The sequence below is a fragment of the Pinus tabuliformis genome, chromosome 1_1 (assembly GCF_031772625.1).
Source record: "Pinus tabuliformis cultivar Carrire ecotype Pingquan chromosome 1_1, CPIR1, whole genome shotgun sequence".
Taxonomy (NCBI): domain Eukaryota; kingdom Viridiplantae; phylum Streptophyta; class Pinopsida; order Pinales; family Pinaceae; genus Pinus; species Pinus tabuliformis.
Genome location: NC_142297.1, coordinates 824409090 through 824481178, shown reverse-complemented (window position 1 = coordinate 824481178; position 72089 = coordinate 824409090). Strand labels below are relative to the sequence as shown.

The following is a 72089-nucleotide window of genomic DNA, read 5'->3' as shown; positions in this document are numbered from 1 at the left end:
TAGATTTTTTTATTATTATTGAAATTTAATAATATAATAATTTTTAGAATAAGTATAAGAACAATTACATATAATACAGTTTGAGTGGGCCTAATGGTTAAGAGCATGTGTTTCCTCCTAAGAGGTCATACGTTCAAAATGAGAGGGGGTAGAGTATGTATGCCTTAGTAGATTTAGTAATCAAATTGCTGCATGGAGGTGGGTCCCTTATCCCACAAACAAGGGGGTTGCATACACCAATTTTCTCTGGAAGGGCAAAATTTTAATCAGAACGTCAATCTTGAAGGGGTCCCTTATCCCACAAACAAGGGGGTTGCGTACACCAATTTTCTCTGGAAGGGCAAAATTTTAATCAGAACGTCAATCTTGAAGGAAAAAAATTTAAACAGAACATTTCTTGATGGGAAGCATAAAGACCCAAAATGTCAATTTTTTTATAACCGGTAAAAAAAAATCCAAATTCCAACCCTGTTCTGACTGTTGATAATTTTTATGGTTGATCGATTGCCTTCCCCTCGGGAATTCCATGCTATAGCCGCTGTTATTGGTTACTATGAATTATGACTATTAAATTAAATCTGTGAACATCAAATTTACTGTTTTAGATTTTTTTGACACATCACTTTCGAGGGTTAAGATAACGACACATCACTTTCGAGGGTTAAGATAACACTCCACTCTCCCTGTCAGTTTGAGTAACAAAGGTTTTTGTTTAGGGTGCGTCCAATTTGAGCAATCAAGCATTTAGATTTGCAATCAATGGGTTTGTAGGTTAACACAAGCGCTCTTGTTCCTATTCGGGTGGTCGACAAGTAAACCTATTATCACCATTCTGGCTAGTGTGGAGTGCACTGAGGCTCAAACTCGAGCTGTGACAATGTCGTTGTGATTTTTTCCTCCTGGAGGTATGTTTTCCCTCGCACTCTTAATATTAATGTGTTACTTCAACTTTGGATGTGTCTATTTGTCAGCGTTGAGGGAAGATGAGGATTATTTTAATCGAATTAGGTGAAGGTCGTTTTTCTATCGTAAGATTTATCAGAAATTGTAATTACTCCGGTACGAATAGTTAGCTAAATTTAGAGAATCAATTAATTGAGTTAAATTTAGAAGTCAAATTTAGAGTTTGTGTGCATGTTAAGTTATTATTGGTAAATTTGCTAATACAAAAAGCATAAATACCCGTCACTAAATTCATTCATTATAACTTGTAAAAATCAAACTTTTGTTTAATTAATAAAAAATTCATTCATTATAACTTGTAAAAATCAAATTTTTGTTTAATTAACAAAAAAGCAGCAGCTGGTGTATTTTGCGTGTCATCTCCCTTCATTGTGAACTTTTATTGTTTGGAATAATTTATTCATGCACCCTTTTGTTTCTTTTAACATCGCCAGTGTAAACATGGATCAATGAAGACAACGTATTGTCTTCTTGGATACAAAACGACGCATGAAGATATGGAAAATCAACTTAAGATCATTATTCCTGAGGTATGCATAATTAAGATCATTATTCCTGAGGTATGCATAATTTGCCTGGAAATTTTCCATTGTTAAATACTAATTCCTGGATTGTTTTGCTTTCACTGAATTTAAGTACCTAAAAGGAATTTGAACGCTCTGTTTGTTTTCCTTCCTTGATTGATCACTGCAATTGTTGATTTATGTTTTTTCCTAGCTTCATTTTGAATAGTTGATTTATTACTGTGATTCGTTAGTTTGTATTTTGTCTATTATTTTTGCATTCAACTTCTTTTTTTCAGAAAGAAAAGCATATAATAATATTGAGGCAATATATACAAACATATTCTTGATAGGAATACATGTAAGAAACCTGACTGTACTGAAGACAGTAAGGCATCTGAGAAAAGCATGAACTGATGCATCACATTATGAGGAGAAAAAAAAACTGATAAAAGGTATCATCATCATAGTCTCATAGATCCCATGAAGGGAAAGAGGAAAAAGAAACAAGAACCCCAGGTCAAAGCTATCACAACCTTCAGTAGTTGATTTATTATTGTGATTGATTAGTTTGCTTTTTGTCTTCCATTTTGCATTCTTTTCCATAATATAATTTACTTTATGGTAAGCTTATTCCACAGAAAGATCCCATCAGGTAGCAAAGGCTCTTGCAAGCCAATCCCAAGTTCACGAATCTGTTGAGTGCCAATAACATTAGGGTGCATTAGGGGAGGTCGAATTGGTATTCTAAGGGTAAGAAATGCCAATCCAAAACAAACGAGCTTATTTCATAAAAAGGTGCACCTGCAATAGATTCGAGAAAACAAAGGTACAGTCACAAAGGTCTATGTTATGTGTGAAAATAGAAAGAACCCATAAGATTTGAAACCCAAACCAATAGATTCAAATTTAATCATCAAATCACCTTCACATGAAATTCACTTCCCTGTTTGGAAGTGTGGCACATCGCTATTGTAAAACAAGGTACACTGCTTTGTGAGTATATTGTTGTGTGTAGGCTAACCCAAGCGTCCTCATGGAAATCGCTAGAAATCAAACGTTTTTTTAAGAAATTTGATCCATTCCGAATATTGGTAATTTGTTCAAAATTTCATATATATAAAATTTGTGGTCAAAATTTTATACTTATGATACATTTAAACTAAAACTTTAACATTCATTTATTGATGATAATTTTCAATTTAAACGTTTTTATTATAAATTTAATTAAACATTTTTAATTCAAAATTTAAAAAACTCAAACTTTAACATTCATTTATTGATGATAATTTTCAATTTAAACATTCTTATTATAAATTTAATTAAACATTTTTTAATTCAAAATTTTAAAAATTCCGTTTGTTCCATTTGTTGATAAAACATAGATGTATATGATAATTTTAAATTACTATTAAAAGCCTCTTAAATCCTATAGTAATTCATTTATTAATTAATTACAATTACTTCTTGGAATTACTTTTTAATAACAAATTGTGAATTCCCAGTTTGCCCACATACCAAATGTCAAATCTATTACTTTAAAAAAAATATTATTAATTACTTTAGTATTACTGTTAATATTAATACTCCATACTCCTATAACTTGCACTTGCACACATACAATAGAAAACCACTATATCCATATCCCTGCAAACCACATTAGCATTAGCATCATAAATAACCTAGAAACATACCTTAACAATAATATAGAAAAACACATGATATTGGTGATGAAAACGTGATCTTTTTATTATACCAACCTAATTTACAATGTTTCCCCCTTAGTGGTCCTTGCCCTTGGCTCCTCCCATCACCACAACTCGTGATCAAGCTCACTCTGTTCTACATCTTATCACAAAGAGAAGTAAATTCTCGATTCAAGAGCATTTTGTTATCTCTTTCTTTTCTCCATTTAATATATGGAGAGTATTGCTTATATAGATTGCTTTGAGGAGTGATCACAGGTATTTAAACACACTTTGTTCACGATGTTTGATATGGTCATTTCATTTTTATCTTTAAAATCTAATAATTTTTTTACCTTTTTCCAATCTTATCTATTCTCTCTGCCAGCCCTGACTACTCCAACCTTTTTTTTTTTTTTTTTTTCTGAATAAATAGAGTGGTGCAACTCTCCCTAGTAGACCAACTAAAGAATTGTAACTCTCCTTGCTAGCGTATTAGGGGCATTGGAGAGAAATATTTGATTTTTAGAAAGGGTTTCCATATGTTTTTTCCTTGCATTCTAGCCCTCATTTTGAAGTGATTTCATAGTAAACCCAAGGGGGTGTCATTTTGAACTATGATAAATCCATAGGGTGACATTTTGAGCTATAACAATACTAAACAAACCAAACATGAAAGATAAGTGTGATTGGAATATAGGTTAAAAACAAGTAGTTACAAGAGGCACAATCCCAAAGGTTTGTCCTCAAATATTTTGAACAAGTATCACTCAATTGGCCATACTCTCATGAATGATGGAAATAAGGAATTTTCACAAAAAGTGCATAATATTGGGGGGGTTATGACATTAAAAAAAATTATTTTCTTCATTATTCATCTAATTAGTTATCTTCTAATTGAATTGTTCTACAACTTTTCCCCTTATTTCAAATAATTTACGTGTGTTATATGAAGCTATAATGAGCTTTCCTCATATTTGGATCTATTGTTAGAAAAGTTAGTTCTTTCTTTTGCATGCTAATAGGATGGAAAAAAAGAAAACAACCATACTATGTAATAAAAAATATTAATCACTTAATTCCATTGATGAAGTAATTGAACTTTCATTTTCGAGGGATCGTTCTACATCAAACAAGAAAGAGTTTAAATGGTCCTCTTCTTTGGGTTTAATTCCCAATGTGGAGTTGGGAACCCAATCCCCTCAACACAACCGTGATCTTAGTATGACAATAAACAATAGAGAAGTTTGTGTGGACAATGCTAGCGCTGACAGGCTTGCAGATTTTTTTTAATTATCTTAATTATTTCACTTGGGTAGATATTGAGCCAATCAAATTGAGGCCTACTTAGGTCAATAATATATCTAGTCATGATTCATTTGTAAAAGAATTGGAAGATTCCCTAGTTCAAGATATTGTCTTACAAAATTGGGAAAATTATAGATACTGGGTGAGAACTGCTAGAGCCTATGGTCACTTCCACATTTGTTTATAATTTGTTTAAGGGGATTTTAAGTTAGGATCTCCTTTAAATATAACAATAGTTGGTTTGTGGAGGAGGAATTTTGTTAGGATATTCCGACACATAGGAAATAGTTAAGTATAACCTGCTCTAGTGTAGAGTTAGGTAAAGTGTGTTTCTTTACTATGTACTTTTGTAACTTACAATCCGATGGTCACGATATGTTCTAGACATGAAGTGGTCTGACAGTTCATTCTCTCCTCGGTATTACCGACACTTGATCCGTGGCTTAACACACAATTAGTCCATGATCTCTATTTAAAGAGCATGGAGGGTCATTTGTAGGGTAATCATTCATGAGAGAAGCTTATGTAAATTTTCATTCTTTTATTAATAAATTGCCTAAAGTGGCCGCGTTGGCTCAAGTCGTGGACTGTTTCCCTCTTTGAGGGTTTTAACCACGTCAAGAATACTGATGTATTGATCTATGATCTGTTTGTGAGCGGTGTCCTTTGGTGTTCTGTCTAAGGAACTTACCCTGTAAATTCCTACATGGTATCAGAACTATTTGAGGGTCGCATCCATTGGTGATCCAAATCTGAAGCCGATACAACTGCATTTGACTGTTGTTTCCTAGATCTATTGTTTCTGACTGCTGTCGGGCCGAGAGGATTGCTCTATTGTGTTAAGAGCATATGTTCCAGTGAGGAATCCCTTTCGTTTCATACGAAAAGGTTTCTGGTAGCCCTAGCTATGTCATTTTAAAGATCTGGAGGTATACAGTGTTTATTTGCAGTTCTAGCTATTCATCTCTCTATTTATTTCGGTTTATTTAGCTCTTTGTCTTTTATTACCGGATTTATACCTTTCATTTCTGCATATGCTCTTTACCCCGCGACTCTGTGCGATCTGGGCAAATCAAAAATAGAAAGTAAGGATTTTTCTCATGTGTATGCTCTTTTCCGCCGCGCCTTAATGTGATCTCGGAAAATCAGAAACATTGAGGAAAATATTTAGTTTCCGACTAAAGCTAACTTCAAGCCATAAGGTTTGTTCTTTTTTGTATGTCCTTGTTGGGTTTTGTGGTTTTTGTTTTGTAGGCAAAAAAAGAGTTTTTTCAAGTAAGCACACACCCCAAAGCTTCAGTGACTAAAAAAAAAACCCTTCCTCTTTTCCAAAAGTTAGTAACATTTTAAACTAGCTCACTTGGTCCAAAGTTACTTTATGAGAATAGAGGTCTTGAGTTCAAGTCTTTCTTTTTGTTGAGTTACTTTTTCAAAAAGCACATGTAACTTATGCTTTAAAATTACTTTATGTAAAAGTGTTCTCACTCATTATAAAAAGTGAGTCACTTATAATTCTAAATTCTCTTTATCTTTTATTTAAGTTACAATTTAGTGGGTTGCTCATAAAGTACCATTGTAAAAGTGACTTTAACTTATTTATAAAAGTGAGTCACATAAAAAAATAAAATTAAGTGAGCTAATTAGATTAAGTTTGGAAATGGAGGGGGGGGGGGGGGGGGGCGGTGTGATTTTAAATATAACATTATCATTCATTTCCACACATTCACCCACTTCGTCGGCATCTTCAACAACGTTTCTTCAAAAAACCATAATTTCTTCATTTGGAAGCCGTTTTCAGAGCCTTTTTTTGAATCAACCTAATTTTTCGAGATCTTTCCATTGGAACACTTAGTTTCAGCATCTACGGCTTCAGTTTCTGTTAAAATGGAAAGTACATGCCAAGTTATTCTTGACAATACCAACTACTTCCAATGGTGGTCCTACATTGTGGATTTACTTAGAAGTAAAGGTCTTTACAGAATGTCCTCAAGCCAAGAAACTAAACCTCAAGATGAAGATAAGGCAGTCAAATGGGAAAATAGGCAAGATCAAGCATGTGGGTTGATAGAGATGTCTATTTTTCCAGACCTTAGATTCCATATCGTAGAACTTGATGTTCCTAATCAAGCAATGAAACAGCTCACTATAGTTTTTGGAATTAAAATGAAATTAGAGCCCATCAACTCGAAAATGAGTTGCTTACATTGGACCCCAATAATTTTTCTTCCAATGAAGATTTTTTGTCCAAGTTCAAGACCCTTAGACTTCTCTTGAAATGTGTTAAGGTTAAGAAAGAAGATGGTAGCCTTATCTATTCCATTCTTACTAAGTTGGGACCAACCTACTCTGTGTTTGTTTCCACCTTCCATTCTACTAGAGAAGCCTTTATTTCTCAAGGACAAGACTACAAGTCCCACTCTTTTGATGCCTTTTGTGATTCTTTAATAAGAGAACAAGAAAATCTCTTATATCTTGGTCTTCTTAATCTTGGAAACTCTTCTAAGAAAGCCTTAGCCACCCAGCAGCAACCAAATTCAAAGAATCCTAAGAAGCAGTATCCTAAAAAGAATGGTCCTAAACCAAACAAACACTAGTAAAAAATAATGAAATTAGTGACTAGGTGACTAAAAAAGTTAGTCACTGTAGCTTTTCCAAGTGAAATACTAACAAAATTAAGCAATCTCAACTGACCAAACTAAAAATGACTAACGTAAACGACTAATTTAGTCACGGATTAAAATATACGACTAGCTAATAAGTATTACAACTAAAAATGGCTAACACGAATGACTAATTTAGTTTATGAACAAACATATGACTACCTAGCAAGTACTACAATAATAGAAATTAGTCATTTAAGTTAGTCATTTTAATTGTGTGACTTCTTCAATCTAAACTTATAAGTGATAGGGGATTCAAAGGTTTTTATAGTTTGGTTGAAAGGTTATACTTTCTTAAACACTTCTTTATTGAATCAGTGGATGGTTATAATTAGGGAGTTGATTAGAATCTTCAAGGTTATATCCTTTGATAACATTCACAAGGAATTAAATTCAAATCGTTTTTCAAGAATGAATGCACATAACATCCTTGTGAACCCTCAACTTTAACAACAACCTCACACAACTTCCACACATTGTCTAAAATATAGATGGACAAATACAACAATGCCAATATCCAACAAAAACCCACGTAATGAAGAGGAAACACTAATAAACATACATAGAATCCTCAATCCTTAGTTCTAAATATTACACAGCCCATGATGCTCAAATCAACTAAGAAAAATCTAGGGTATGGGTTATTAATGTGGTAATATGAATGAGAAGGGAAAAAAATATTAGCAAATCATCTTCTCCAACTTCACTCCCACCCTCCACATAGCATCAAGCACAACAATTTTTCTAAAGCATCTACAATACTAACAAGTAGGAGTAAATAACTATATTCTCATATGCCTATCATAATTATATTTAGCCTCTCTAACATGCTCTTGGTTTTTTAATATATTTTATATGTGAGTTCACTCTATACCTAGCTTAACATTATAACAAAAACTAAATAATGATTTTAATTTGCAAAAACTAATAGGATATAATTTACACTCAATGAAAGAAAGCATTGGATTTTAACTTACAAGTAAGAACATATTTTATATCAATATAGTAATCAGTATTTTGAAATTGTTTTCCATGATGAATCAATTTAATTTAATAATTTGTGTTATCAATGCACCAAATCATTACGATTTTAATTTGCAAAAACTAATAGGATACAATTCACACTCAATTAAAGAAAGCATTGGATTATAACTTACAAGAAAGAACATCTTTTATATCATAGTAATCAACATTTTGAATTTTTTTTCCATGATGAATCCATTTAAAGCTCCTACATTCTCTCGAGGCCTCAATTTTGAATGGAAACGTTGGTCATTCACTCTTGGCTTTGACAATAATGATGGAGAATATGAAAACCCAGCCATTTGTAACCAAGATCATGAAATCAAAATTCCGACCAGAGATCATTGACATATCGGAATCGTTCCCTGGACCCCGAGGCTTCCAACGGCAGGGATCGAGCCCAGGAACTCAAGTTTTCCCAGATTAAGACATGAAGATCTACAGTGCTGCAATGAAGAGTCGATTCCAAGACTCAAGATACTAAGGCGATGACCCTTGCTAATGATAATCTGATCCTCACTGCTAAATCCCACTGTCAAAATTTAGGTCAAGGGATCGTACTCAGAAAACCCCAGATCGATTTCAATATTTTGCAGCAGATGACAAATTTCTCAGAGGTTAGTTGAAATTAACCCTCAAGCAAGAGAAATTTTTTGTTTTAACTTCTACCTTGAACTCCTAACTGTGTACAAATTCCTGATATGTGGGGAAAACCCTTAACGACATCTGTAAGTAACATGATTTTTATTGTTAGTTCATTTTTGTAATTGCAGTATAAACAATTGTTTTATTGGAATTCAGATCTAAATGGTAATATTAAATTTAGATTGTCAATATTAGTCTCGTTGTCCTAGGAACGTGCTGCACACACATTGAAGAAAATTGTTAGTGTTGTTGAAGAGATCAAAGATTCAAGATACGACAAGACTAAATTCATGTCACATGAGGCTGAATCAAAGGATCTACAATTCTTGTTCACAGATTATCTGTGTGTAAGGGCAGGGAGAAAGGTATACAGAGTAGTAGTAGAAACTTAAAAGAGTCTTTAGGATGGATATCAATCTTATTATTTTTTACAATATTTTATATTTTGACATTCTACGATATCTTTTTTAGATACTTGGAAGCAAATTTCCAACAAACAACTTTCCTGCAAATGCAAAAAGTAAAAAAATTGACAAACTGCGTAGTTTTTTATTAGTAAGAGTTGTAATCTATTATCTCGATGCGTTGTCACTGGAGATGCATATAGAAGGATAAATGAAATTTGTATGCCTGTAGAGATGGCCAAGAGAGTAACATTTGTAGAGCGTGTAAATATTTACAACAAGGAAAAATTTCAGAAAATTGTAGACTATGTTGACAAAGGAGGTAATTATTGTTCAAATGCATTCAGAAAAGCAATGAAGAAAGTTGAAATTGGTGAAGTGATCAACCTGGACTTCATGATGGGGATTTTTTTTTTATATTAATTGTCCTCCAAGTGTCCAAAAAAATTCATTGTAGGCATTAAAAATGTACATACATCTGGGATCTACAGTGATTATTAATCCTCTCATAAGTTGGCCACTTCGTGTCGATTTTGATGGGGATTTCATTCATGTTTTTAATCCCCAATATTTAGAATATCAAGGTGAGATTTTGCAGCTTCTAAGTGTGGATCAACAAATGTTTAGTTCCCATTGTGGAGAGGCAAACATATCACTGAGTGTTGATAGTAGATACATTGTTGGTTGGTTAGTCATGAGGATATGATCCAATATTTAGGCGGGGAGGTTTGGTTCCCACAATTGTTAGCAATCCCAGGCAGGACTATGTACACCCCAGAGCTACTCTAAACATTATTTCTTCAGTTGAAAGAAAAAAGATACATTGTTGGCTGCCAAGCTTCTATCCAGAAAATCTATGTTGGATAAACCCACACTGAATCAGCTATCATTTTGGACTTTTGGAACGTTGCATGAACCAGCAGTCACTAAAGTGCATGATGGAGGGCCATTTTGGATAGCTAGCCAACTTCTTCAGATGGCTTTACCTTGGAATTGAACTGTGAGGAGAATGGGCTTCTCATAAGAAACAGTGAAATACTATTACTCAATGGTGATAAAACACAATTGCTAAATGAGAAGGTCCAGGAGCGACAATGAATTGTTTGAATTCAGTTCAACATTCTTTTATTGAATTTTTAACCTTAAATGGTTTTAGTGCAGGTTTGGATGATTTGGTTATTGCTCACTGTGTTTCTCAGAGAAATATATCTACGGAAGAGCTAGGAAATGAACTTACTGAAATTTCTAGGCTTATGAAGCATGTGAGGGGAGGAAGATATGATAATGCCATCATTTCCCAAGTGGAGAAGCATCTACTTGGAGTGCAGGAAAATGTTACCAAGGCTATTTATTCTTCAAGTTCATTTTTTCTGATGGTTGACAGTGGAAATGCAAGATCTGCTAAGAAAGTGGTTCAACAACTTGGCTTCTTAGGGCTTCAAATGTTTCAAGGAAAACCATTCCTAGAGATTGGCTTAAAAATATTTTTCACATCTTCCATTCAATGGTTCTCATCCTTTGGATCCACACAAGAAAGATGATTCGCCTATAAGTTTGTGGACTCGTTAAATCATCCTATGTTTGTGGATTAAATCACTGTGAGGCATTTATTCATTCTATCTCTTCCAGAGAAGGTCTTTTTTGTCAGAAGATGGGAATGAAAGAACTAGGAATGCCTTCTAAAAATCTAACGACCTTTCCACTTGATCTGACGATTTTCTATGATGGGACGGTAAAAGATGCTTGTGGAAAATTTCTCATTCAGTTTGAATATGGGAACATAAACTCTTTAGTAGCATGTAATTCCTCAAACAAGATGGATTCTGGGAGTAGCTTGGATCATTCATCTCCAGGAGAACACATAGGGACTCTGGCTGCTACAACAATTGCAAACTCAGCTTACAAAGCACTTGTTGATTCCTATTTCCCCTTTGGACATCCTTAAGGTAGTTGAGATCATGTTCCTTACCTATCATTAATGTTCTATTTCAGTATGATTTCCTTTTGTACAGTGGGAGGGCTGAATTTGAAGCCAATGACAACAAAAAACATTAATGAGTAGATATAATTCTATCTTACAACCAAATGATAGATGGGTAATTATTCACATGAGAAGATGTTGTGCTAATGAAACACATTTTGAGGAGAAAGCTGCAAGAATTCAAGAATCTTTGAAGAGGATTCCTTTGAAATATTTTTCTCTCCAATTTGTTGTTGAGTAAGTGGATCTCTATGTTGCACCTTTTGTTTCAGTTGTGTTACACATAATCATAAAGGTGTCTTACTGTCCAGGTCAATCATCTAACCAATCTGATTCAGAATGCATTTTTGTATTTGAAGGTTGACCCTAATAAAAAATTGTGAATGAACTGCTTGTTGTTTCAAAGTTTCTAGTTGATAATTGTCTTCAACATTAATATTAAAGAAAAATACACCCTAGAATCTTCAATATTCAATGTTCTCATGTTTAATGAGATCTCTTTAAAAAATTTGCAGTTCGAAATTTCAAACTAAATGTGAATATCAAATCCATGATAATTGACACAAAATGTAGTAATTTATGTTTTGATTCTCTTTGTTCTTTTATCTTTTATCTTTTAATGCAAATGCAATAGAAAATGCATGCATTATAAACTAGTTTTGATCTTCTACATGCAAAAAAAAATATTTATCCGTGGTAGACATGAGTTTCCTTCACACAACATTCACACTGGTATAAGAAACAATCATTTCACCTTCGACTTTTTGAGAATGTTTCATTAAGAAATTGAGTTGCTCAACCACATCCCTCTTCAAGTCACAAACACCTTTGCATATGAAGTACAAGGCTACAAATATATTATTATTTTTGGATGTTTAGTGCAAGAATCTATTGTCAGTCTGAACCCAATTTGAAAATCCCAATACCAAATCCATGATAATTGATAAAAAAAGCATTAGTTTTTGTTTTGATTCTCTCTGTTCTTTTATATTTTAAATTTTAAAGCAAACACAATAGAAAATGCATATGTGATAAACTATTTTTCATCTTCTATAAGCAAAAGGAATATTTATTGATGGTAGACATGGACTTCTTTCACATAGAATTCACAGGTATAAGAAACAATATCATTTTACCTTCTACCTATTGAGAATTTTTCATGAAGAAGAAATTGATTTTCTCAACCACATCTTCCTTTAAGTTACAAGTACCTTTGTGTTTTATGTACAAGGCTGCAAATGTTATGAAACCAGCTCACAAAAAGATAGAAAAGATAGATGAACACCTTAGAATTCAGGCTCTTTGAGGGGGCAACCTCCTTTACATTACACAAATGAACAATTCTTGGATGATATAAATGACAAGACCTCCTTTCTATATATAGGAGTCTAAGGGGTCATAATATAATCAGAGCCATCATAATAATAATAATGTAAGGGCACAATAATAACAATAGTGGGCTTCTATGGGGCACAATAATAACAATATGGGGACTACATGGGCACAACAATATAATAAGGGGGTTGTACTAATAACAATAAGGGGTTACACTAGTAGTATAGGGACGTAACATGCCCCTCTCCTTCAAAAAGTGTTGTCCTCAACGCTTGAGTAGTTCTTGATGCTTCTGTATAGATTCTTGTCCTCCCATGTGGAATCTTCAGCGGGTAAGTTCTTCCACTTGATGAGATACTCTGAAATTGATTTATTTCGTAGCTGTTGATTTCTCAGTTCTGTGACTGCTTCAGGTTCCAATATGATTTTTCCTTCCTTGTCAAGTTCTCACAATATTGTTTGAACTGGGATCTTCTGCAACTTTTGAATGAGTTCCCACTCCTTTGGGCATATGGATATCTGTAAGGCCTGATGTTTGGAGGAAAACTTCCTGGAATCAAATGAATAGCATGATCATGATCACGAATAGGTGGGAGGCCTTTGGGAGTCTCAAATACCTTGAAATGATTATCCAAAACGTTTTGGAGATCTGGAGAAATACATGATTTTGATGTGGGATCTTCTAGTGAACATAATTGTGCAATTATGCCCCATTTTTCTTTATTTAGAAGCTTTGTCATGCTATTAGAGTTGATTATCTTTCCAAGTTTCCCTTCGATACCCCTCAATTCAGCTTCCTTTCCTTCCCAAAAAAATTTCAAGAAAAGTTCTTGAAAATTAAAAGCTATCGTACCCAAAGATTGTATCCATTGGACTCCTAGTAAAACATAAGGACCACCCATTGGAATGAAAAGCATTGGCCTATTCAATACATATTCTCCTATGGATAGCTTGATATTATTTCACTTTCCAGAGCAATTTATGGTTCCTCCACTTGCAACCATCACTTGACACTTTAGTGCTGGATATAGGAAGCAATTCAATTCCTTGGCTATCTTACAATGAATAAAATCAATCAACACTATTACCTTTTTCTTCTTGATATGTCCTTCTATCTTAATAGTTTGAGGAGTTGTAATTTCTTCCAATGCATTACAAGATATGGTCGGATTCATTTCTTGATACTCGATGTGATCTTTCAATTCTTGAACATTTTTCTTCTTAATATGTCCTATATTGATAGTTTGAGGAGTGGTAATTCTGGCCATTGAATTACAAGATATGGTTGGATTCATTTCTTCTTTCTCAATGTGATCTTTCACTTCTTGAACCTTTTTCTTCTTGATATGTCCTTCTATCTTGAGAGTTTAAGGAGTGGTAATTCTTTCCAATGCTTAACAAGATATGGTCGGATTCATTTCTTTTTTCTCTGGGGTGGGTTCCTGGTGTATATCCTCTTCTTTTGATGTTTCTTGATCCTTTTCTTCCTCCTCTTCATAATCTATGTAAAATAATTTCTTCTCAACACACTTATAACCTTTAGTGTATTTGTTATCACAATTGTAACAAAGCCCTTTTTCTCTTTTTTCTTCCAATTGTTGCGGTGTAAACCTTGTAGGTTGTGGAAGGCTAGGATAAAAAACACTTCCATAATTATAGTCATGAGTGGTGGGATTCCTTGTTTCCATAATTTCGCTTTCAATTTTTCTTTCCAACTTGAATGCCTTCTCTAATGAATCAGGTTCCCAAAGACGAACCTCGTGTTGAACGTTATCCTTTAAAGTCCCTATGAAGACATCAACCATTTTCTTCTCTAGAATATCATTTACCCTTATATTCAATTTTTGGAAGTCCTCAATGTGCTCTGCCATTGAACCCTTTTGTTTGAGATTTATCAATTGGCTAAAGAAGGTGTTTCTCTTTGTATCCTCATAATGTGCTATCATTTCCTCCATGAAAATTAACCACGTGAAAAGTGGTTTACGAAAGCAAAGCCCTTTATACCATAAAAATTGATTCAGTTCTAAATACTTAGATGCAATACATACCTTTTGTAACAATGGTACACAATGTAGATCAAAATATTTCTCCATCTGTAGTATCCAATTTACCGGATCCTTGCCATCAAACTTCCTCATCTCTCTTTTTCTTGATTTTATGAGCTCGATCTTGAAACGACTGTAACTATGTACTTTCGGATCTTTAAGTTCTAAAATTTTTGTCTGTAATATCCCTTTGAGTCCCCTTTCTAACTCCGCAAGTTTGATCACAATTGGATTCCTGAAGAAAGATCTATTCCCAATCTCCTGCGATGACCTAATTATAGACTGGTTCAGTAGAGCAAACTTGTATGATGTGTCGTGGGTCACTATTTCAACCTTAGGTTCTGATAATGATACCCAAGAAAACTATAGTTCGTCCTCTTTCTGTAACTTCTTACGAAAATTCAATCTGATGCTCAGAGCGAATGTTATGACGATTTTCCCAAGGTGACCTGTTTTGAATGTAATTTAGGGGTCTGCAAAAACCCTAACTTCCTCAGATTATATCTCCGAAAATATAGCGCGACGGGATCTGAAATTTGGACTGAAGGTTCAGCGCGATCTCGTCTCAAATGGGTTTTTTTTAGCTTCTGAAACGTCGCAGAAAAAAAGTTATAGCGAAAATGCTACGATGACTTGTTTGGAGCAGCGAAACCCTAGAATCCAAAGCTCTGATACCAAATGTTATGGAACTAGCTCACAAAAAGATAGATGAACGCCTTATAAATAAGCCTCTTCAAGGTGGCAACCTCCTTTACATTACACAAATGAACAATTCTTGGATGATACAAATGACAAGACCTCCTTTCTATATATAGGAGTCTAAGGGGTCATAATATAATCAGAGTCGATATAACAATAATAATGTATGGGCACAATAATAACAATAGTGGGCTTTTATGGGGCACAATAATAACAATATGGGGACTACATGGGCACAACAATGTAATAAGGGGGTTGTACTAATAACAATAAGGTGTTACACTAGTAGTATAGGGACCTAACAACAAATTGATTTTTGTCTTCAGAAGTTTAGTGCAAGAATCTATTGTTAGCCTAAATCCAGTTTGATTTCAATTATGAGATTAGGTGGAAATCAATTTAAGCTCATTATAGATTTTGATAATCATGATTCCTTTGATGCTACAACAAGAATCTGTTATGATGGTGGAACATCTCTCTTTGGATAAGAATACTTCCAAAATACCATTGAGGCTTATTGAAACATTCAAGTAATATGCAGTACCCTTTTATGTTAGTTTCAGTCAATTGTCCATTTGCATCATGTTCATGGTTATAGGAAAGTACGTGGATGAGAATTTTTTTAGTAGTGGTAGCAAGGAACTGCTTTTCAATGATATTCCTTATAGTGCAGCTGCAACTGTTTCAGGTGAGTTCCTTTATGTTGTAGTTAGAAAGTATTGGATTATGGAGGATGTTATATTCTTCAAGGATGTATCTCCAAGATACCATTGAGGCTTCTTGAAACATTCAAGTAATATGGGTTCCCTTCTAAGTAAATTAGATTATTCATTCCTCTATCTGCATTATATTCCTTTCATGGTTTGAAAAAAGTACATGGACAAGGTGGAAGTTTTATAATGTTAGCAAGCTACAACGTTTTGATTATTGTCCTTGTAGCTCAACAACTATTATAGGTGAGTCCCTTTGAGATTTATTGTTAACTATTTAGTGTTTAAGAGTTGTAATATATCATCTCAATGTGTTGTCATTGGAAATGCATATCGAAGGATAATTGAAATTGGTATATCTATAGAAATAGCCTAGAGAGGAACATTTGTGGAGCATGTAAATGTTTACAACAGGGAAAAATTGCATAAAATTGTACAAAAGGGATAGTGTAGAACCTATGTTGACTAAGGAGGTAATTTTTGTTCAAATGCATTTGGAAAAACAATGAAGAAAGTTGAAATCGGTGAAGTGATTAACTGTGGGCTTCATGATGGGGATTTTTTTTTTATTAATCATCCTCCAAGTGTCCACAAACATTCATTGGAGGCATTAAAAGGATACGTACATCCGAGCTCTACAATGATTATTAACCCTCTCATATGTTGGCCACTTGGTGCAGATTTTGATGGGGATGGCATTCATGTTTTTTATCCCCAATCTTTAAAATCTCAAGCTGAGCTTTCTCAGCTTCTAAGTGTCGATCAAAAAAAGTTTAGTGCCCATTATGGAGAGGAAAACAACATTGACTATTGATAGTAGATACATTGTTGGCTTCCAAGATTCTATCCAGAAAATTTATGCTGGATAAAACAACATTGAATCAAATATTAATGTAGACTTCTAAAAACATTCTTGAACCAGAAATTACTAAAGTGCATGATGGAGGGCCTTTTTGGATAGCTAGCCAACTTCTTCATATGGGTTTACCTCTAGAATTGAACTATGAGAAGAATGGGCTTCTCATAAGCAATAGTGAAATAATATTATTCAATGGTGATAAAACCCAATTGCTGAGTTCTTTGACTAAAATTTTTAATGCAATTGTTAAGTGTAAAGGTCTACGAGTGGCAGTGAAGTGCTTGAATTTAGTTGAACATTTTTTTTATCCTTAGATGGTTTTAGTGCAGGTTTGGATGATTTGGTTCTTGCTCACTGTGTTTCTCAGAGAAAGATATTTAAGGAAGATCTAGGAAATGAACTTACTGAAATTTCTAGGCTTATGAAGCATGTGAGGGGAGGAAGATATGATAATTCCATCATTTCCAAAGTGGATAAGCATCTACTTGGAGTGCGGGAAAATGTTACCAAGGTTATTTCTTCTTCAAGTTCCTTTTTTCTGATGGTTAACAGTGGAAATGCAAGATCTGCTAAGAAAGTGGTACAACAACTCTTAGGGCTTCATATGTTTTCAGGGAGGAAAATTTTTCCTAGAGATTGACTTAAAAATATTTTTTCACATCTTCCATTCAATGGTTCTCATCCTTTGGAGCCACACAAGAAATATGATTCGCCTGAAGTTTTTGGACTTGTTAAATCATCCTATGTTTTTCGATTAAATCACTGTGAGGCATTTATTCATTCTATCTCTTCCAGAGAAGCTAATTTCTGTCAGAAGATGGGAATGAAAGAACAAGGAAAACCTTTTAAGAATCTAATGACCTTTCTACTTGATCTAACGATCTGCTATGATGGGACGGTGAGAGATGCTTGTTGAAAATTTCTCATTCAGTTTGAATATGGGAACATAAAATCTTCAGTAGCATGTAATTCCTCAAACAAGAGGGAGTCTAGGAGTATCTTGGATCATTCATATCCAAGAGAACAGGTAGGGACTCTGGTTGCTACAACAATTGCAAACTCGGCTTACAAAGCACTTGTTGATTCCTTTCAAAAATGTATTTCCCCTTGGGACATCCTTAAAGTAGTTGAGATCGTGTTCCTTACGTGTCATTAATGTTCTATTTTAGTATGATTTCCTTTTGTATGGTGCTAGAGGGCTGAATTTGAAGCCAATGAAAATAAGAAACGTTAATGAGTAGATATAATTCTACCTTACAACCAAATGATCGACGGGTAATTCTTCACATGAGAATTTGTTGTGTCGATGAAACACATTTTGAGGAGAAAGCTGCAAGAATTCAAGAATCTTTGAAGAGGATTCCTTTGAAATATTTTTCTCTCCAAATTATTGTTGAGTAAGTGGATCTCTATGTTTCACCTTTTGTTTTAGTTGTGTTACACATAATCATAAAGGTGTCTTACTCTCTAGGTCAATCATCTAACCAATCTGATTAAGAATGCATTTTTGTATGTGAAGGTTGACCCTCATAAAAAATTATGAATGAACTACTTGTTGTTTCAAGTTCTCTAGTTGATGTCTGTCTTCAATTTTAATATTAAATAAAACTACACCCTAGAAGCTTTGATATTCAATGTTCTCATGTTTAATGGGATCTCTAAAAATTGTGCAGTTCTCAATTTCAAACTAAATGTGAATATCAAATCCATGATAATTGTAACAACTGAACCTAAGGCTCAAAACACTTACAGGTATTTTATTCCATGACGCTAAACTGTCAAGAAGGGCATCTAATGCATACACATCAATTATTTTGATTACCATCATGGATAAAATACAGAGTTCATTCATATAAAATGAATAAAAAAAATATAATTAGGTACTTTTCCTTAGAATGTTACAGTTAATTGCGTTTACTTTCCTAAGAAGCCATTGTCTAACTTTATACCATGATATGCAGTTATTGCAAAGATCTTGACAAACCTAACCAATCATTTATACGTACTATCAAGTAAATATGTAAAAAATATCAATTTTCAATCAAGGGTGCCATTAATAGTTTTAACCAACAAGGGGTAGGCAATGAATCTCTAGATCTCACTAAACTAATGCTTCTCTACCTACCAAGCTACCAGTGAAATTAGCAGAACTTCCAATGGTTATTACAGTTTACACATGTGATAAATGTAGCCATAGGTTCCTCTCCACTTCTTGTTTGCAACTAATAGTAAGTACACTTCCACTGGCCACATTTACCACACTTGAATTGGTATGTTGTAGCTTTAGGCTTTATCCCATGCTCACACTCAAAAAGTGCCTTGTCTTTGATCTGTTTGTTCTCAATCTTTCTTTGATCACTAGCCATTTCTTCCTTTGTCATGACAATAAGTTTCTCTGGCTTAATTTCCCCAAGAATAACTCTCCTTCTCAAATCTCAATTGTTTGCATCTTTCAGGTTGAACATGATGGACCTATATTTCAACGTTTGGGCTCTAGTAGACAACCCTAACTTTTCAAATATTAGTGTCTCAACAAAAACTGCAACTCGTACTAGATCACATGCATTTACTCTCACCATGTTGTCACCCTCGGCTTCGTTACCTACTTTGGAAAAATCCTCATGAAGAAGCTCACGGATCTTGTAATGTACTGTGTTATTAGACTTAATCATACTTTTCAGCTTTGGAGGGCCATTTGAAGAGGACGATACCTTCTTATTTCTGATAGATGCTTCTTCTTCCTTGGGTTTCTTCTCAACCTTTACAGACTCTTTCTTAACATCATTGACCTCCACTTTAATAGTCTTGGACTGCTTATCTTCTGACTTTGTAGCTTTGTTTCCATTGTTAGAAAGAGTTTTTGTTTTCACAACCTTCTTCCAAGAATCAAGTAAGATAGTGGCTAACACAAATACTTTCTTGAGGATGCTTTGTGAGATGTCGGAGGCATTTTCCAACCTGATAATCAAAGTATCATAACAAAATGAAGTTACTAGCATCCATAAGAAAACAGTCCTATGAAAAAAGTTGCACACTCATGAACTAAACAGTTTACCTTGACTACTTTAAATCAGAGAAAAAGGTACCTTTAAAAGGCCCATTAAACTTAGAGAGAGGCATTAACAAAATCAGTGGACTTCAAAAGAGAATGAGACTAAACTTTCAAGATAGAGGTAAATTTTTAAGAGCACTATTCAAAGATAAAGGAAAAGAGCAAAGAAAATGAAGGAAAAACTAAAATTATACAAATGATACAAATACTTTTCTTTCAGATATGTTATCCATGCTACAAATCCTAATGAAGTACCCAGAGTAAAAGAAACTTTACATTATAGTTCACAACAGCCATCCAGATAGGCATGTGCAAAACAACCATCTTCAAGAAGTAAATTTGGACTTACATTCTTCAATTTATTTCATAACATAAACGTATTTCAGTGTAAGAAAAAGACTGAAAGAAAATGTCATGCAACACAAGTTAAATTTACAATTCAAATCAATAAAAACGTGTGCCAACATAATACTTTTCTAAAAGCATGTTCTTGACTTGTACACCACAAAATGCAACAGTCAAAGCAGACATTTGCATAAGGGTACGAACAAACAATCTAAAGCTTACACATCCAACTCTGTTTATAACTTACAAGTTACAACTTTACTGATAACAACCTCTATAGTACACCCACTACCTGCACAAGATGATACCGTTGTAATGGGGAATCTGATAACACAAATCTTAAATCATACAAAAAATATTGTTAAAAATGTTGTAATGAGACATGATGAATATCGAGTGGCTAGAACTAACCCTGGCGGAACAGAGCCAGAGAGGCCTTGTTATCACCTCAAAATTACAAAACTTCTAATAAAAACTAATAACACAATGAAAATGTTATCTCTAGAAATTAATTAAACAAAAAAACAAAAAAAAACTCTGGACTTAGTCATGGAAAAATGCTATGGGGATTACAGGCTCACCCTAGGCTCATAGACAATGTTGTTAGTAGTAGCACATAGTCCATCAACATTAGGAAACTAAAGGCATTACTTGATGGGAAAACAATTGTTTTGACAGGATTGTATTCTCACCCACCAGGTATTTGTTTAAGGTGACTGACATTTTTGCAAATAAGGGGGCTGATCTGGCTTCAAATTCATTGAAAGTAAAGACAGTCTAATATGAATCCCCTCTTTATAAGCTGATATGGCAAGGCTTTGAAAGCATTGAAATTTAAAAAATTTGGTTTGTGGTTAGAGAGAGGTCTCTTTCTCATTCATTTCCACCACTCAAATACTTCCCTGAGAGTAATGGTTGCAAAATAGGAGAGAACCCAATTGGTAATTCTACCTGAGAAAGTCTTAGCTCTAAAAGACAAGGTTTATGTGCTTGAATATTGAATTTCAGATGCAAACATCAAGAGCATGAGTTTTAAGAAAACCTGTAAGTTTTGACTACAAACAAAAACTCAAAGATTGAACTACATATTCATGGTCTCAAGATTCAAAGGCATGAGTCTAAAGCTCATAACTTCGAAGAGAATAAAATATGAATGTGGATTGAAAGCCAAAAAAGAGGAAGATGGATGCAACACCTAAAATATAACCAATTCAAGTAACCAGTCAATAAAGTTGATGATAAGCATTGCTGCTGCCAATGCAGGTAGAGTGGAAGTACCAAAAACTGAAGATCAGATTCCTTCCATTTTTTCCCTGTATAACACCCACTTCATCATCAATATTCTCTATAATTTTCCTTCAATTTCATGTATCGGTTGGTGAATCTACAGTGGAAAGCCTAATAGAGAGTTTGAAAAATGGAACGACTTCAACCCAAATATAAGAGGAATGTTGAATTGTCTTAGAGGGCTCAGGTTAGCACCTACTAACCTGCCCCATATATTTCTAGAATGTATGCAAAAAGTAATGTTAGACAAATAGAGAAATCTGAAAACCTGAAAGTGTAGTAGCCTCAACTAATGTGGAATCAAACCAGATACAACAAGATCATAACATGGTCAAACTCCATACAGACAACAGAATAGAAAAATATTAACATAGAATCAAAGCCAATAGAAGGAACAAGATAATTACTGCATCTATTAGATTTGCTACTGAGATACAAGGGGAATCCCTCTATTTATAGCAACCTGGGAGGAGTCCAGCATTTAAGAAGGATAGTTTGCAAGTATACAAGTATTTAATGATTTACCCAAGTTAACTTACAATTGTTTGTACACTAACAAACCCCTTAAGTGAAACTTAGGTGAGTATTAAAAAGGAGGCTAAATTCCAAAAATGGGTCCCAACTACATGGCCATGATAGGTACCCATGTACAAAATGCTTATAACAGTTGAAAAAGAGAGGGAGGATCATTTTGTTGTGGACAATAGAGCACCATATGTTGCAACTGAATACAATCAGTGCAGAATAGTCTTCAAATTTGAGGTTGACATATTCAATACCATTATGTCTCTAACTCTCTACAAACATTTGATAAACATTTCCATATTGCTTCAAGAAAAGTGTCAAAAGCCTCACTTTTGTTCTTTAAAAAGTAGACCCAAGTTTGTTTGGAGTTGTCACCAATGGATGTAAGCAGATAACAGGCCCTTTGAAATGACAAGGTAGGAATAAGACCTGCAACATTATTGTGAACAAGTTGAAGACCTTTAGAAGCTCTCCAAGATTTTCCCTTAACAAAATTACCTCGAGGATGCTTGCCAAGAACACACCCAGTACAAACACCATCAAAAAGAGAAATAAACATAAGATTAGTGACCAAATTTTACTTAGTTGATAATCATAGCAAGAGTTTAAGTGACCATATCTCATTTCATAATTTAGTTAACTCATTTGAGTGACCAAGTAATACATTGATAGGAGGCTCCACTACAAAATGAAAAAATAAGTTCAAGTGTGCATGATGATCTACTTTCCTATGGCAACAATTTGTGAAGGGTCCTCAATTTCATGAAACAAAAATAAAAAGTAAACAAGATTGTTTTCCTTGAAACAAAATTTGTAATCTGATAAATTGAGAGAAAATTAGTTGAAAGATTAGAAACATATAGAACATTGTTGATCATGTCATCTATCATCTCAATGGAACATTTCCCTTGAATAGGTACAGGTGAAGAGTTTCCCAGAAAGATATGCTTTGTATTGCATGAATTAATGGAAGGAAACAAATTCTTAGGTGCAGCCATGTGATGGGTTGCTCCATAATCAATTATCCATTTAGGTAAGAAGAAACTTGCAATAGCAGAGATCGGTTTAGCATTTCTTGTATGATTTCCAAAAGAAGATAGATTGACAATTAAATTGTGTTTCTTCATTTATGAAGCGAAGGCAACCAATTTCTACAAACAAGATTTTGAATTACCTTTCCATAAAAAGCACATTTAAGAGGTCTATTCTTTCCTTTAAAATCTTGTTTCAGTGAGGGATTTGAAAAGTTAACACTCCTTTGTACTTTGCATTTGTTTCCCTTAGATGCCTTTTTATGTTGTATCCTTGAATTTGAAGGTGAGATAGCTATAAAAATTCCACAGCCAAGAGCACCCATTTCGATGAGTTTATCCTGCTCGCAAGTAGTTGTTCAATAAAAGCATCAAAAGCAGGCAGACTCACAAAAGCTTGGCCCAAGGCATCTTGATTTCAATATAAATGTGGAAACAAACAATGAATAAAACTCGCCTAACTTAGAGAGAACTGCCAAAAATGAGTTGTTCATCACTTTTCTCAATTTTACAATCTTTTAATTGAGGCCAAAGAGATATCACTTGGAAATGAAATCTTAAGTAGTATCAAAATTACAAGGATTGAGAGTAATTAATTCATTTTCCAATTGATGACCACAAATTGCATCCATTTTTCCATGATGCTTCCATCACTATGTCTATCATTTAGAACCAAGATACAATACATTCATCTATTTGAAATTTGTGTGCCTTTAGAGCTAGAACTTTGTGGCAGTACTTGCAAGAGTATCGAACTTGAGGGCTTCTTATGAAGACATGAAGAAAGAGGAGTGTGTATAGGGAAGTGCAAGACACATGTTTGATACTTCCACACATTTTGAGGGCATGCCAATAGAAATATCATTGTTGTTGGATACACTGGCATTGGTTAGTTTCAGAAAAGTTCTCTGTCAAATATGTTGTTTTCACGAATTAATATTTCCAACCAAGAGAATAAAGACTTGGCATGCCTAGGACATAGTGGCGTTATTTCTTGCATGTATTTGTGATTTATTAGTATTCCACCACTAATAACTTCATTACGTAGCTTCTCATTTAGCAATATATTACAACAGTTACTTGTTAAAGGAGAAATATTTCGGTTTGTTTGAACACCATAAACTAGAACGAAATTTAGCTTTGAATTAGAAAAATGGAATATATTTTGAAAAAAATGTTTTTTGATCAAATATTATATAGACCCATTGCATGATCATTAAAAAAAACAGTCATGACAATAAGCAATGATTTTGGACACAATGAATTACATAACTCTACAACTCAAAAACATGTTAGCATATTCAATTTTTTCTACATTAGAGAAAAATGAATCAGTAACATTAAGTTTGCTTTGAATATTTATAGAATCATTTCAGAGATTCTAAATGGAAATTGCATGTGCTAATCTTGCTCAATTAATTACAGGGAAAACAAGGGGCATACATAATTTGTTGGCTTCTGGGAATTGGATTTCTTTTCTCTCGGAATGGTACAATGACAATTGAAGATTACTATGTTGAAGCTATATTCTAGGTTAGTATCACAATTTACAAAGTTTTGTCTTATTATTTTCTAGTTTATTGTTGTAATCTTGTGTCAGCAATACTTTGCTCCACCCATTACATTTCCACTGACCAGTTTTATTGTTGAAGTGTCACTCCCTCTTAAAGATAACTAGAGGAAACAATACAACTACAAAATTGAAGCATGAAACATTCTTAATAGAAATTGCTAGCTCTGATGTGTTTGATTATGTTGGATAAAAATTGGGATAGAAATGTGTGCGTCTATTTTCCTTTATTACTTTAGTTGAAGATAACATTTCATGAACAAATGTTGTACATTGATAACATAGTAGGTACAAAATTGATTTTATGGTGACGTTTTATTTTCTTTGTTTATATAGGTCATTTGGCCACATAGTGGCCACTATTGCCCAACTAAAGAAAACTTGTTCGAGTTTCTTGCTTTTATGGAGGAAAATGACATTAAAAATATTGTTGATGTTGAGGTATATATCGTATAAATATTTTATAGTCTACTTTAGTTTATATTCCAGTGTTCATCGACTTTCATGTCTTATACTTTGCATTGTATCTCTTTTTCAGGAAAGGAACTCAGTATTGATGGTAAGAAGCAGGAATTGAAGAAAGAGGAGAACAATAACACTAGAGCGACAAAATGCAAATTAAAGATAAAGAGAAAAGCATTGGTCTAGTGGTACCCATAAAGCCAATATCCCGCATAAGACACATAAATACTAATGGTCAAATCTTCAGAGTTGGTGAATTTACCTACAATGCCTTGGCAACACAATGATAATGTTTTGAAGTGATGAAACAATATTTCATGTGTAAATTGTACTCCAACCAATATTAAGTTGGAAACTCATATTGTAATACTTGACATTTTATATAATATAATTTATGTGGTTGGAATTATTTATAGTTGCACTTGATATTACTTAGTATTGTAATTAACATATGTAACTTTGCGTTTTCATATTATATGAACATGTGCATATGCCATTTTTTTAAATTTAGTTGCAAAATCATACTAATTAATTTATGTGGATTAATAATAAAAACATAAAATCAATCTAAAACTACTAAATTAGTAGTTTATGTTTATTAATGATGAACACATAGAATGAATATACGACTAAATTAGTTGCTTATAACGATTGTTAATGAAAATAAATGAAATGAATATAAACTACTAAAGTAGTAATTTATATAATGAATATGATACTACCAAAAAATATAAATGACTAATGCAAATGATAAATTTGTGATTACAAATGACGACTAAATTTTTCATATATATGACTATTAGTAGCTAATTTACAGTTTCTTATAAAACCACTAAAATTTAGTCATATATCTTTGGTCATTAATTGGTTTCAAACGATGACTAAAATTTGCATATATATGACTATTAGTATCTAATTTACAGTATCTTATAACACTACCAACATTTTGGTCATATTTATTTGGTCATTAATTGGTTTTCTCGGGTGATCTTTTAGTAATATATTTGTGGTATATTTAGTCATTAATTGTGACAATTAATGACCAAATTAATGACTAAATATACTACTAGACAATAAAATTGAGACAACCAATTAATAACTAAGCTAAAAACGATTAAAAGTTGGTCGCGTTATAAGATATTGTAAATTAGTTACTATTGGTCACCCCAAAAAATAGTCGTTTATATGCAAATTTTAGTCATTTTTTTAGTAATTAATTAGTCATTTTCTACTAGTGAAGGGTCATAAGCAATTTCAGTCTCAAAATGAAAAATCATTTCAAAAAAATGATAAGGCAAATAAAAACAAAGGGAAGAATATTGATAGACATTGCCACTTTTGTAATTGAGATGGCCACTTAGAATCCAAATGCTTTAAGAAGATGGAAGCCTTGGAAGCAGCAATGAAGAATCATAACATCCATTTGGAGCACTCTTCAACTTCAACTTCATCTTTAGGAATAACACTTTCTGCATGTGGTTGTCAAGCATCTCGATCTAGTTATGCACTAAATATATCTTCTTCTTTTCATTCTCATGAGTGGCTCATTGATTTTGGAGCTTCTTATCACATGGCCAAAAACAAAGCCATGTTTTATTATTTAAATGATTGTAACACCAAAAATATATATGTTGGTGATGATAGATCTCTTAATGTTGTAGGGACTAGAGTTGTTCATCTAGACAATGGTCAATTTAATGATGTATTATGTGTTCCAACCTTATCCTACAACCTTCTATCTGTATATCAGATAACTCATTCAGGTGAAGGTAAAATCGTTGATTTTTCACCTCACGATGTTGTAATTAAGGACCTAAGAGATCCTAGACAGATTTTAGCTACTGGCATCGCTAATGATTTTAGAGGGTTGTATAAGTTTAACAACTTTGGATCATCAAATCTTCCCTCGGTATTTGTTGCTCATAATGATGAAGTGAGAAAACTTTGGCATGAGCGATTTGGTCACTTAAACTATCGCTCCCTTCAGAATCTATGTAAATAAAGTATGGTGACAGGTCTTCCAATGGTATCTTGCATAGATGGTGTTTGTTCTGGATGTGTACTCGGAAAACATCATCAGGATAGTTTTGAAAAGCATGCATCTTGGCACGCCTTAGCCCCTTTACAGCTTGTGCATAGTGATTTATGTGGTCCACTTCCAGTTGTTTCATTCTCTGGCTACAAGTATTTCTTAACTTTCATTGATGATTTCTCCAGACACACTTGGGTATATTTCTTAAAACTCAAGAGTGAAGTATTTTGCATGTTCTTGGCCTTTAAGGACTTTGTTGAAAAACAATCTAGACATAAAATTCTTAAGCTAAGATCTAATAATGGCGGAGAATATGTTAACAACAAATTCATCAACTTTTGCACTGAGAATGGAATTCAAATGCAGCATATTGTTCCATATACTCCACAACAAAAAGGTGTAGCTAAAAGGAACAATCCCACCTTAAAGGAAATGGCTAATTGTATGCTTCAATCTAAAGGACTTAGTCTTAATTTTTTGGTAGAAGCAATTAACTGTGCAAATTACATAGTAAATCACACTCCTACTAAGGTTTTAAATAATATCACTCCAGAAGAAGCATGAAGCTCAATTAAACCAGATGTAATTCACTTTCGTGTGTTTGGAAGTGAAGCATGGGCCCATATTCCAGATGAGAAACATAAAGCTTTAGAACCTAATAGTGAAAAAGGTATTTTTGTTGGATATTCTGAAGATGTCAAAGGATATAGACTTATTCCACTTAAGTCCAAAAATGTTATCATTAGAAGAGATGTAAAGTTTGCTAAAAATATATCAGCCTACGAGCCTAGTTCAGCGAATGTGCCACCTCTCTCTATCCCTTCTACTTCTGAAAATATTTCTTCTTCAGATGATGACAGCAAGGATGAAAATCCTCCCCCACCTTCTCAGGATCCTCCTTCAACTCCTCAGCTTCCAAAATGGGTACGTGCTACTTGGGATGCAGCAGGTGCTCTTGGCGGTGATCCTACAACTCAACAACATACACGTTCTCAGTTCGATAGAGCCTCTTCTTTACTAGCTCAAGCTTCAGCGAATTATGATCCTGACACCTTTGCAGAAGCTTCAGGCCATCCATATTGGGATGCAGCTATGAATGAAGAATATCGTTCATTATTGGCAAATGATACATGGGATCTTGTTCCTCTTCCAAAGGGACGAAAACTTGTTAGATGCAAATGGGTTTATAAAACCAAGTATGGACCAGATGGAAAAGTTGATAAACATAAAGCTCGTCTTGTTGCTAAGGGTTTTTCACAAGTTGAAGACATTTACTATACTGAAACCTTCTCCCCTGTTTCCAAAATGAACTCTATTTGCCTTGTTCTTTCCCTTGCTGCCTTTTTCAAATGGGAATTCCATCAGATGGATGTTAAATCTGCCTTCTTGAATGGGGACTTGCATGAAGAAATATATATGAAACAACCTACTGTCTTTATACAAGCAGACTCCAGCCTTGTATGTTGGCTTAAGAAATCCCTTTATGGTCTCAAGCAAGCCCCTCGGGCTTGGTATGCCAAAATGGATAGCTTTCTTTTAGAAACTGGTTTTTATAAGTGTCATTCTAACAATACTGTCTACACCAAGAAAGTGGGCAAGTCTCTTATCATTATTGTTCTTTATGTTGATGATCTTATCCTTACTAGTAGTGACTCCAACCTTATAAACCATGTGAAGTCTAGCCTTAAAAAGAAGTTTGAAATGACAGACTTAGGACACTTGCATTATTTTCTTGGTCTTCAAGTCTTGCAATCCAAGGAAGGTATTTCCCTTTCCCAGTCCAAGTATGCTTGTGATCTTCTATGCCATTTTCACATGGAAGACTCTAAGCCAGCCCCTTCTCCCTTTCAGTTTGGAGCCAAACTTTCAGTCACTTGTACTTCCCCTGAAGTTGATGCTACCTTATACCGTCAACTTGTAGGAAAACTTTTGTATCTGACCCATACTCGTCCTGAAATTTCCTTTGTTGTTGGCCTTATTGCTTGGTTTATGCAAAACCCACATGAAAGTCATTGGAAAGTAGCTAAAAGAATACTTCGTTATGTTCGAGGTACAATTCAGTTTGGGATTCATTACAGTGCATAAGCATCTCCTCTTTTGGTCGGTTTCACTAATTCTGATTGAGCTGGTGACCCTGATGATCAAACGTCTACTGCAGGTTATGTGTTCACTCTTGGTTCAGGACCTATTACATGGGCTTGCAAGAAACAAAGTGCCATTTCTCTTTCTTCAGTAGAAGCAGAGTATCGTGGTGCTGTAGAAGCTAGTAAGGAAGCCATGTGGCTTCGTCAGATCCTGTCAGAGTTTGGCTTTTAGCAGCAGCAGCCGACTACACTTTGGTGTGATAATTAAAGTGCCATTCAACTATGCAAAGATCCAATCCAAAATTAGCACAACAAACACATTGAACTGCACATGCACTTCATCGGAAAGCTCATTCATGACCATGTTCTTGAAGTGCAATATTGTTCAATAGATGATCAAGTTGCAGACATCTTTACAAAGGCTCTCACAGAGGCGAAGTTTACTAAACTTCGCTTTATGGTTGGAGTTCAGGAAGTTGTCACTAAGGGGGGATAGGCTCTAATGCCTCCTTCCTTCTCCTATTGTGTCATATTTGTACATCCTTCAATCCTATCCCAAGTTGTTCTTAAGAGGGGATGTTAGGATATTCTGACACATAGGAAATAGTTAAGTATAACTTGGTCTAGTGTAGAGTTAGGTAAAGTGTGTTTCTTTACTATGTACTTTTGTAACTTACAGTCTGATGGTCTCGATATTTTCTAGACATGAAGTGATCCGATGGTTCATTCCCTCCTCGGTATTACCAATACTTGATCCATGGCTTAACACCCGATTGGTCCATGATCTCTATTTAAAGAGCATGGAGGGTCATTTGTAGGGTAACCGTTCATGAGAGAAGCTTATGTAAATTTTCATTCTTTTATTAATAAATTTCCTGAAGTGGCCGCGTTGGCTCAGGCCGTGGACTATTTCCCTCTTTGAGGGTTTTAACCACGTCAAGAATACTGGTGTATTTATCTGTGATCTATTTGTGAGTGGTGTCCTTTGGTGTTCTGTCTGAGGAACTTACCCTGTAAATTCCTACAAATTTCATTTCATTATTAAGGATAATTGGTATTCTTCTCTTGATATTGATTCATCGACTTGTGAGCATTTCTCTTCATCACTAAAACTTGTAAAAGAGAAGTTAGTAGCTTAAGTGACAAAGAGGTTTAGGAAAAAGATGAAAATATTGCCAAGGTTGAAAAATATTTGGAGGAATTGGTTCTGAAAATTGACTAGGGAATTTACAATAAGGAGGGCATAAAGGACATCAAACATATGCAATTACAATCTAAATTATTGATGGAAAATAAATTGGATCATAACATGAAGAGTAGAGCCACATGTTTTGAATATGGAGACCAGAACACAAAATTGTTCCAAATTTTAGTTGACCATAAAATAAAACATTAACACCATATGGGAGATAACCAAGACTAAAGGAAATTAGATGAGAGGTTTCATGGAATGGGTAGTTCTAGGAATATAAGAATTTAAAGGCATCTTTTAGGAACCTATTGGTGCAAACATTGGTGAATATATTATGACTTATGTTACCATTTCCTATGCTATTAAATGAAGAGGATAATGAGAGGATGTTTTGGTTTATTACAAAAGAAGAATTATTAAATGTGTTGTTCATTTTTAAAAAGGACAAGAATTAAATTTTTAATCGATGGACAATGGAATTCTACCATGGTTTCTTTGACTAGTTGGGAGAGGATGTAATTTAGGTAGTTGAACAAGTTAGAAGGCTAGGGAAGGTCCTCGTAAACATTAATATAACTTGTATTACATTGATCTTAAAGGTATACTACCTTGATACCTTTGAAGGATCTAGGCCCATTTCTTTGTACAATTGTCTCTATAATATCATCTCTAAGGTGATGGTATTAAGACTTAAACCATTGATCTCCATTTTTATTTTAGTAGAACAATTTAGGTTCATAGAGGGCAAGAAAATTGGTGAAGCCATTAGTACATCACAATAAGGACATGATTTTATCAATATTTCAAAATATTTAATTGTTGTTGTCAAACTTGATCAAGCTCAGGCATATGACAGGGTTTGAAATCATTTGTAATTCATAATTTTTTTTTGTGTATAGTCAATTGGACCATAGCATGTTTAACATTTGTCTCCTTTTCATTTTTAATTAATGATACAACCTTTGGTTTTTAAAGGTCCTTTAAGGGGTTGAGACAAGGTTATGCTTTATCCTCCTATATTTTTCTTTTTTATGGTGAAAAGTATTACTAGATCTTTGGTTTATGCTAAAAGGAGGAGAATTGTGCAAGGCATAATGGTTGGTAGGAAGGAGACACTCACCCATGTTCGATTCATAGATGATGTTTTGATTTTTTGTTTTGGATCATCTCTAGAACTCAATGCATATTGGGATATTCTCTGCCTTTGTAAAAATGAAATGGGATTGGAATTCAATAAGACTAAATCTACTCTTTATTCATATAATTCCAATGATGGACTTCATGCAATTATAACTAGATTTATGCCCTTCTAGACTATAAAAAATAATGTAGGGATAAAATATTCATGGTTCTGAATGAAACCAAATAATTATGTGAAGAATGACTAAGAAGGTGGGAAAATGAATTTCACAATGGTCCAACAAAATGGTTGTAGAGAGTAGGTTGCTTAGTTCTGGTTTATTCTGTGTTGGAGTCTATTTTAGTATACTAGCACACTTTGGTCAATGTCCCAAAAGGAATCTTAGAAAATTTTAGGAAGTACTTCTTCAACTTCCTATTGTAGGGTAGTAGTGAATATAAAGGTATCCATTGGGTAAATTGGAGAAATGTTGCATTTCCAAAGGCATTAAGAGGTTGGGATCTAAAGGTGTTTGTTGTTGCAAAAATAATTATGGAATATGATCAATAAAGATAATATATGGATAAAGATTTTAATTCAAAAGTTAATAGCCCCTAGTACAATGATGCATTGGATTAGGAGGGAAAGGAAAAATCTTCTAGAATTTGTCAAACCAATGGAAATATTTGACCTTGTATTTTCTTATGATTAGCTCCTTCCTAGCCTAGAAAGTTGGTAATGGGTCACAAGTTCGAGTGGGTGTTGAATGGATTATGACAGAAGTATATTTCTTTCTGAAGAATTCATTTACCATTTTCAAATGATTAGGAGAGTTACATTAAATTCAATGTTAAATCCAACAATGTCCACCCTATGGTCACAAAGACGGTTAAGTGTTGTTGATTTAAATTTGATAGGTGAGTGGGATACTTATTGGAATAAATTTATACCTACTCTTCAAATGATACATATTATACATGATGGGTCAAGGAATTAGCTCCTTTTTATCACCTTGCTATTATATTTTTGACCATTTTCACCTTTTAGAAGCCTTCATGATCATCCTTTTTGCATACCTTTTTGCCACCATCTATACATGCATACGTTATTAGAGCTATAGAAGTTGAAAAAAAAAATATTCAAAGTTAATATTTCCAATATTCTAGTGTTTTATATGTTTTCTTTATAAAACAAAGCTTAAATGTGACAGTCATAGAAATTGAAATAATCTATAGCTTTCCTTTGGTCCTGTAGCAAGATCGTAGATTGGCACACTTCTAGGGACAACTTATTTGAGCCAAACATTGGAGCATGTGGAAAAAATAATCAAGATGGTTACCCACCTATAGGGTTCTCTGAAAAGGAAAACATGTCGATCAGTTGGATATTGGTGAAATTCCTCTGAGAGTCTGGAGGAATCTGGTAGTCTTTTAACTTTAAATATTTTAAGGAAGGAAGGTAACAAAATTCTTCTGGGAGCGTTGCTAGATACGCCTCCTATGCTACAATCTTTTTAAGGTGCTTCAGCCACCCTAATGACTTTGCAAACTCTGAAAGTGTAGCATCAATGATCAATTCTCGCAAGTGGATAGGTGCCTACAGTGTTTATGTTTCAAGGAGAAAGGAAGATAAACTAATAATTATTTTATTTTATTCTCAAAAGAAATATACTAAAAAAAAATTCGTTCTCAAGTGACTGAGGTACATCTACATACCTGAGATTCACATTTCCACAATATTTCCAATTCCTTCCCGACCACTTCTAAAACTCTTAAATCCTGTAGTGGAAGCCAGGAAAGCAGGGAAGAGTGTGGACAGTTACTCTAGTGGAGCCACATTAGCTTCAGTGACCACACCCTTGTCAATATGTATCATTACAAAATAACCTTCGGCTTCAAGGAAATGCAAGTGACTAATCATTCCAAAGAGCTTAAGGTTGTTGTCCAAAGTTTCTCGAGGATCCATTCTAATTCCATGAACTCCCGTCCAATGTCAGTTAGTTGAAACTAATGAAGAATTATAACATATTACGCAACATATTTTTTACTTGTTGACTTGGAAACAAAGGTTAGGATGGTTAGGATGCACTTAAAAATGGTGATTTCTCCCATAGATCCTCTATTGTTTCCCTCCAAAAATGTCACGACATTTTATATGTAGAGTAAACAATATTTCTTCCCAAGTCTCTTAGGCGATCGTGCATTACTATCTTATTTTCAGTGTCCACTTGGACAAGGGCCATCTTCGTTAGATTTTGAAATCCCCCCAAACCTTTCCAACCAGATTCATCCCATATTTCCTATCCACATATCCCTATCTATTCCTATACAAAAGCACACAATATCTAAGAAAATTTCTTGCTCTTCTTCAAGGAGGGATTCATAACAAATGTGAAGTCTCTCCTATATATCCCTAGGTAGAGTTTCGTATAATCTATCTAATACGAGTTCCCAAGTGCTCTCAAACATAATGGTAATCCATCATATGCTCGTAAAAATTTCTCTACTAAAGGTTCAAATCTTGGGGGTGGATATGGTTGCGAGAAGGCATAGGAGCAAAAAATCTCTCGGGATCATTGTACAGTCATTCCTTTGAGATTGTAATTGAGCTTTCTATTATCCACGTATTTGTCAGGATATCTCTGTTACGACTTATAACGAAAATCAAACTCTTGGGGTCAAGTACATGCTTCATTGGCAATAAGGCATCTAATTGATCAATGTGATCTACATCATCTAATACTATGAGCGCATGACAAGATTCAATATTTTTCACAAGTATCTGTGTACCTTCATCCAAGCTCCCAATTTTGTATCTATATTACCTTATAGGTCGTTGATGAGTTTACTCTGCAAAGAAGTTAGATTCCCTCTAGTTGTATTTTCCCTCGCATTCGATAAAAAGGATGATCTAGTGTAATATGATCTCTGACACTTGAAGAATTCTTTGGCCAGTGTTGTCTTCCCAACTCTGCCTAAACCCGAAATCCCCACAACTGTGGCCTAGTGTTTCTCTGTATGTTTAAATAGCACACTATTTTCAAATTCTTCTAAATTTTCCTCCAATATAGTTCCATACTCTGCCATTTTGGCACATCCAACAGTGGTGGAATTATTTTCAGCGCAATCTTATCCAAGAGCTCATCTTCGTCCCTGAATATTCATTCATCCAGAGAGAAAAATAAGTTGAGAGTCATCATATGCCTACCTAAATCATCATATACCTAGATCATTTTCACTAGATCGTTCTTACACATATTTGACAAGCATGAACAAGTCCATAACTTCTATTTTTTTCACTACTTCTACCCCCAATATAGAAGCCAATTCCTCTTTCATTTTCTCACTGTCATGTCTCTATATATGTACGATAAATTTTTTATTTTAAATTTAGAAATAAAAATATAAACCCTATATATAGGAAATTTCTTCTTTTATAACTTCAAAATTAAAAACTAAAAAATACAATTCAAACAAGCAATGGAAACATATACAAATCTATAAATTAAGTATGAAATACCTCATTCTACCAAGAATCATATCCCTTTGCTCGTTTCCCTTTGCTACTTGACATTTTTTGGCATCCCAGGGCAATTTTTTTCCTCCAAATTGTGGAAAACCCCTTCTCTTTGCTCCCTAAGTTTTGTTTCCTTCCCTCTAACTATTATAAATAGCAATAGTGCAAACCGAATGGACATGGGTTTGATTTTCATCTCTAGTACGGGTTGAATGAGATGCACAAATTGATTTTATGACTACTAGAGGTCGAATCACACCCACAAATCATTTTTTTTTTATTGAAATCCACAACAGGGGAGGGGAGATCTGTTAATATCTTTGCCCACCATCAACATAGATCCAATCGATTAGTTATTTGCTTTCACAGCCTCAACGCATTGCTCCAACCATGGTCTATTCCAACTCCGTGTAAAACTTCAAAGCTCCCTCGATTTGCAATTGGTGAGTATGAGAATGAAATATGGTGAATGTATTACGTTGTTTTGGTTCAATAGATAGGATACACAATAGGTTTATCCATTGCACGAATTATAAATTGGCGGGATTTTTTTTTAGATTTGGTTGAAGAGCCGACACTAAATTGGGTGCCATTAGTGCTGGATTTAGCATCGACTATTGGCAAAAAAATGTAGTCGGTTTGGGGCGCTAATTGCACCTATTTTAGTGCCTATAATATTTCATTTTTTCTCTCTGTCTAATTTGTATTCATTGTCATTTTTGCACTTTGCAATGTTGATGTGGGAGGATTCATCTTATTGTCATTTTTTATGAGGTTTGAATACCAATATTGAATGTGCAATGTGCATAGGTACATGGGATAAGTTGAAATGTTGGTTGATGTAAAGCCCTATAAATGGTGTTTTAACCCAATGGAGGGTGTTTTATATCATATTTTCCTAGCCCACTAATGAATTTGGTGTGAATTCAAACTTTCTAATTTTATTTTATTTTAATAGCCAATAAATCATAATGTAACAATCCACTAGCTATAGTCACATACACACATTTTCACTTTTAAAGGTTGTGTTGCTTAGTGATTATGTATACATGTGACATAAACATTTTCAATCTTGCCACTCACTCTTTACTGCTTTATAGGGTGGATGGTGGCATTGAAAATATATCTCATCCAAAAGTTAAATTATACTAATTATTATGTTATATAATGAGTTCATTTAGAAGACTTAAAAATCAAAATTTGAAAATAGTATATTCTCTAACATATAGGGTCAAAGGATTTTTTTAAATATACAAAAATATAAATATTTGGTAGTTTAAAATTATGTATGAAGGGTTTGAATTAAGTTAAATGAAAATATGAAAAAAAATAGTCCATTAGTTTTCTTAATCCTCATCTAAGATTTATAAGAGTTGTATCATGTCACCATATTGGGAGTAGAAATTAACAAAAAGGGTATATATTGAAAATAGGGGCATTTTAGCTAGAAAGGTGCAATGAAAATTGGATGAGCTTAAATCGATTGTGTTTATCCAATTGGACAGAGCAACAACAAAGTGCATAGATGTTATGTGACTAATGGCATTATTGTGTATTATAGAATCCACAAGAAGTCATGGATAGATGGCGTGGACGATGTAGACCCACTAAATCAACGAGAGGAAAGTGGGTCGCATAGAATTAGATATGGAATATGCAGATACAATAAAGGTAAGAATACAATGCAAACTCAACCAAAAGAGGATGATGTTTATGAATTCACAAATGCTACAACATAGATAAGATAAAGTTATATAAACTATGTTGTTGTTTTTTTCAAATCCAAAATATGATATCAATATGTCAAATATATGAGTAAAGTGGGGTTCTGTGTTGGATAGCATACTGGTTGAAATAATATAATTGGTGTACTAAACATCATTGACTATGTTATGCATTATAGAGGTAGGACGAGGCCATGGCAGCAGATCGTGTCATAGCAAATAAGGACACAACAGATGTTGTGAGACATCAGGTAATCAAATTTTGACTTAACTTAGGAAGCATTTTGTGGTAAATTCATCCTTTTTCATAGTATTATTATAATTTATAGTATATTATCCAATATTGAAATAAATAATTTAATGCATGTTGTTGATATTTTAAATGGAGTCTGGAGCAAGTGCATAGCCTAAACGTTCAACTAGCAAAAGAAAAAAATATATATGTACGTGGGCATGGACCTAAAACTGTTAAATCCCAAAGAACAAAGTGGGTGGAAGAGGATATGACATGGATCCTACAGACACAACAAATAATTGCACTAAATAAGAGGTTGATCGAGACTATAGTACAAGGGATGAGATTTGTTAAGCAATATTTGATTATATTTCTTTGAAATTGATACATTTATGATTTATCCAATTCTTGCCAAACATTAAATAGTAGTTGTGTTTGTCAATAGGTAGAATATGATGACGAAAAAAATTATTACTAATACCCAAGATCAAACGGGGCTATTAAGATTTGGACGGGATGATCCAAGTCATCCTTTAAACCATACCTAGGAAAAAAGAGCATATTTAAAGAGAACTCTACCACCTAAGAAATTTGAACAATTGAAGAGATTAGCATACATTGATGACATTCCACCTAGCCTTAATGATGATGATCATGATAGTGAAAATGCAGTACATGAAAAAGGATTGAATGAAATGCTTACAGGTTTCTTTGGGGATGGAAACAATGATGACAATAATGATCATTTGGTTGACAGTAACGATGAAAACAGTAGTAATTACCACCAACGTAACGTTGATGATAAAAATCTACAAGACTCCATTAAGCAAGAATAAAAGACACTTATGTTCAAATCAGGTGCAAGTAGAACCTCAAAACTAGAATGTACATTAATATTATTAGAAATCAAGTCACTATTTGGTTGATTAGACAAAGGATTCACCACCATACTGAAGTGAGTTGAAATATATTTCTTACAATGCATTGTCAATCGGTGCATGTAATTCATAAAAATTATTCAACTTCATTTATATTGCTTTAAGGGGGTTTTAAAACCATATATTTCATATGAATATTCATAATATAGATTTACATATCAAAAATTTTCATCATAAGTCAAACATTCAATGATCTAATCTTTGGCAATCTTACAGGGCACTAAAAACTAAAATATTTCCTAAAGAGAATGTGTTGCCATCAATTTGCAAAGAGACGTGTTAGTTGTTGGTCAAGTTAGGGATCAAATATAAGAAAATTCATTCACGTAAAAATGATGGCATTTTATACAAAAATGAATATCAAGACAAGGTAGAATTCTCTATATGCAAAGAGAAGAGACATTGTACAAATGTATAAGGTCTTATAGTTTCAAAGAAGGTTTTACATCATATGCCAATTATATGTAGACTTCGATGAATGTTTCGTTGCAAGTCACTTGCACAATTTATAGACTAGCATGCAAAGAATAGGAGTAAAGATGGATTCATGTGAATTTTGGCCGACTCCAAATCTTTGAAACACTTAAAGGAAAAATGGCCAAGAAAATTCAAAGATGAACCTCGTAGTATCAGGTTTGGTCTTACAAATGATGGAGTGTGCCCATTCTATTTCATGATCTCAAATTATAGTGTTTGGTCAGTCGGATTGATAGTATACAATATTCCCCCATGGATGAGTGTTAGAAAGGAGCACCTTATGTTGACTCTCATTAATCCAGGAAAACATCAAATTAAAAGCATGGATGTTTATCTTGCGCATTTTATTGATGAGATGCAACTGATATGGAAAGACATAAGAATGTATGACATGTCACATCCTCCATCAAATAGTTCCTTCATGTTGTATGGTGTGCTATGTTGGACTATTCATGATTTCCCAAGACTTGGTGTTTCTTCCAGTAAGATAAATCTTTTTTATGTATTTACACTCATAATTTATTGTCATCCTAACTTTCATACTTAGTTTTATACTATTATTTTTATTTTATTAACCTTAGTTATTGAATTTCAAGGCTTCAAACAAAGGGGATATTTGCATGTCCAAGGTTTGCAGAACAAATTCAAGGCTGGTAGTCTAAAGATCTACATCAATTTATTTATGCAAACAATAGGGTTTTCCTACCACTAGATCATATGTTCAGAAACCACCATAAGGATAAATTTGATAGAAAATATGAAAATAGAGTCCCTCCCATGTTTATGGGTCCAACTAATTGGCTTAATAAGTATGAAGATGTTGAATTGAAAGCTTGGCATGATTTTTTTATATGGGGGGAGATTCTATTGAAGAACCAGAACAAGTTGTAATTAAGATGCCATAAGGGATGAAAAGGAAATCCATAATTTATGAGCTCCCATACTAGAAGGATATATTAATATCTCACCTATTATATCATATGCACATCTTCAAAAATTTCCCAAATTCAATATTTCGACATATGGCAGGAATAAAGAAGGATACCTTGTCTTCAAGGAGTGATATTTCTCTTTGGCATACAAATTTTATAGAAAAAATTTGTGGTCAAACAAGGAAAATGAAAAATATGCAGAATCTCCATGGATTTTGAAAAAGAAAGAGCTAGACCAACTAAAAAATGCCATATGTTCAATAAGGACACCTATTGGCTATGGGTCATCATTAGATAAATCTTTTACAGTTGATGGACATATCACAGAGTTTGAATCACATGATTTTCATAATTATATGAAGGTATTATATATCATCATTTAACATTTATTTCTAAAATTAATTAGGTACTAAATATATTTTGATATTCTATTGTGTGACAAAAATAACTAATGACCTTTGAGAAATTTGTTTGAAAACATATCATGCCATTAGCAATTAGGGGAATTCATGTCTTATCGTTGACTTGAGGAATTCCATAAGTCGATTGTCAGCATTTGCAATGTATGTGGTATGGAATGTTCATGTGTGAGAGACATAGAGATATTTTATTGCATTTTAATTATTTCCTAAGGGTTCATACTAATTTACTATTCTTACATTAGGTGGGTGACATCTAAGGAGATCCACGAATGTGAAGTGCCAAAATGGAAGAAGGAAATTGCAGAAATTGTGTGTATTTGAGAAAGACCTCTCTACAAATTTCATGGACCTACAAGTCCATTTACTTATACACCTAGTCGATGACATTGAATTGGCAGGTGTCATATCAACGAGGTGGATGTTTTCTTTGAGAGGTATGTGAACACTCTAAAAATATATGTCTAACAAAAGACACATATAGAGAGTTGCATGGTTGAAGGGTATGTATTGAACGAAACATTTTTCTTCCTATGTGAATTCCTTGGTAAGGATTTCGAAAATGGGCCACACTTCTAGGACAAAGAACAAGCATTATATATTATTGATGGAGAAAACCCACAATCTAATGGTGTTCAAGTAGAAATTAGTAAGTAAACTCATGATCATCGTGGTTGTTTTTATTACAATCATTAATTTATTCTATAATTTATTTGTCAAAATAACAACATGGCGTTTGGATTTTGAAATAAACATGTTGACATGTAATAGATGTAGACAAAAGTGTTATACTTGACAAGTTCACATGGACTTTATGAACAGATGGATTGATTTTTATGATAAAAAGAGAGAGGGAAATGTTAGAAGCAAGGAGATAATTTAAGAGACCAACCCTAAGGAATACCCCATTTCCTATTGATCTGCGAGGAGAATGGGTCAAATATTTCACACTAGAATGGGTTACTGAACAAATTCAAAATCAAATAGAAGATGCAGGTATATATTCAAACATAATAGAAGATGAATTCAACATGTCTAGAGGATGTGAAAGAAAGGTACAGTTGGAATTTTATAGAATGTTGTTTCCTTACAGTTTTGACACTATTAACTATTTTAATATTCGTCATTATATTTGTTTTAACCGAAATAAATGGTCTTTCACAGGCAAAGAAATATCTAACAATGTGGGCATATGGTCAACATTATCATGTAGAACGTGTAGATGTAAAGAGATGATCCTTCGATTGTGGCATAATGGTTGAATTCAAGCAATTCAATCGATCAAGCTCAAAAGATAAGAATATTATTGAAGGGAATCTACAATATGTTGGGAAAATACAAGAAATTATTGAGTTGGATTACCGTTCTTTTAAATGATGTATTTTGAAGTGTAGATGGTATGAAGCATTTGAGAGGACATGAAGACATGATACCCATAGTGGATTGTTTTCTATAGATTCCTCAAAGTTTCTAATGGAGGATAAGGAGCCTTATGTTCCACCAATTCATTGTGAGCAAGTATTTCTTTAACTCAAAGAAGAAGTGGTAGTGAACAATAATCTATTAATACATTATTCATTGTGAATTTATACATGTGTTTATTAATCAATAAAATTATTATAACATACATCTAATATATGTATGTGCTCATTCATGTGTAGGTATTTTTCTATGAGGATATTTTGGACTCGAAATGGATATTTGTCATACATTATGATCCAAGATTAAGACATGTATTTCATGATGCATTAGTGGATACTGAGCAAAACAGTGATGAACAACAAAATGAGAGAGAGGGATTAGAGAACATCAAAAAAATTGACATCCATGATGATGCTGAAGATGGTTATGTTCAAGCACAATAAGACAACAATACAAAGTTAGATGGTGTTATGGAAGACAACAATATGGATGGTATAGAAAATGATAATCCAAATACATCTACTAACAATATGGATGGTTTACAGTAAGATTTCAATGATGATGAAGATGATGCAGGTCAAGATGAGAATGATGATAGTATTAACTACTTAAAAGATCATATGAACATTGACAATGATACACTAGATGACATTGTTGCAGACAATGATGTTAATGACCAAGACTTGTAAATTTTCAGAATTATTTGTAATCCATGTTTAAAAAATGATGATTCTTATGGCCTAAAATTTGAAATGCTTCAGTATTATTTTTGTCAGTACAAATTACCTATTGCAATATCATTAAAGTGTTCAAGATATGGTATGAATTATTGGCAAAAAAAAGTAGGATTACTTCAATGCTTCTTCTATTCATTTTGTATCAACATATGTTTGTGAAGACATAAAAGTTAATAAAATATTAATACACGTATCTCTCAATTATTTGAATAAGCAACTTTGTTAACTTCATTATTTTTATATTGTTTGCATTTTAATGTTGGTTGGCATAATTATTTATTGTGTTTTATGAAGAACTAAACATAAAATAATTAAACAAAATAAAATATTTTAATAACCTAGAATTAGATTAAAAATTAATAAATTAAAGCTAAATTTTAATTTCACATTTCATCTCAAAACATGAACATTCAATCTCAATAATATATTTTAAATTAACATATATAACAATCCAAACACTTGACCTAATGCCTAAGCACTTGAAATTTAATCCCATAACCTATAATCCTGTTGGAAGATGTAACTATGTTCGGTCTTCAATAATGTACTTGAGTCATTATGTAATGTACTTGTCAAAAGAATAAAGAAAATAATAATAATTACTATTATTGTGACTTATTAAAGCATGGGTTTCATGCTTGGGTCACCATGTTTTAGGTCAAAGTCCCCATTGAGGACTTCTAGGATTTATTCTGAGTCTATCGAAGTATTGTAAATTTAAAGAGACCCTTCTTGGGATTTTGAATCATGTAAAAAGGTTAAGTATTGAGTCAAATGTGAATTATGTAACTTCCACATCATGTCAGCCTAAGAGAAGATCAAGTTGGCCTAAGGACCCACTCGACCCCACAAGAAGCCTATAAAAGGAAGCACATCGAATTCATTTTGAAGCATCATTCTCTCATCAAGTTCGAACTCTCTTGTTGCTGGCCAGAAGTGCAAAGTTTTCTTGTAGTTGGGAAAAGGTGCGAACTCTGGTTCCGGGAAGCCGAAGTGAATGCGAGTTTGGGGAAGTCTAAGGAGACAAGGAAAATAAAAAATTTGGTGTCTCTCTCTCTCTGTTTCATGCCCTAGATTGGGAGATGGAAGTCTTCCAACATTTGTTGCTGCTGAAAGCTGCCAGTCGCCAGAAGCTACAAGTTGCTAGAAGTTGCTGCATAGTCAAAGTTGTTGGGAAGAGGTCAAAATTCTGGGAGGCTGACATGATGTGGAGGGAAGGTTTGGTCTTGGTCTAGGGTGAAGAGTCTCAAAGAATACTATTGAAAGGGAGAATTATCTTGACTGGGTTTTCCCCACGAGGGGGGTTTTGTCCTGGCATGTGCCTACATCTAGTGTCTATTGTTTTATGTGTTGTTGATTTTGGTAATTGCTTGACGATGTACATAAAGAATATATAAAGAAGAATAATAATAAGAAACATCACAAGTAATTATCAAGATCAACAAATTATTTACTGCCTTTCTGATTTTCCAACATGGTATCAAAGCTTTGGTGAAAAAGAAAGAAAAAGGTAGTCTCAAGCACTTGATCCATTCATAGGTACTGTCTTAGGGAAGGAGTCTAGTATATTCAATGAAGGTGTCTAACTCAATCAAGGGTGAGAAAAAACTTGAAGGAGCATCTAACTTCAGATCCTGGAAGAAGAGGATTGACCTAATCCTCGAGAAGAACAAGGTGATGGATTTGGTAAAAGGAAATGTAAAGAAGCCTACAAAAGAAGCCATTGATGTCGACAAATCAAAATTCGGGGATTTAGAATTGGCGTATATGACTCTAATGGTAGAAGGGATAAAATAAAAGCTTGTCCCATTCATAGCTAACATCGATCATGCTCAGGACATGTATGAAGCCTTGTCGAAGATGCTCACAATTAAGAACATTGGTCAAGTATAAAGTTTGAAGAATGAGTTTAGGACTACAAAGATGACTAAAGAGGATACTGTGGCAACCTTATTTGTGAAGATAAGTATTACATGTATTTTTAGTTTTGGTTTCATGCACTCATTTAGCTTTGATTATATTGAATACTAATCACCTTTCTCCCTTTATTGTCTTGATTAGGGAAAACATATGAAAGAAGGAGGATCTCTCAAGACAAGGGAAAACATTTGCAAGAAAGAGGATCTCTCAAGACAAGGGAAAACATCTGAAAGAAGGAGGATCTCTTAAGACAAGGTTAGTCAAGAAACAAAGGTATGCTTTGAATACATTGTTTGAAAGGATTATTCATTTGATGATCTATTACTAACTTTGTTATGACTAGTTGTATTGAATCATAGTGATTCTTGTTTGGGTGATTCATCCCTTTGATAAATCTACCCACCCCACTCATATACTTGATAGACTATGTAGAACCCTAGATAGGTTCTGGAAATCCCTAACCAAAGGGTATGCTATTGTGAATGTCTGAAATCCTAAAGCTGATTAGAGATATTGTAAAATGCTAGTTGAAGTTTTATTGATAATGTGATGTTTAGGATTTTAGTGTGATCGGGAAATCCTAACTTATGAGGGTTCAATGATAAGGTCTAAAATCCCAAAACCTTTGAAGTTTTGGTAATATAGGGTTTGCTATGTTTCTACATTAGAACCCTAGCTCATTAGGGTTTTGTGGAATGTGTGAGACAAACCCTTACATTGTCTTAGAAATGTTTCCTTAGTATGGGTGTGTATGTCCAATCAAACCCTAGTATAATCAAATTGATTGTGTGTCTAACTCTTATTTGATATTGTTATGAAGTTGGGTTTGACTAACACATGATATGAAATATATATTTGCATGATGATGAAATCTAGGCATATATAGATATGTCCTTTTGGTTGAAGTCCTAGGTTGGTCTAGGTCAAATGTATTTATGTTATTGGACATATGATATGCTTATTTATGGTTATGAATTCCTAGATATGTGTGTTTACATAGTCATTGATGGTCATAAGCCTTAGGACTTGATGGAAGTCCTTGTTTTAGGATTTAATGGAAGTCCTTGATTCTAGGATGATGATATCTGGAAATCTAGGGTGTTATATCTAAACCATAGTGAAGTTAAAATTGTCTAGTATGTGTGATATAACAATATGAAGTCTATTAGATGACTGTTGGAAATGAAAATATAGGTCTTTGTAGTTAAATCCTAGTAGTGACATTGTCTAGTGTGAAATGTAACAATCTGATATCTATGTATATAATGATTGTTGATATTGTGAAAATTGAATTCTAAGGTTTTGGAATTAAACCTTAGTCAAAGTAAAATCTCTGGAATATGATGATTTGAGATTTGTAATGATTGTTGAGTTTGAGAAAATGGAATTATAGGGTTTTGAAGTTGAACCTTAGTCAAAGTAGGAATATTTGATGAATATTGACTATATGATAACTTCATATTTGTGAGGGTTTTGTTGAAATTTGAATTTTTGGTTGAGATTGATGATTGCTCAGAAATCTAGGGTTTGCAACTAACCCTAGTAGTAGTTGGTCATGTTAATGACTGATTGATGGTTGATTAAAAAATCTAGGGGTTTGGAACTAACCCTACTGAAATATGGTCAGGGTAATGACTAAGTTGTGATTGACCTTGATTGATTCTTTTGTATGAAATCTAGGATTTGTATGAATCCCTAGTGAGAAGTCTAACATATGTATTTTGAAAGAATGATAGATGTTTTGTAGATCTATATGTATTTTTAATTGTTTCTAGGGTTTTCTATATGTTGTAGTAAGGTATGTCATACCTTTGGAAGGCACATTGAGACCCTAGATGGAATGAATGTTGTATTCTAGGGTGTATAAAGTCCTTAGCAACATGTTGAAGAGTATATATCTCTTTTTTGTAATTAAGTCTGGGTATGTTATATGAATAAAGTTGAAATGCTTCCATGTTTTTTATATGGCTAACATCATGCTTCTATAGATTTGGTCGTACTTTCTATCTAAGCTATGTAGGTACACAATCTTCAACTTGGTGAAGATGTTCAATGTGACAAGCAAGTTGTGCATGTACACAATCTTCAACTTGGTGAAGATGCTTGATGTGACAAGCAAGTTGTGTTGGTACACAATCTTCAACTTGGTGAAGATGCTTGATGCGACAAGCATGATGAGGATGATAATAACTCTGATGAAATGGTTAGAAGCCATGAAAGATTCTCCAATGACAAAAAGAAGAAGTAAAAACTCCCTAGGTTAAGAGGGAGCTCGAATGGAATGAACCTCCCTAGGATAAGAGGATGGTTGAGAATATTCCTTATATAGGAATGATTAGATCCTCTCTGTTTAATAGGGAGCGACATATATGATTCTCTGCTTCATGTTTCATGTACTAGACCAAGACTAACAGCTGTAAGTTTTAGTGAGGGCCATGAGTAGGAAAAGGAAATTGGAGAATGCATTTTGAGGTGTTGCTGATAGAAGGAAAGTAGGATCCGATTAAAGAATATGTTGTTGCATATGAAGTAGGAAGAATAATGTATGATTGAGGAATCCTCTGTTAAAGATTCGGTTGATAGTCCTGCTATGGAAAGTTGAGAAGAAACATTTGTTGCCTGAAAGACCCCGGAGGTTTGTATTTGATTATGTACATGTGAAAGCATATTATTGATTGTGGTTGTGTTTGTACAGGGGAATCTCTTGAAGGATTTGATAGCATGTTGGTTACCAATCAATTTGATTGGGAGAGATTGGTCATTTTTGATCTGCTGGATCAAGGGGTGTTGAGGCTTTGCGAGTGAAGCATTTCCTGCGAAGACATCTGGCTAACACTTTGTGCTGATGTCTAAGTCCGAAAGTTGGAAAGGTGGTGTTGATTATTGAGCTTTGTTTTGGATACACATCTGGATTTTTGGGTTGATGGTTAGTAAGTAAGCCTGAGGGTACCCAAAGGGGCTGAAAGCTTGAGTCCATCTTAGTCCCACCTAGATAGATTGCCTTGGTCAGGAATCTAGTCCTTGGCATTTCGGTACCTAAACTATAGAGTGACTGTTGGGATAGATTTCCCTGGTAAGGAATCTAGTCCATGGCATTATGGTGCTTAAACTATTGAGTGATTGTTTAGATAGATTTCCCTAGTCGGGAATCTAGTCCATGGAATTGTGGTGCCTAAAGTTCTTCATGGTTCACATAGTTTAAGATCTTCCATTGTGCATTATGAATACCTCCCTAGTTAAGAGAGAGTGTTGGAAAATGTAACTATGTTCGGTCTTCAATAATGTACTTGAGTCGTTATGTAATGTACTTATCAAAAGAATAAAGAAAAGAATTTTATTATTATTATTGTGACTTATTAAAGCATGGGATTCATGCTTGGGTCACCATGTTTTAGGTCAAAGTCCCCATTGAGGACTTCTAAGATTTATTCGGAGTCTATATAAGTATTTTACATTTAAAGAGACTCTTCTTGGGCTTTTGAATCATGTAAAAAGGTTAAGTATTGAGTCAAATATGAATTATGTAACCTCCACATCATGTCGACCTAAGAGAAGATCAAGTCGGCCTAAGGATCCACTCGACCCCACAAGAAGCCTATAAGAGGAAGCACATTGAATTCATTTTGAAGCATCATTCTCTCATCAAGTTCGAACTCTCTTGTTTTTGGGCAGAAGTGTGAAGTTCTCTTGTAGCTGGGAAAAGGTGCGAAGTATGTTGTCGAGAAGCTGAAGTGAATGTGAGTTTGGGGAAGTCTAATGAGACAAGGAAAATCGAAATTTTGGTGTCTCACTCTCTGTTTCGTGCCCTAGATTGGGAGATTGAAGTCTTCCAAGTTTCGTTGCTACTAGAAGCTGCCAGTTGCTGTAAGTCGCTGCATAGTCGAAGTTTTTGGGAAGAGGTCAAAATTTTGGGAGGCTGACGTGGTGTGGAGGGAAGGTTTCATCTTGGTCTAAGGTGAAGAGTCACAATGAATACTATTGAAAGGAAGAATTATCTTGACTGGGTTTTCCCCTCGAGAGGGGTTTTTCCCTAGCATGTGCCTACATCTGGTTTTTATTGTTTTATGTGCTACTGCTTTTGGTAATTGCTTGATGAATTATAGAAGGAAGATATAAAGAATAATAATAATAAGATACATCACAAGTAATTATCAAGATCAAGAAAATTTTTACGACCTTTCTGATTTTCCAACAAATCCATGACATTTCAAGAGAATTTTGATAAATCCCTAAATCACCTAACCCCTAAGCCTGCATTAACCTTTAAATTATTAAGCCCTAATCCCTAAAGTACCCTTAATTCCTCAACACTAGTTAATTAGTAGTCCCTTTATGCAAAATCCCTAAATACCCAAACCCCTAAGCCATAAACACTTAAACACTTAAGCCCTAATCCCTAATCCTTAAATCCATAAACCCTTATTCCCTAAGCACTTAAAAATTAATCCCTTAACCCATAATTCGTAATCCATTAACCATTAAACTACATAACCCCCGTAAGCGCCAAATACCTTAGCACTTGACCCTTAATCCTTTAAACGATAACCCTTAATCCTATAACCCTTAATCCCTGTACCCCAAATCGCTAAATCCCATAATCCTCAAAGCCCCTATCCACTTAACCCCCAACACTTCAATTAATTAAGTATTTAGTCACATTCAACACTAAATCTAGCACTAAAAAGGGAGCTAACCAAGGTGCTAAAAAGGGAGCTAAATCCGACGTTATTTCTAGCATAATTTCTAGTGAATTTTTTGGCGTATTTCTGGTGCTATTAGCGCCTAATTTGATGCCTAAATGTTTTTCTCGACGCAAACAACACCAAAAATAGCATCATCCCGATAAATAACGCCAACTTTTTCAAAAAATTGGAGAAAAATATACTATAACAGTGCTTGGAAGGAAAAAAAGGACTTAATCACATGGATTTGTCGTAGTGGGTCGATTCACTAATAAATGTCGAACTTGATATGTTTACAACTAGTAATCGTTATATAATGTATTAGAATAAATGTTATTAAGCACTAAATAGATGTTAATATTACAACCAAGCCATAATTAATTTTTTAATATTAGGTGTGGAGCTCTCTACACCACAATCAATATTAGCCGCTATAGGTTCAGAGAGTAATTAATAAAATATAGAATAAAAATACATAACGTACGACACATTTTATTATTTTGATTATCAAAACTTTGTAGTTATATGTTTTATTTTTTTTGAGTTCAAGAGAAATATATACTTAAATCTTTTTTTTTTAATTGAATTAATTTCATTATGCGGAGTGTGTAGGTGCAGAGGAAGCTTTTGTTGTGAGGTGTAGAGAAATTACAATGAAATTCATATATCAATTTTGTGTGACTTAAATTTCGACCTATATACTTGCTTCATATATAATATTGTTGATTGTTTGTCACACCTCCATTTTATTCAACTACTTAATTCTCTATATCTTTAGAGGTCTGAGGCAATTTCTATAACGATTGTGTGCATATCTCTGGGTTTAATTTTGATTGTGCAGAGGTAGAAAAGAAGCTTTCATTGTGAGCAATGTGAAACTGCGGCTTGTGCAAATGATTCTATTATGTCATGCTCTCTGCAATCTCTGGACGATACACTATGAATTCAAGCCAAAAATGAATAACTAAGTCTCACTGCCACTAGTGTATTGTACTGCCATCTGTCATTTATTTTGGCAACATAAGCATCTTGTTGCATTTGCTTGTTTTGGGTGTTAATTTCATTATGCAAAGTGCAGAGGTACGATTGCAAAGTGTGCATATCTCAGGGTTTTAACTTTCATTGTGCGGAGGTGTCGAGGTACAAAAGAAGCTTTCATCATGAGCAATGTGAAATTGTGGCTTACGCAAACAATTCTATTAGGTTGTTTTCTCTACCAGCTCTAAAAGATACTCTAAATTCGTGACGAAAACAAATAAATAAGTCTCACGTCACTAGTGTGTTGTACTGCCATCTGCCACTTATTTCGGCAACATAAGGATTTTGTTGCATTTGCTTGTTTTGGGCATTAATTTCATTGTGCGGAATGCAGAAGTGCAGAGAAAGCTTTCATTCTACGAAGTGTGGAGGTGCAAAGAAAACTTTTGTTGTGCAGAGTGCAAAAAAAGCATAATAAAATTGATATATTAATTTTGTGTGACTTAATTGAAAGCACAATGAAATTGATATATTAATTTTGTGCTTCTTAATTTATGGATAACAATAGTTACTTTTTATATAATATTGCCAAATATTTTCATGTCCTCCATATAATCTACCACCTACTTAATTCTCTATATCTTTAGTGACTTGGTACAATTGCTATAACAACGATTGCAATTGCAAAATGTACATGTCTTAAGGTTTAGCTTTTATTATGCAAAATATGAAAAAAGCTTTCATTATGAGTAATCCGCTTTGCCCAAACAAATCATTGTCAAACAAGGGAAGCTGCGAGGCAGCAAGTCCCTGCATTGAGTGGGGTAGAATGCTTTTCTGCGCTGGCGCGACCGAGCCAGTAAGAGAAGTGGCTGCTGAAGCGGCGTTCCCCACATAGACCTCGCGGTTCCCCACATAGACCTCGATTCACTTGTTTATCAATATCAGTCTCCTGGAAACTCTGTTATTCTGTATGTGGGGATGGCATAAATGTTGTCATGACCTGCAAAGAAGTAGGTGTCAGTGAAATCATACACAATAAAATTATAGTTTAGTTGATAGAATCTGTGATACTTTTAGTTGATTCATTATTTCCCAAAATCACTTGGGGCCAAAATCACTTGGGGGTTTGTCTTAATTGCTTCTTTTTGTCGATGAACCACACAGGACTCTATAATCGGCAGAGATACTAACATGAATCACATAGAGATGCATCTAAAATAGCATGTCAAGAGAAACATAAACATGTGGAAAGGTCCATGTGTAGCTTAATGCTGTCCTAGACAGAGCTTATAACCTCTTCTATATAGAGCTGAAGAAAAAGCCTTCAAACAAATCCTTGTCTTAGGGCTCTTAAGCAACATACAAACAGCATGATAGTAAGTTTAAAGTTATGAACCCAGATCTGAAAAAAGATGAATGAAAATCCTCAAAAATCTGATCTTCCTTGCATTCTTGGATATGGCATGTACCTAGGTCCAGCTTCAAACCCGTGTTAGAGAGACCATCCACTTATTCGTTTCTTTCCCTGTAAATGTGATGAAAAAGAAACTGAATTAAAGCTTGTTTTGAACATTCGTATCTCTTCAAAGGCAGGCCTGAAAAGATAATTTTCCAAATTGTTGATGCCCATCATCCGCTTTATGACCACCATAGAATCACCAAAATTTTGAATTTCGGTGATTTCTTTTTCCGCACAGTGGATGAATAATAACCTAACAGCGATCAGTTCAGAAAAATTGTTGGCAGCCCCTCTAAAACCAGCTTTAAATTTTAAACTATATGAATCATTTGCATGAACTATACCTGCAGCTGAACATGTAGAGGGCTTGCCTAGATGGGCCCCATTAAAACATGACCATGCTCCTGCTCATAGATGTCTTTGTATCTGAAGCTTTTTCCAGATGCTTAGGCATTTCCATACTCATTTTCATACCAGAAACCTTTACTATAAGGAACCAAGCCCTAGGCCACATGTTTCAGTAACAGTAGCTCTTCATCCTCTTCATATTATTCTTGTAATACTCCATGTGTGAATGGGTCATGATAGTACCCAGCCTTGGGATCACGAATGCCTATTGAAGCACAAATCAAGTGAGAATAAATAGATGTTGGATATTGGTTGCAAGAGTAAACCTGAAAATTTTACTGTGTTTATAAGAGAAACGTGTCCTAAGAAAGGTGATGAAATCATGAACCATTCGTATGAATCTTAAGGAACGAAGTTGAGAGACTTGAGAGGGAATTGTCTTGTACAGTGTAACACAGGAGGATTTTAATACAATATTACTCTCTCCAAAGCTTTGTTCTTGTGTGTAACTGTTTTAGTCATGTATCCTAAATTTCTCATGACATTGAATCTATATTAATTTGCAAATTGTATAGTATACCACAAGGATCTTTTTAATGCAAAGATCCTGATAACATCAGATATTTATAACTTCTTGTATATTTCATTGAAAGACTACAACTATAAAAACATCATTAGCAGGTCTTTGTTATAAAAAGGTTCGTTTGTGAAGGGCATCTGTGCACAAGAGAACCTTCCAAACTAGCAGATAGTATGGGATGACTGCATTCAAAAGGAGACTTGAGCAGAGTCTAGATCCAACGAGCAGGGAGATGGTGATGAAAACTTGGCCTTCATCAACAAGACAAAGAAAGGGAAAAGGGAAAGTTTTCACCAAGGCAGGTAAAAGTGACAGAGAAGGACATCAGCCTGGAAAGAAGAACGACGTGAACATGATCAAGTACTTTGTTTGCAGCAAGGTCACTATGCTTCTTAGTGTCCAAAGAAGAAGAAGGGCAAAGAGAAGACACAGCAGGTAGCAACAGCAACAAAAACCTAAAACTATCTGTGAAATGTGTAATCCTCTTCCTGAAGTAATGTAGTGTATCTTCTCTTCAGCTCTTCCAATACCTTCTCAAAGTGAACTCTGATTCGTGTATTATGTCATAAATGGAAAGAAATGTATGTAGTGAGCTTAAAATGACGCTCCAAGTTCATACACATACTTAGGCAGCTTCCAATAAGCTAACATCAGGATCTAGGTAAACTAATAAATATTGGCTGAACAAATCTAGCAAATCTTGCACAACAAATTTAGCAAATTTAGAATAGAGAAGTTATATGGAAATATTCTGGAAGTACCTCTTCTTCATGAAGCTTTCTAATTCGCTTCTGTTCCTTCCGTATCCTCAGCATCTCATGGTACAGAGGGTCAGGAACATTTGCATGCTTCACTGTAAAAAACCATCAGCAAAGTTGGTTTAACATAATAAAAGTAAAGCATAGAAGAGATGATCCAAAAGATATCTGAATTTGTGCATTATTAGATGCTACAAATTGTGAAACCTGAAATGGTTCATTCCCTCTAGTAAAGCCATTCAAAAACATGGATGTCTCAGTGGTGGCACTCAATCTCTCAGTCATATCTATCACCTGAGGAGGCTGAGATGATTCAATTGGCATCATAGGCACAGAGGATGGACTGCAAACTGATGTATTATCTAAACGTTCAATTTAGCAAATTTAGAATAGAGAAATTATATGGAAATATTCTGGAAGTACCTATTCTTCATGAAGATTTCTAATTCGCTCGTGGTCCTTCCGTATCCTCAGCATCTCATGGTATTTGTTTGCACAGAGCTTGACGGTGCAGATATGTGAATTTGAGCATTATTAGATGCTACAAATTGTGAAACCTGAAATGGTTCATTCCCTCTAGATAATACCGCTACTCATCCTCTACTCATAACCTTGAATGCCCAAATTAGTTAGTTCCGGTGACCCTTCCATCCCCAATGCCACAAAGAAGTTTGAATGCCTACCGTTTGACCCATTGATCCTTCTACCCTTATGCCTACTGCTACTGACCCTCTCAGACCCATGTATTAACCAGGAGGTTCGTATGCCTACCACCATTGACAATCCCACACCACCATGAGGATTTGTATGCCTACCATTGACTGCTCAGTCTAACACCACACACCCACTGGTAGAGTCTGGGTAAACGATATCCAATGCCACCAAATTGGAAGAGACGTGCTGCCCAAAGATCTCGGACCATACAATGAAAGTATTTATCAATCAAATTTCTCACGCAAATTCCATTCAAATTCAATTCCTTGCCAACACAGTAACGTAACAACCGCGGCAGCGGTTCCAGTTAATTTGGCCAACTGAATGCAACATTCAATCATGGGAAATTAAATCCTCTTTTGTCCACGCTGGGCTACCGTTAGTTTCTAGTTAATACAAAGTTACCCTTTAATGAAATATCCATACCCACAATCCTTGCCAACCCGGCTACATAGTTACTATTTGCTTGCACTTCTGGGTGAAACAGCCCCTATCTTTTCTCTAAATTGAGGAACAGAGAAAGGCAAGGAAACTCCAGCACCTCAGCACCTGCTAATTCATCAATCTCCCATGTTTAGAATTTAATATTACAAGACCAAGAATTGAAATAAAATCCCAGCTGCTCTGTCTTCTGTAATCTGAGGAAGAGGAGGCTTGATTAATCATGTTGTTCCGTTACAGAGGCCGAAGGAAGGAGTCACAGAAGAAAACGGCTTTCACAACATTAGATCAGAAAAAGAATCGCTTTAGACTGTGTACTGCTATTACTTCTATTGCTATTGTTTTCACAATTGCTGCCACTGCTGCTAATCAGTTTCTTCAAGGTCTGTTAACACTGGTTAAATTCTTCATATCATTTTTGAGATTATCTGTTTAGAGTAAGCATGGCATCAATCATCACCTTCTAAACACTCAGGAATAAAACGTCCTTAGAAAATCAGCAATGCTAAAATACTGTACACTGCGCTTAATTTTAGTTTTGTTCCCGTTGTTTTCACAATTGCTATATTCCTACTTATCAGTTCCTTGAGGTTTGCCAATATTAATTTTGGAATTATGTACATAAAGGAAGCCATTTTTTTATAGCAAGGAAAAATCACTGATCAGTCATTCAAAAAATGCCATGGTTCAAGAACACCCAATCATAAAGTTTCTCTATAGTCAAGTTTGTTAAGCGTTTTCTGATAGCAAAAATGATATTTCATACATTGGATTGCTGAACCTAAAACTTAATTTCCTGAAGCCATATTCTTCCTGTTATAAGTTTTGAGGTTTTTTCTACTCTATATTTTTTTGTCGAATGTGTTCAAAATTCCAGTAAGAATTTGTTCAATTTACAAGTTTGAATTGTGATTTTTTAATAATGTGAGTGTGCCAATAATTTTGAATGAGCTGAATTTATATATACACTCAAAATCCCATTTTAAACTTTGACCAAATTTTTTATAGAATTCTAAACCAAGTCTTTACCTATTAAGCTTCATGAACACGGGAATTTTACTTCGTTTTCATGTGTTTGCAGTGGCATTGAATCAGATTCCTGGGGACGCCATGCTGGAGAACATATTAGTACCCCTGACTTTACATGCAAGGCAAGAGAGACTGAGACTTGCCATGACAAGAGACGAAATGCTTCATCTGCAGGCAAGGTCAGAGGAAAACAAGCTGATTATGGTAAAACCACTTCGGCGCAATACGAAAATGCAGGACCCTTTTTATATTCGGGACCTGGTTCTGCTCCCTGATGAATTACTGCTACTTGTCCGCTTGCCTTCTGCAAAGGCTAAATTAGGGCATAAATCACTGGTTCGCTGTGTCTATTCTGATCACCTCGGTTCAGGAGTTGATGGCATTGAATACTTAAGAGGACGAGCTTCAGTGAGGTGTAGTCAACCTCAAGCAGAGTGGTCTGCGAGCAATGTGTATTTATTGGACACCTCCACTGGAAGGAAGATTAAACAGAGTATTCATCTTTCACAGCACCCTATTAAGTGGGATTTTCTTGTTTATGAAAGTTTGTCAACGCATACAGATGTGGTTCTCTTCGCTAAAGGGGTGAATCGCAAGCAGGGCATGAATGTAAATTCTGAATCCATAGCCCACTGAGCATGAAGACCACCAGAAGCAAGGCCATGCCCGAAGAAGAAGCCATAAGCAAGCGCCATGAAGATTGAACCAAGCCATTAGATATGAGAATAATCTTCAAGCCATTAGATATGAGAATGTTAAAAAAATAAAAATAATAAAGTGAATTAAATTAAATTAAAAGAGACGTTGCCACGCCAAGAGCATGCTTCCCAGGTGTCAGAGGTATGGAGATCAAGTGATGCCTGTCTTATCTCTAATGCATGCGTCACTTCCAATTTCTTCTCCTACACAGACTTCGCGAGTGTCTGAGCCCAGATGGGTTGCTGTTGGCAACCAATAAATCCCATGCTATTGGGTATTTAAGACTCTTAAGAGTACATTTGGTCAACCGAAATACATCTCTGCATTCGCATGGGCATGAACACTCCATATCCCGATTTGACGTGAAGGACAGTTGTATGAATGGCATGCCCATATCTCCATAGCGCATGATCAAATAAAATTTTATAATGGTCATCATGTATTTTCCGGCGTCCCGATTTTCCGACTCCGTGGCTTTGGCTCCAAATGTCACAGTCCCACCATAATTAATGCAAACAGTCCCGCCCAAAATTTTTGAAAATTTTGAAATTAAATGTCCGCCCTTTGCTGTTGGTTCAGGGTAGTGGCTAAGCTATGGTTCATCTAACGCAAGAAGCAAAGCAGTGATGAAGGTCGCAAGATCTATAACCCGAATCTGTCTATTCCCTCCACTAGCAGAAACGTATTGACAGAGCAAGCCTTGGCTCCCTAACGCTTCCAGCCCCGAGTTACGACCGAAGATTTCTCAGCGAGACATGGAAATTATAACGAGAATTTGGCTGTGGAATTATGGGAAAAGGGATGGGTAAGGAGTGGGGCGTTTGGAATGGTGTCGTTCCGTGGAATTATAGGCTACAGTGGAGGTGGAATTTTTAGGGATTACGTATCATTAAGTTCTGAGAAGTTGGACACATCTCACTGGGCATGAACTCTTATTTAAATCATGTTTTAGAAAGTCATCGATTCTAACCCTTATTAACTCTTGCAACAAAGATAAAAATCAGTAGACTCCTTAACATTAAAGAATGGTGGATTTTTGTGGTCGATTAATATCCATGCTCGGCAGCTTGTAAATCCATGTCAAGCGTGTTGTTTGAATTGGAAATAGGATTTGCGGCCATCAAAGTTTCCATGTAAAATTGTACAGCTGTAATGTATTCGTTTTGGATGTTTCTTAGCATTTTTTAAGGTTTTTTTGCCATATTTTTCAAGGGATATAAATTCTAGAGAATACTATAAAATGGGCAAAGCCATAATCTTTGTACAAGTTTATTGCAAAAACCAGAAGCAAGTAAGCCCAGTGATGTGTTTACATCAAAGGAGAACATCCCTCTATTTGCATTCTTCATGGAGTTTACAGCAGAGGAAAACCTCTCTTTATTTGTAATCTTCATCTAGTAATAAATGCGACACAAAGACAAGACGCTGCAGTTTTGTGTTTTTTCAGCATTGCATGTCACAAGGAAGAATTTTAATTCCAAGATTGAAATAGGAATGATTGTTTCATGGAGTTGATGTTTACAAATAAAGTGGAACCATTCCCTGCACTAAAAGAGAAAGTGACCTGCCAGCGCTTTCTTCTTCAATTTGGCGATCTGTTGAGCACGAAAATGAAGGCATTGAGCTATTGGAACACACTGTGATATCATCAAAGAATAAATAAGGTTCTTCCAATTACCATCTTAACTTGGGTTCTTCCAATTACCATTGTATTCACATTTTCTTTGAAATTTAACTGTAAATTACATTTGCGGTTTCTTTCTTAATATAGTTTTCCCTTTTAACGCGCACGGAAATGCATTGATATAAATTGTTAGGGTCTTGCCTTCGGAACCGACTCAATGTCTGCCTTCGAATTTTTCTGTTATTTCGTCTTTTCAAATATATGGATGCCAATCTTTGGAGAAAATTCTTCGGTATGCCTGGTTCGGGAACGACCAGGCCAGCTATGTAAGTTGGAAAATTGAGAACAAAGGTTTTTTAAAACGTTCTCTCCAATTCTCCAAGACGGTAGAGAGTTTAATCATAAATAGAATTGTGAAATTGCGGTGAAATCTTATGATTTGTTTTCACTAGATGCTCTTAGATTGTTAATTTCATAGCGCAATTTCAACGGCAGATAAATGAGATAAAGTATTTATAATTACAAGTTTTTATGAATTTGTAATTTTTAAAAAAATTATATAAGTTAAATTATTAAATTTATTTTTATAATATAATAAAATTTAATTAATATCTATATTTAAAAATATAAAATAAATTTATAATAAAAACATATTATCTCTATTTATTTATATGGTAAATTAATATTGTATTAAGGGGCTTTTTTTTATAGGATTACATAATGTAATGGAAAATATTATGAAAAAATAGAAAAATATCATTATATTTTTTCGAGTAAAAAAGTTATTTTAGTTTTGTTTACATTTTATTTTATATATATATATATATATATATATAGATATAACTTTTAATTTAAAATATGTAAAGTAAGTTTATTGGATATACAGTGGAGCATTTCATGGTGTTAAAATAATGGGTTCTAAATTTTGTGAGAAAAATATAATCATGTTAAAGGTTGGTGTGGCCTAAGCTGGGTGTGATTTTGATGGTTTAGAAAAGCCAGAACCAGTTTGAGGTTCTACGTGAATTAGAAATGGAGGCGAAAGGTGAGGAGGGGGAAGATGAAATAGGGGAGAACCAAAAGGAAAATAAAAAGGAAAATAAGGAGCCAAATAATATGGAATTGGAAAAAGAGGGGGAGAAGGGAGATCGGCTTCAAGAACAGATACAAATGGAAATAGACCCTCAACAGGAACAAGAAGGAGAAGAGGAACAGGTCATGAGGAAACTTATACAGGAATGGAAGCACCTGGATGAAAGGTTCATACCAGATGACCAGAAACAACTCTATAAAGATATGTTCCAAAGATACAAAGAAAAATGAGGGACAATGATAACAAAGCAGCCAGAGCAACTTGGAACACAAGGAAATCAAAACACAGAATTAGGAGCTATAGGGAAGGGAGGAAGGAAAAGAGGAAGGAGACCTATGAGTGAGACCATCCAAATGGTGGGAGACATGTTGGTGAATTCAGGAAGAGTAGTGCCATTGTCGGAGGTTTTCCAACAACCCCTCAAACTATTGAAATGATCATCACAACCTGGAATATTAGAGGGCTGAACAGCAAGGGAAAACAAAGATATCTGAAAGAGAGACTCAAAAGAGATAAACCAAATATAATGCTAATCCAAGAAACAAAATTACGAGAAAGAAAACTTAAAGAAGTGATGAGAAATTTCAAGCCGCATTATGAGATCATTGGTCAAGATGCGACAGGTAGCGTAGGAGGAATAGCCATCCTCTGGAACCCAGAGGAAGTGCAACTTGAAGACTGGATCAGTATACCTCGCATCCTCTCAGGAAGATTCGAAATTATAGGTTCTCAAGAATGGATCCTCTTATCCAATATATATGGACCCCATATACAGAGTGATCGTAGGATCTTCCTTTAGAATATGGCAGTTATGCGGTCCTTGCATCCAACCTCTCCTCGGATAGTAGGAGGAGATTTCAATTTGATTAAATCAATTAATGAAAAAAAGGGCGGGCTCAGAAGAATGGAGGTAGACATGGAAGCCTTTGGAGATTGGATAGCAGAACAAAGGCTAGTAGATATACAGACAACAAATGGGATCTACACATGGAACAACAGAAGGGGAGGTAGACACCAGATCGCTTCCAGACTAGATAGATTCCTAATGTCAGAAGAGATTATAAATTGGAATATTTTCATTGAAGCAACGATTCTTCCAGGTATGGGATCGGACCACTGGCCGATCAAAGTATAACTTGACATTAAGGCCAGTCCCAATAGAAAGCCCTTTAGGTTCGAAGCCTTCTGGCTAAGGGACAAAAATTTCATGAAGAAAGTAGAAGATTGGTGGAAGCAAAGTCAACAGAAAGGAAGAAACATAATTCAGACATTTCAACTGAAATTAAAAGAACTAAAAGAAAACATCAAGAAATGGAATAAAGAGGAATTCGGACACATACTCAAAGATCAGCAGCTTCTGGAACAGAAGATGAAGCGAATCCAACAAGAAATCATTATTGCAGGTAGAAGTGATGACCTAGCCAGAGAGGAAGGGATCTTGATAGGACAAATGGAAGAAAGATGGAAACAAGAAGAGATCTTGTGGAGGCAAAAATCCAGAGTAAATTGGTTAAGAGAAGGGGAGAGGAATACAAAGTTCTTCCACCAAGCAATGATCCAGAGAAGACAGAGAAATAGAATCTTTTCTATAAAAGATGAAGCAGGGACACGAGTTACACAGCATGAGGAAATAGAACAAGTCTTGGTGAATCATTTCAAAGAACTCCTCACGGAACCCAATGTAGACCGAGGAGAAGCTACTGAAAGAATATGCAAAGAGATCCCAAGTAGGATTACTAGAGACCAAAACCTAGCCCTGATGAGGGCTGCCACCTTGGAGGAGGTAGAAGAGGTAGTAAATGGGATGAAAAATAATAAAGCCCTGGGCCCTGACGGATTCACAACGGAATTCTATCAAGCAGGATGGGATTTCTTAGGCCAAGACATCCTGGATGTGGTGGAAGAATCAAGAAGAAACCAGAAGGTAAGTACAGGCTTAAACTCAACCCTCTTTTCTCTGCTTCCTAAAGAAACTAAGTCTGAAGTTCCCCAGGGCTTTAGATCCATTGCCCTTTGTAATGTTATATATAAGATAATAGCTACTTTAATGGCTAAAAGACTCAAGCCTATTTTATCTAGTATTATCTCCCTGGAACAAACAGGTTTTGTTGAGGGCCGACAAATCCTGGATGGACTGGTGGTCTCCCAAGAAGTGGTGCATTCTCTGAAAGTAAAAAAGGAAGCAGGTATGATGATTAAACTTGACCTCTCCAAAGCGTATGACCGGCTGAATTGGAATTATCTTAAAGAAGTTTTAAGGGCCTTTGGTTTTTGCGATAGATGGATTGAATGGATCTCTGCTATGATTTCCTCAGCCAATTTCTCCATCCTTGTGAATGGAACCCCCTCCCAGACATTTAAAGCGACCAGAGGACTCCGATAGGGCGATCCATTGTCCCCTTTCCTGTTCATCATAGCTGTAGAAGGCTTAGGAAGATACATTAGAAAAGAAGTAAGAGAAAGAAAGCTTAAAGGAATCCAAATATGGGGCAACAACCTTCCTATTACTCACCAGCAATTCGTAGATGACATTATGTTGTTTTGTACTGTGTCCCTCAGAGAAGCTCGCAAAATTAAAGAAATTCTTGAACTTTTTATAACAGCTTCAGGCACGCAAATTAACAAGGACAAGTCCTACACTTATTTTTTCAACACTGCTGGAAATATCAAAATTTGTTTAACAAGAATACTTGGATTTCGAGCAGGAGAACTCCCAACAAGATATCTAGGAACGTCGTTAGCCTTGAATCCTCTAAGGTTGTCTAATTGGCAACAAACCATTGAGAAAATTGCTAGAAAACTAGCCAACTGGTCTTTTAGAACTTTGAATTTTGCTGGCAGAGCTGTTTTAGTTAAGGCAGTCCTTCAATCGATCCCTATGTACCAACTATCGGCAATGGCAGCCCCTAAAGGAGCGTGTGCAAAGATGGTAGAGATTTTTAAAAAATTTATTTGGGGAGGACTGAAGGATCAAAGAAAATGGTCTCTAGTTTCCTGGAAGGACTTGGTGAAAAGCAAGACTGAGGGAGGGTTAGGCCTTAGAGATCCTTACATGCTGAATCAAGTTATGGGTGCTAAACTTTGGTGGCGCTGGATGAATGGAGGAAACGACCTATGGAAAATAATATGGACAAAAAAATATAATATGCCAACAAAACCAGAGGAGATCTTAAGAATAAGTGATACCCCGAAAGGGTCGACAATTTGGAATCTAGCCAGTCAAAACAAAGAAATAATAACTAAACATGCTTTTTGGGAAATTAGGGATGGCAGCTCTACCAGGTTTTGGGAGGAAGCCTGGCAGCAAAGAGAAAGACTGAACGGACTTCAAGCTTTAAGGGATATATGCCAAAAGGCAGCTGAGGACGACATGAATCTTGTAAGGGACTTTTGGAAGGAGGGGAGTCAAGATGAAGTATGGAGAATCTGGAAGAGTCCTGAAGAATGGATGGATCAAGTGGACGGAGAACAAAGGGAGTTATATCAAAAGGAAATGCAGACAAGGAGAATACCTATAAGATTAGGACCTGATATACTAAGATGGGGTCACACAATAAAGGGAAATTTCACAATTAAAGAGGAATTCTTGATGGGTGGAGGAATTGTTGCCATGAGAATAGTCCGAGAAGAAACTTGGGGGGCCGTATCAACCAACCCATTGCAAAGGAAAAGTGGGAGTATGTAGGGAGCGAGACGAACACCCTGTACCTAGCCCAGCAATTGATCTGAATGACTGAAGGCCTTCTTAAATTCTTGCATCTCGAAAACGATAAGCATTGCAATAACCAAACAAATGGCGGTGACTCTAGCAGGAGAAGAGGAATAACCACCAAGAAAATTGAGGAGGAAGACAGTTATTCTAAAATTCAAAAACTGACCTCTATGAATGAAAACTGTCAACAGGATAAGGTAAAAAGCAAGATGGCGCGCCCGGGTCGTGGCAGGGGGCGGGGAAGCAGAGGACGTCCGAGACAGGGGAATCAAGAGGATCGGCCAGCAAATGCTCCAAGCAGCCAACACAGAGGGAGAAGATCTACTTTGACAGCAGTCCAGGATGCTGCCAGAGCGTATAGGGAAAACACGGATGGAAATATTCATCAGATCATTCAAGATATGGAAGCCAGTGTGATGGAGGAACAATCTGATTCCGAGACAGAGAAGTGAGCAGAAGTGATCAGAGATCTGGGGAACACGCGAGGCAGGTTGACGCTATATAGGTAGACTCTTCACATCTACTGGGTGTTAAAACGCCTTCTTGCTGAGGCTTTGGAGAAGGCGGCGAAGGAAATGGCTGAAATTGCAAACGGCATCCCAAACTTGCAAAAAGAAATGAAGAATTTCCAGGTTATCATGACAAGGCAGAATAACAAGCTGGAGGAGATGCACCAGCAGCTGTCTCGGATGGCTCATACGACTCCAAGTCAGGCTGAACCAATGGATACTCCCATTGAAATGGACCCAAATATTAGGGATAGAAAGGAATGACCCTTTAGTGGCTCTTCTGTGCTTCAGTGAACCTTTTTGTTTTTACCGTTTTATGCATGCTAGTAGCTTATTAAGTAGTTTTAGTTGTATAGTGCATATCGCCAGGATGGAAAGACTCGTTAAATTTTGTTTTTGGAATGCATATAGCAAACTAAGGTGGCCAACAGACCTGGTTTCCCTTCGGGGCAGGTTGAGGCCACCAACACGATGTATCTGGTCTCTTTGGTTACTATAAATAGAAAAGAAAGGCACTACTTACACTTACAAAAAAAAAAGAGAGAGAGGTGTTTCCCTAACAGAGAGTCAATATCTTGTGTTCTTGTTTCTTGTGTTTTGGTAGCAGTTTGATGAAGTAAACACACATACACTAATAATAAGAAGAAGATCAAGCTAACAAGAAGAACTGGAAAAAAAAATGTGTTTCACAAATTGTTATCAAGTCTAGAAGAATTCTATTATTACTAATTGCCCTAGATTCTTCAACACGGACCTAACTGAAGGTGAAGAGTTGTGGGCTCAAGTGAACCAAACTAAGGTCATATAAATATGCAAGAGAGCATATGATGGAGGACAAAACTCGAAAGTCACAAGTCATGAAGAGAGATGAATAAGGAGTGCAAAGAAAAATTTGAAGTTGAGGATGAAGAAGGAAGTTCGGGTGAGTTGCATTAGGATAGACCCTTCTTTATAGGATAATATGATACTTCATGCTACATTAAAAGTTACATAAAATATAATCAAAACAATATCAAAGCCATCACTTTCACCCTAATTGCCAACGTTAATATGCACTACTATGTGACATATTATGTCAATAAAACAAAAGAAGGTTACCTTATGAATCACATGCCTAAGAAAATCAAACAACAACATCAAATAATCTTCTTAAATGTGTTGTAAATATATTATTATGTTTGTTGTTTTGTTAATTCTTTTAATCATCTTGTGTTTCCCATGATTATTTTAGTATTAAACATTGCAACTTATAATATTTAACTTTGAATTTAATAAATATTTATTTCTCAATATTATTGAAAAAAAATCAAACATTTGATTGAACCATAACTTGAAGGTTTTATTGCAATCTTTACACAAAATATGGATATGGTTGCAATATTCATGCATGACGTTTAGATATTTGTGTAGTGATTTCTTCAGCTTGATATGAAAATCATGCAAAAAAAAAAATGTAGTCTAACTAATAACGATAATCCAACAATACAATTTTAAATAAAATTGAGATTTTTTGTTTTAAAAAATGCACTTTTGAATACATAAATGTATTCAACACCTTGAAAAACAAACTGGGCACTTCAATTAGTTACACTAAATGAAAATAAAATATTTTATAATTGAAAATAGCTCATATTGACATAAATAACATATTTACCATCAGTTGCTTCTCACCATAATTTAAGCAAGTCTTTGCATAAAAATTAGTTAGAAATAAGATGCAAATAAATATACTTACTAGGAGTTACTTCCAACCATTATTTATGTTTTCCTTAGTACTTATGTAGGAGTAAAAATATAAATGTGTAGAATTACTAGTGGTTAGTACCCACTAAAATTTATGCAAGCCCTTGTGCATGAGCGAGAAATTACTTATCCACTTCACATCTCAATTTCTTAGTTCTTGCAAAAGTAAGACTACATGATTGGATTTGCCTATTTACTATGTGTGATGGTGTAGGCATATCTGTTTTAGAATAGGGCTTTGAGAATTTTAATTTAATTATCAATAATTATTAGGTGATGGGAGGGATCCATAGAATATTCTAGAATATTCTAAGTGGTTATAGAACTCAAAGATTAAGATTTATTTGCGAAGTAGTTATGTCATTTTCCCGTTTAATTAAATTATATATTTAAAAAAAAATCACATCAACAAGTTTTATATGACATGAGTTATTGTTTTTTGGGTATGTGGTATTGATAAGCCATGGTATTGCGCAATGTTATTATAACAAAGTTTATTTAGAGATCATGGTTAAGAATAATGTTTTGTTTAATATATATTAATTATTTTTATCATTAATAATAATTATTATTATTTTAAAAGTTAACTTTTATGATTTTTTTTAATTACAGCAACTTGATATATATGATGAAGTAAGTCTTTTTTTGTTTAACATGAATTGTAGCTTATCAACATTTACTAGCTACCCTAATTATTTAAGAAACCAAATTCTATATACACAAACTACTTACTCTAAATATTACAATTTTTGTTTTCTAATTTTAAATAAAGCAACTAAAAATTTTATAATTTTATTTTGGATTACTTCTAAATTTATTAAACTAAAAAAATAACCATAAAATATTATGTACCTATAAAAATATTATAAAAGCACAAATCATAACATAGGCAACTCGAGTGTTTTGACACTTTTTTTCACTCAAGTTTATTTATTTATCCTTTTAATTATACAATTTTGAAATCATTTTAATTTACATATTTTAATTATTTTTTGTTTGTTAAGTTGTGTGAGTCTTGAGATGATTGCTTGCTTAACTTTTCACTAGTGACTCAATTGTTAGGATATTCCGACGCATAGGAAATAGTGAAGTATAACTTGGTTTAGCGTAGAGTTAGGTAAAGTGTGTTTCTTTACTATGTACTTTTGTAACTTACAATCTGAAGGTCACCATATGTTCTAGACATGAAGTGATCCGACAGTTCATTCTCTCCTCCGTATTACCAACACTTGATCAGTGGCTTAACACCTGATTGGTCCATGATCTCTATCTAAAGAGCATGGAAGGTCATTTGTAAGTTAACCGTTCATGAGAGAAGCTTATGTAAATTTTCATTCTTTTATTAATAAATTGCCTGAAGTGGCCGCCTTGACTCAGGCCGTGGACTATTTCCCTCTTTGAGGGTTTTAATCACGTCAACAATACTGGTGTATTAATCTGTGATCTGTTTGTGAGCGGTGTCCTTTGGTGTTCTGTCTGAGGAACTTACCCTGTAAATTCCTACACCAATTACATCTAAACCATCAAAATCACACCCAACTTAGGCCACACCAACCTTTAACATGATTAGATTTGATTATATTTTTCTCACAAAATTTAGAACCCATTATTTTAACACCATGAAATGCTCCACTATATATCCAATAAACTTACTTTACATATTTTAAATTAAAAGTTATATATATATATATAATAAAATGTAAACAAAACTAAAATAACTTTTTAAATCGAAAAAATATAATGATATTTTTCTATTTTTTCATAATATTTTCCATTACATTATGTAATCCTATAAAAAAAAAGCCCCTTAATACAATATTAATTTACCATATAAATAAATAGAGATAATACGTTTTTATTATAAATTTATTTTATATTTTTAAATATAGATATTAATTAAATTTTATTATATTATAAAAATAAATTTTATAATTTAACTTATATAACTTTTTTTTAAAATTACAAACTCATAAAAACTTGTAATCATAAATACTTTATCTCATTTATCTGTCGTTGAAATTGCGCTATGAAATTAACAATCTAAGAGCATCTAGTGAAAACAAATCATAAGATTTCACCGCAATTTCACAATTCTATTTATGATTAAACTCTCTACCATCTTGGAGAATTGGAGAGAACGTTTTAAAAAACCTTTGTTCTCAATTTTCCAACTTACATAGCTGGCCTGGTTGTTCTCGAACTAGGCATACCGAAGAATTTTCTCCAAAGATTGGCATCCATATATTTGAAAAGACGAAATAACAGAAAAATTCGAAGGCAGACATTGAGTCGGTTCCGAAGGCAAGACCCTAACAATTTATATCAATGCATTTCCGTGCACGTTAAAAGGGAAAACTATATTAAGAAAGAAACCGCAAATGTAATTTACAGTTAAATTTCAAAGCAAATGTGAATACAATGGTAATTGGAAGAACCCAAGTTAAGATGGTAATTGGAAGAACCTTATTTATTCTTTGATGATATCACAGTGTGTTCCAATAGCTCAATGCCTTCATTTTCGTGCTCAACAGATCGCCAAATTGAAGAAGAAAGCGCTGGCAGGTCACTTTCTCTTTTAGTGCAGGGAATGATTCCACTTTATTTGTAAACATCAACTCCATGAAACAATCATTCCTATTTCAATCTTGGAATTAAAATTCTTCCTTGTGACATGCAATGCTGAAAAAACACAAAACTGCGGCGTCTTGTCTTTGTGTCGCATTTATTACTAGATGAAGATTACAAATAAAGAGAGGTTTTCCTCTGCTGTAAACACCATGAAGAATGCAAATAGAGGGATGTTCTCCTTTGATGTAAACACATCATTGGGCTTGCTTGCTTCTGGTTTTTGCAATAAACTTGTACAAAGATTATGGCTTTGCCCATTTTATAGTATTCTCTAGAATTTATATCCCTTGAAAAATATGGCAAAAAAACCTTAAAAAATGCTAAGAAACATCCAAAACCAATACATTACAGCTGTACAATTTTACATGGCAACTTTGATGGCCGCAAATCCTATTTCCAATTCAAACAACACACTTGACATGGATTTACAAGCTGCCGAGCATGGATATTAATCGACCACAAAATTCCACCATTCTTTAATGTTAAGGAGTCTACTGATTTTTATCTTTGCTGCAAGAGTTAATAAGGGTTAGAATCGACGACTTTCTAAAACATGATTTAAATAAGAGTTCATGCCCAGTGAGATGGCATGTGTCCAACTTCTCAGAACTTAATGATACGTAATCCCTAAAAATTCCACCTCCACTGCAGCCTATAATTCCATGGAACGACACCATTCCAAACGCCCCACTCCTTACCCGTCCCTTTTCCCAGAATTCCACAGCCAGATCCTCGTTATAATTTCCATGTCTCGCTGAGAAATCTTCGGTCGTAACTCGGGGCTGGAAGCGTTAGGGAGCCAAGGCTTGCTCTGTCAATACGCTTCTGCTAGTGGAGGGAATAGACAGATTCAGGTTATAGATCTTGCGACCTTCATCACTGCTCTGCTTCTTGCGTTTGATGAACCGTAGCTTAGCCACTACCCTGAACCAACAGCAAAGGGCGAACATTTAATTTCAAAATTTTCGAAAATTTTGGGCGGGACTCCTAGTTTGAAATGCTGGGCGGGACTGTTTGCATTAATTATGGTGGGACTGTGACATTTGGAGCCAGAGCCACGGAGTCGGAAAATACATGATGACCAGCGCTATGGAGGTATGGGCATGCCATTCATACAACTGTCCTTCACGTCAAATCGGGATATGGATTGTTCATGCCCATGCGAATACAGAGATGTATTTCGGTTGACCAAATGTACTATTAAGAGTCTTAAATACCCAATAGCATGGGATTTATTGGTTGCCGTTGCTGTTGCTGTTACCTTTGCCATTCCCAGCGCCACCACCACTGCCTCCATCTTTTCCATTGACAGTATAAACTATCAGCCCAATGTCCCCCGCAGCCATTACAACACAACTCTGCTAATTCCCCTCAACCACAGCACTGTGATTCCCCCTTCTACCCCTTCTCTCCGTCCCCTCCTCCTGCTATGGCGGAGGCGCCTGCCATCGTTTATAACCCCGCACCTTCCTCCCACAAGAGCTCCAGCCATATTTATGTACCAATTATTGCATCCGTAGGAGGAGCGCTATTTCTTGGACTAGGGCTTCTGGGAGCCATTTGCTTTTCAAAAAAAAGGTGGAGCAAACCAGAGACAATAAAACCAGACGCAATAAAGCCAGACACAGGGGATGCGGAGGGTTTCGAGATCGAATCAAGCCTTCTTTCGAACATGTCGGAATTGCTGGTATGGGACAGATTGATACGCTTTTCCTTCAAGGAACTTCAGGAGGCCACCAACAATTTCAGCGGGGCGCACAGAATCAGGAATTCCGTCTTCCACGCGGTTCTGCGCGGAAACAGAGTGGCGATCAAACAGATGAGAGGGCAGGTATCAAAGGAGATCAACGCCCTTCACAGATTCTACCACACGAGTCTCGTCACTCTCCTCGGCATCTGCGTTGAAGAATCGTCAGACCAAGACTCAAGACTCGTACCTCGTCTTCGAGTACCGCAAAAATGGGTCCCTTAGCGACTATATCCATAGCGCACGGTCACATGCAAGGGGTTCGAACCTGTCATGGAACCAGAGGCTGCAGATCGCTCTGGACATCGCAGAGGGGTTGGAGTATCTGCATCACAGCACGACTACCACCCGCGTTCACAAGGACCTTAATAACCGCAATATTCTTCTGGACAAGAATTTTTGAGCAAAGATTGCCAATTTCGGATTGGCCAAATGCTACGCAGATGCGAGTTCTTGTCCGTAGAAGTGGTTCCAGGTTGAAGGCAGAAGGTGAAAGGCTCCCTGGTAAAGGCTTATTCCTTCCTTCTCCTTCAGAGCCAACCTTGTACTAGTCAATGACACAATTAGATGAACCCTGGATGCAGGCTGGATAATACAACAATACTGTAAAAGTATTCAGCAGTTGAGCAGGGTTGCATTCAGCAGTTGAACAGGGTCAATCACAGAGCACTAGCTGTGGGTAGAGCGCTGGCTATGGGTAGAAGCAAGAGGTAACTTCCGTATTTTTACTTCTGTATTTTTTTCTCCATGATTCATTTCCCTTTCTTCATGAATCATTCCCCTGTATGGCGAATTTCCAGTGCTTCCAGTCCTGGAATAAGATTACCCCGGTTACATGCAAACATAAACATAAGAGATGGCACCTAGAAGTTGTGGCATGCAAACATAAGAGATGGCACCTGGAAGTTGCCTTCCCCTGTATGGTGAATTTCTAGTGCTTCCAGTCCTGGAATAAGATTACCCCGGTTACATGCAAACATAAACATAAGAGATGGCACCTAGAAGTTGTGGCATGCAAACATAAGAGATGGCACCTGGAAGTTGCCGCAGGAAGCTGTGGCAGGCGTACAAGCGGTGATGAGTAGTGGTGGCAGGCGTGCCCTGGCGTACAAACAGGGCTGATGCTTTCTCTATTATACCACCAACGCAGTCCATGGAAATCCAAAATATTATACCATCCATGCAGTCCATGGAAATCCAAAATATCCAAAATAGCGGAGCTAACATAAGGCATGAACTAATGCTGTCCATGGAAATCCAAAATATCCAAAATAGCGGAGCTAACATTTAGGGTCATGGACTAATGCCAGCATTACATTATGTAGTATTTTTCCAGTTTCAAAATATCAAGCAAACACAAAATTATAACATATTCTTTAGCTTCGGATTAGATTCGGTTTAGCTTCAGTCCTCGGGAAGAGGCCAAATAACATGATTTATCAATATATGTCTACAAACTTAGTTTATAGTTAAGAAACGAGGAGTAAAAGCAGCGCTAAAGTGCTCATTTCCGATTACTATAGTCCATACCTGGACGGGAGGGACTAATAATAACAACAAAACTTGGACCGCACACAAAACAAACGCTGCTGTGTAGTGATTATTCTTATTTTAAATTAATTAAAATTAATTGATATTATTTTTATATTATTATATAATATTGCAATTAACACAATATACCTTAATTTAATTCAAAATCTATTATATAATGTAAAAAATCAAACTCCTTTCAATACAATCTTTTAAACATTTTAAAGATATCAGAACATTAAAAAAAATTACACTTTTTAAGAAACAAAAATGGAGGAGCTGCCGAAATCCTACTCTCCAATTACGCGTCATGAAAATACCAAATACAGTAAACAAATATCAAAATAATTAATGTTTTGTTCGAGGAAAAAGAACAGCACGCCTCCATTTGCAGTGAGAAATTATAACCAGACGGAGGATGGAAGGTAATACTAGCACAATTAATTAATGTGGTTGATAATTATATTAAATACATGTAAAAAGTAACATTTGATAATGTGTACATTAATTTTATAATAATAATTAAATTAAATGTAAAAAAATAAATATAAATTTGAAAACTAAATCTAAATTTAAAAATATTCACTCATTAATAATTGAAAATTCTATATATTAATCTAAAAAGATATTCATCTAAATGATATATATACAGAAATATGTCACTACCTTTTATCTATAACCATAATAAAAATTTAGATTAAAAAACATTAATCTACCAATGTTCACATAATGAATTTATTTTATTACAAACTCACACAAAACTCCACACTAAAACGTAAAACTCAAAAAAAAAATGGGAGAAGTCTATTAATGCTAACCCATAACTATCCGAAGCTTATCAAAAGAAAGGTAAGCTACAGGATTTTAACAACCTATAATCTCAGAACCCTTACCTAATTGGGGTATTTAGCTCACTGTTCTTCCTTGAAGTGCTTACCTTCAAGAATCCTCTGTTCAGATCTCTCTAACCAGATCTTCATAAATATTGCAGGAATCAAGTGACGATCACTTGAATACCATGTGCTACCCGGAATTCTCTACCATCTTACCAAATCTGAACTTCATCTGCAGATTTCTACTGGATTGTTCAATCATCAAGGTCACCTCTGTTACAGTAAAAGTTCTAGCATTCACAAGGTCAACCTGGGGATGTTAGTTGCACTCTGTTTCTGCACTTGCATATTACAGGTATATATCCAGGGGATGTTAGTTCCACTCTGTTTCTGCACTTGCATACTACAGGTATATATCCACAATTTATAACTCTGCATACAAATTACTAAATGCTGAATAACCTGCTGTAACCATGAGTGTACTAATGTATTACTCTCACCAGGAGCTGGACATGATTGACTATTTGAATATACCGTATACTACTGGGGATATTACCAAACAAATCGTTCCACAGCTTTAATACCCTGCTTGAAGATTAGTGCGATTCATGATAGTGATTTTCCATCATCATTGTTTGACCACATCTGGATCAATGATTTACTTGCTGGGTTTTTCCTCCATTACCAATGCCCATTTCTCAGGGTTTAATTCACCACTTGGATCTGCTATATTGCTCAACACAGAGCAATGTTAGTCCATGCCATTTAAATACACAGAGACACTTACCACAGACAATTGATCGATGCCATCAGCTTATCCTCAAATCGAAACCACTGTTCCATTATCTCAAGAGGTTGTAAGTCCTCCTCATAACAATCACATACTACTGTAATTACTGACTGCTGGAGATCACCCAATTATCAACCTCCTGTACTCATATTCCATATTCCATTAAAAGAATTTCATACAATTTTCATATTCCATATTCCATTAAAAGAATTTCATACAATTTTCAGACTATACAATCACATGCTCAGTCTGTTTACCATTTATGCTCAACAGAGAAATTCATCACAATAGACCGAAATATTCACAATAACATATGCATATAAAATTTCTCTTAATAAATCAAATTCAA

The 72089-nt window shown here is 34.8% G+C and overlaps 1 protein-coding gene and 1 pseudogene across 2 annotated transcripts in view; both read right to left on the bottom strand.

Annotated features, from left to right (window-relative positions):
- Positions 1-18961: 18961 nt before the first annotated feature.
- Positions 18962-53425, bottom strand: LOC149216630 (transcription elongation factor TFIIS pseudogene; annotated as a pseudogene).
- An 18615-nt stretch (positions 53426-72040) lies between these two features.
- The window catches only part of LOC149216629 (disease resistance protein Roq1-like), a 3444-nt gene continuing 3395 nt past the window's right edge, over positions 72041-72089 (bottom strand). For both annotated transcript variants that reach the window (XM_089392807.1, XM_089392808.1), the window contains one exon: positions 72041-72089. This exon is cut by the window's right edge and continues 1412 nt beyond it. The gene's annotated coding sequence lies outside the window, so the exon portion shown is untranslated.